We start from the raw sequence: 72,089 nt of genomic DNA on the forward strand, positions 1-72,089 counted from the left end.
GAATATTCATCTTGACAAGAAATTATCTACATGATATGTATACCTTGAATTTTAAACAAAAAAGAACAGTTTTATATGTATACCTTGAATCTGTTATCTGACGTGCTAAACAATCAAACACGGGATCTTGTTATATTTATGTTATTCATAATGCTGACACTAGGATTTAGATGAGTGCATTATACAAACTCTCTAACTCTAGAATTTAATATCCTACGAGTTTTCCTAACATTCAAATATTATAATACTAGACGAGTTGTCCCGTGAGAATTGTTGAGATGCACGTAAATAAAAAAAATGAAAATACTCTCAAACTTTACTGATTCTTCTGAATCTGTAGTATGATAGTTTCTCTCTAATAATAGTAAAATTTTATCTACTTTTATTTGAAGATATAGCTAATATATTATTAGTGGACCACGTAATATTTATGTCGATTTCTCTATTGTTTATATTTTCTCTTTTTTTTTTTTTTTTGTTTGTTGATTTCATACCATTATAGTTTCACCTTTCCTCTTACTGCGTGAGAGTAAAAACAAAAGTATTTTCAAAGCTTAGGCTCATGTTACCTAACAGACAACACATTTGTCCATTCCATTTTCTATAATATAAAATAAGATTTATAGATAACAATATTTTCAATTTCAATTGTAGTTTAAAATTTTGATGGAAATCCTGAAATTTCGATCGAAATTTCGGTATGGGTGAAATTTTAGTTCTCCCCCATTCTCAAAATCTCGATGGAAATTTCAAATTTTTCATCGATCGAGATAGCAATTTCGGGTTTTTTTAAGTAATTAGACTCAAAGAAAGTTTTTTAAGGTTCATAGACTTGTCTTGATTACATGAATTGTATAGTTTTACACATTAATATATAATTTCACCTCAATATTAAATTTATGTAAGTTTTATTTTTCACCATCCGAAGTTTTCATTTCCAAGAAACCAAAATTGAGAAAAATAATAACATATATTTATTTTTAACTACATTCAAACCTTTTTTCATTGAATTTTCACATCATTTCACTTCAAAATTTAATTGATATAAATTTTGTTTGTTACCATCCAAAACTTTCATTTTCAAGAAACCAAAATGGAGAAAATAATAACGTATATTTATTTTTAACTTCGATTAAACTTTTTTCCATTAAACTTTCACATTATTTCACCTCAAAATTGGATTGATGTAAGCTTTTTTTTTTACCATCCAAAGCTTTCATTTTTAAAAAGTTGATAAAAATAAATTTATTTATTTTTAATTTCATTCAAACTTTTTTCATTGAATTTTCACATAATTTCATCTCAATATTAAATTGATGTGTGTTTTGCTTCTTTTATTATCTAAAGTTTTCATTTCCAAGAAAAAAGACTTAGAAAATTATGGTTATAAGTAGTAATACACGATAAAACTATGGTCAAGGTAAATTATTCTTACTCAGATTATAATGGTCATTCTTACTCAGATTATAATGGTCCTTCGAGACTTGACTATAACAAATTCCAGCCTAACTTTCCATTGAATAGTTAATCTATCTAAAGGAAGATCATCGACCAATGAGATGGATCAACTAATAAGGTCTAAACGTTGGCCATACGAGTCTTATAATTTTCATTTAAGTAACTATTTTCAACATTTTCAATATACAATGACCTAGGAGCAATACTCTAGTTTGTGTCATAATTAGAATTATCAAGATTCTGGATTAGATGTTTCAAAGTCATCTTTTTTGTATTAACCATGTAGGTTTTATAATAAATAATTTACAATTATTTTGTATGCAAACATTTCATGTCCTTTAATTTTATAATTAATTGTCAATATTTGATATTATTTTATAATTCTTTTTTCATTTCTTTTTTAAACTTCTACTTTCACATCTACATTACACTATGTCGTTAAATATTGTTTTACTTTATAAAAATAATTATTAAAAATAATTAAATATAGTCAAGTTAGGTCACAATCAAAGTTTTATTAATTAATTATAACAATTTCTATCAATTTTCATAAAGTTTTCCGAAATTTTTAGCGATATTGATGTTTCCATAAAGTCAGAACTTCGATATTTCTATTAACATCGATATTTCGAACCTTGATTTCAACGCAACTTTTGAAATATCGTTTTTTAGGAGAAAAAAAACATGTAGATCTTTTATAACTCATAGTTAGAAAATTCAAAATTGATACAAATGATGAGTAATAACTAATAAGGTAAGATCTCTATATTTGGTTAGGAGATGATAATAATAATAATAATAATAATAATAATAATAATAATAAAAGCCTCATAAAAAGATCTAATGGTCAATTTGGTCCATTATTAGCAAAGTAAGAAATTTCTTGGTTATAGTATATCACAGGTTGTCTGAAAATGTTTTTTAATATTTTGTTTGGCGAACATAACATAACAATTGTAAAAGTGAAGAAGATTTGAACGTGGACCGAAGGAAAAATATAAATGCATGTTTGACTATTAAATTATGTTCAAATTGTTTGTTTGGGTTTTTTTTTTTTTTTTTTTCACTATTTTGTCAAGGTAAGTAGAGGAAAAACAGATAAAAATTTTAAAAAATATTTTTTATTTATTTATGAAAGTTTTAATTAATTTATTTTCAAAGAAATAGTGTTTGAAAACACGATGGATAGTTCAATAGCACTATTTAGGAGACGTTCGGGACAAGAAGTTGGTTATTATAGTCTAGGTTATTATAGTTGAATTATAATAGTTTGTATTTGAGTTATAGATTATTTTAGTTTGGGTTATATGTTTGAGGTGTAAACTAATTTTAGTTTGAAAAGAAAATAGTAAACATTGTAGCAAAGAATAAAAAAATAATGAAGGTGAAATAGTAAAAATTGTAGCAAACAGTAAATATCGTAACAAATGAAGATTTTGAAATAATGTTAACAATAGCTAATTGAAAACCACAAAATAGTATTTACGATACCAAGAGGTGATTATTATAGTGTTAAGATAGTTTTTGTCCCAAACACTTCCTTATTGACTAAATTTTCTTATTTGAAGTTGTCTTAAAAGAATTGATTGGACATAATTTTCTAACTAAAAAAACCAGCTCAGTGATACAAAGAGATTTTTGGGGGCAAAATATGAAAATGACATTTTATTTTCATATACAGTGATAAATAGTATTTTAAATGCATAACTACTATGAATATTATAATAATAAATAGATGTTTATTGCATAGTATCTCAAAGTTATGTGTCACTCTTCATGTTGTCTATGTGTCTTATAATTATTCATGTTTGATGTTCATGTAAGTCCACATTCTACCTGTCACTTTGCCTATAAATAATGACATTTGGTGGATCTTAGAATTACACACACATTGGAGAATTCCACTCCAAAATTTCATTAATTTACATATTATCCAACTTTATAATTTTAGTTATTTTATTTTATATTATAATTTATATATTTAATATTATTATATAAATATATTATTATATTATATTTTCTTCATATACATGTTCCCATTGTGCTTCTCAATTTCACAACACGTTATCAGCATGAGCTCTTATTGTTTTTCACGCTAAAGGTAGGTCCTAAAGATATAAAGCAAGACAAGTTGCACAAGGTTTTTCATAAAAACCTGGTGTTGATTATGAGAGACATATTCTCCAGTGGTAGATGCAATTACATTAAAATATTTAATTGGCTTGACTGTATATAAAAGTCTGGATATGCATCTTATGGATGTAGTCACAATATTTTATATGGATCTCTTGTAATGATATTTATATGAGAATCCCAGAAGGATTTAAGGCACCTGAAACATATATATCAAATTCTCGGGAATGATATTCAATAAAATTACAGAGATCACTATATGGATTGAACAATAAGGATGAATGTGGTACAATCGCCTGTGTGGATATTTATTGAAAAAAGGATATCAAAATAATTCAATATGTCTGTATGTTTTTATAAAGAAATCACAATAAGGATTGCTATTATAACTATATATGTTGATGACATGAATATAATTGGAACTTCTGAAGAACTTTCAAATGCAATAGAATATCTTAAGAAAGAATTTGAGATGAAAGATCTCGAAAAAAAAAAATTTGCTTTGATTTGCATCGTGCTCCTCAATTTCACAACAATAACAACTTTTTTATCTTAACAAGTAGTATCAAAAGAACACAACCAAATAATTTTTGGATTATATTTAAATTTCTTAATTCTAAATACAAACAAATAATAATTGTTGAGAAAAATGATATATAAAATTAATACAGTAGTAAACTTATTACACTTCAATTAGATACTATAATTACAGTACACATGCTATATATAATAATAATGTTCAAAAGTAAACAAAGTGTATAACTTGAAATAACCATGTACAAACTTATAAAAACTTCAATATCTTGTGAAAAGATCAACAGATAGTTGAGACGTGCTTCTTATAAGCACTGTCCTATAGACAATTATTCATTGTGCACGAGTTGCAAGTAGAGTATAGTGAACTCTTAAATACTTTCTCTCAACTGAACTCAAGATCAACTAGAAAGAAAAAGACGAGAGAAAAATGCATCGAATTGGAATGAGATATTCCAAATGAAGAAACAAGTTATTATTCATAGGCTAGACAACTTAGTAACTTTCCAAAATACAAAATAAGTAAAAAAATATCACAAAGTTAAAAATTTTATCATATTTAACTCAATTGAATTGTTACTAGACTAAAATTAAATACAACTCATTCAAATAGAAGAAACTATAAACTTAGCTATATGCAATGAATTTAATATATAAAAGTTAAACTTGTCAATGAAACATGATCCAATTTGATATTTCAATTAAATTTAGAAGTTTCCGAAATGAATTTAGTCTAAAAAATTGGATGAATTTAATCTAGATATTAAATCTATCCAATTTTTTTTTTTTTTTTTACTTCTTTTACAACATTATAAATATCCAAAATAAGAAAGAAAAGATTGACCCTAGTGACTCAAATACGTCATATGATAATGAAAACTTATTTATTTTATTTTTATTTTTATCAATCTAATGCAAATATATTTACTAGTTCATTTCTCGAATCAAATGATTTGTATCTCATTCTAGTACATTCTTTTGCGTTTTCAGCATTATAAAGTCATAATTATTTGACATATAGTATTGTTTATAATTATTTATTTTATTTTTAAATGTTGTTGGAAACTATAGTCTATATTTTTCTAGAGGTCATTTTTTTTCAAACCAAATTAATGACAGGCTAATTTTAATTACTTATTTGAACCGCAAGCTCGTTTAAAGCTTTGTTTGTTGCCCAATCTTGTGGGGTGGAATAGATTCTAAATTTTCGTGAAGGTAATAACTCAATCGGTATACTTCAAAATTTATAATAAATTAATTTTTATTATAAAAGTTGATTGACATCTTGATTTTTCTTAATAAAGATTAAATTGTTACAAATTTTAAAGTATATAAATTTAATTATTATATATTAAAGTTTGGAACTTAAATTATTACATAATTGAAAAAGTTACGTATTAAAGTTTATGAACTAAATTATTACTTTCATAAAAATTTAGTTCAAATATTATCTAACAAGATTCATCAATAGTTCATTATTAATATATTGATGTTTTCTTTTTAACAATATGTGGGGTGAGGGAGTCAAACATTTGACTTCGAGATTGATATTACAAGCATTATGTCAATTTATTTTTTAGAATAGGTGATATTATTATACAACAATTAAGGGGGATCCCACAGCCCGGGATCAAGGCATCAAAGCATCAAAGCACAAGCAAAGACAGGATAACAAAACTCAAAATAAAGCCTACAAGATAAGACCAGAACAAAACCGACACAAAAACGCAAACTCGCAAACCACCAGAGAGAAAACCAGAGAAAAGAAATCAAAACCCCACAAACAAGGGACAACAACAAAACAAAGAACAATGGCAAGTACAAAAAGAAAAAAAAAATCCGTAAACACACTATATAAGACCAAGAAGATCAACCTGCCAGGAAGAAGCACGAGCACGAACCGTAGAGACCATAAGGTGAACCAGAGCAGACACCAACCTCGGTCTACTTCCATGCAATTGCCGGTTACGCTCCTGCCAGATGTAATATATGGAAGCACACCAGAATACATGGAATAACTTATTACACAATTTAGCTATGCTCATTTTGACAACATATTAATGTAGTTATAGTTGCATTAATTTGATTACACGTATGACTTAAAAAATTACTAAAAAATTGGATATTCAAACATACAGATAACAAATAATATTTTGATATTTACATTCTTGAATTATGCTCGTGTCGACCATAGAAAGAAATATTTAATTAATTCTTATTTGTATTTCAAATATTTATCGTCATTAAATAAAACAAAAGGGCTAAACCATTTGTCATTATTTAATAAATTTGTTTAACTTGCTTTCTTATTCTAATACTTCTGTTAATTAAAAACTTGTCATTTTAATGTAAGGAATTCATTCCCCAAGAGAATAAAGTGTTTCGAACTTCCAACAAAATAAGAAAAGAAAAAAAAAAGAGGAAAAAGGAAAAAGTAGGTAAAGTCGGAAACCAAAATAAAATATTTGAAAATATTGAGAAAAATAAAAATTATAAAACTACGAGTGACATCAAGAGAAGATGCCATCTTTATTATAAAGAATAATAAATATTTTGGAGTACGTATTAGTCTCATAGCTTCATATTTAAGGTTTGTTGCTACTTGGTTTTAATTTTTTTTTAATCTTTTACTATGTCTTTGTGTATATATTTAATCTTTTCATCTACCATTTGTTACATGTTTCAATCAAATCCCTATTGTCTTGTTGAGTGATGTTTTGAGTTTACATCATATTATATTCATTATCTCAATAATATTTTAATGTAACAAATTGTGTTTGATGGAGAATCTTTAGTCACAAGTTCACAAAAGTGATTGATGTGACGAATTGAGGCATCATTGGATGAATTGCATGCGAAAAAGAAACCCGGATTGATATAGTGCTCTCTCTGATATGTTGATTTTTAACAAAATATTTAAAGAGATGAATTCCATATCTGAAAGGAATAAGAAAGTCATGAGTTCATACATCTAAAAGGAACATGAATGAGTTTTTACTTCCAAAAGGGTAGGTAGGTAAAGGGTTCCGATTTATATAAAATAACTCGTTTGTTGACTTTAGTTTCAAATTGTCCTAGTTTTAAAGTGTATTTATTCTAGTACATTAACTTCCTTTTTGTATTTATTTCTTGAGAGTTAGGTAAAAATATGAGTGGTACAAAAATTTGAGAGAGTATTCTTGTAATTGAGATAAAGGATAGAATTTAGAGTGGTAAAACAACTTTTTACATAATGGATTTCTTTCTAGTGGATCACAATTTTACTTTAGTTTTGGAGTTTGTAACATAAATTCTTTTGTTTCCTATTTTGATTTCTATTTTTGTTGTTTCTTTTAATTCTTAATTATTTTTTATTTGTTCTTGCAAGAAAGTTTTTTTTTTTTTCGCAACAAGTAGTATTAGAGATCCATGAGTGAAACATTGTCAAGCTTTACGAGTCTAGTAAAGTTTGATGGGACAAATTTGATAGAATGATTAATTTCGGCGTGTAGAAAGTGAAAGCCAAGGATGTGTTGGTACAATTTGGGTTACACAAGGCTTTGAAATGATGATTAAATAACATTGTACTTTTGACGAGTTAAGCGGTGATAGTAGTCCAGCAAGGTCTAACGGCGGTTCTAGTAGAGGTTTTAAGAAGTTCCGACATGAATGAAGAAGATTGAGAGGAAATAGATTCGAGAGTTGCAAGGCCAATAAATCTAAATTTGGCTAAGAATGTTAGTGTGGATTTGCATGGAATTTCGATAGTCAAAGAGTTTTAGGAGTAGCTTGAAGCAATGTATCAGACAAAGAGTATCTCAAATTTAATTGTCTCGAATGAGCAGTTTCACATGCTGTAGATAGAGGAAGGTATGAAAATTTTAGATCATCTGGGTGTTCTTAATGTCATGATTTCAAAATTTGAGGTGGTTAGAGTGAATATAGATATTGAAGATAAGACACTCAAACTCATCTTGTTACTTCCCCCTTCTTATGAACATATGAAGTCAAACTTTATATATGGGAAGAAAACTTTAGATTTTTTGAAGCTATCTACTAAACTTCTATCAGAGGAAAGAAGACTAAAAAGTGAAGAGTGTACTTCACCCAAGAATTCAACATTAGTAGCTAGCAATTGGAAGAAGAAGAAAGAGTTTGTACAGAAGAGAGGTTGTTAGGAATACAGACAGTTTGGGACATGAGAAATGATTATATCAACAGAGAGTAGGTTTTGTCAACAAAGATGACAAATTGTTCTCATGAAAAAGGATAGAATTCATCCAAATAGTATGTCCGCTTTACATGAAAGGGGTTGTGATGTTAACGATTCTATAAATTTGCACACAAGCATTGACTAAGCGGTTATGCAAAGTATGTCATGGAAGTTGTGTGTCGATGGTTTAGAATAATTCTCGATCAACATGTGACGGAAAAAAAACTTGAAAAGTGGCATTCCAATTGGTCTACTATTTAAATGGTGGAATAGGTTATCTACTCTTTATATGATGGAATAGGTTATAGTTCTATTAGCTGAGAATTATAGTTGTCGATGAAGATAATGGAATTGACAAGAGTTATTGGAACACCGTCCTATTCCTCTTAGATGTAAGAACTCATGACTTTCCATTTCTTTTCAAATGTGAGATTTTTCTCTTCAAATATTTTGTCAAAATTCAACAAAACACTACTCTCTATGCTCAAGTGGATGTTTAGATCGAAATGATGTCGAGTTGATCTTGAATGATATTATGCACATCGATAACGAAGTAGGTCCAATATTTATATTGTTTTCCATTGTTTCTAGGTTAGGTTTGTACCTCACAATGCCGATCCTATTCCTAACAAGTTGAATGTTCATTTTAAAATTGGAAGAATTGTCCACTTCACTTTGACTTGGGATAATTTATTTAACATACAAAGTAAGCTTTAGAAAAATTGACCATTGATGATATGCGTTATTATATATATATGCAATAAATTTTCAACTTATTAAAGAAAAAATTAATTCTTTTTTATATCATCTTTAGTAAAAGTGTAAAAAAAATTCACCATCGTTCTTTAATCATTTATTTGGGAGAAAAGGATATTTATTTGGAAATGATTAATATATTGTAAACAAAGTTGAAATATAATTTTTTTAGGTTTCAAAATACTATGAGTTTTTGGTTTAGTATTGTTTTAGTCTTTATTAGGGGTATTCATGGGCTGAGTTGGGTTAGGTTGAAAGACTTTTCAGATCCAATCCAATTGTTCGGGTTGTAAATTTTTTCAACTCAAATAACTCTTATTAAAAAATGAACCTAACCCAACGCAACCATGAAATATTTGGATTGGGTTGGTTCGGGTTAATCGGGTCATTTATTTAAAATTTTGTTCTAAAAAGAAGCAAAATGTAAATATGTAAAAATCTAATTTAATTATTTTCATATATTAAATTAAGATTAACAACTCAATTTCAATTTATATAATGAAAAATTTCTTTCTAAAGTGCAAAAAAACTACTTTTAAGAATTGTTGAAGAATAAATTATTCAAAAAATATTAGAATTAAATAAAATTAAAATCAATATATATATATAAATAATTGTGTTATAAGTTATAAAAAAATATATATTGTAAAGTTAATAATAAATTCGGGTTGGTTCGGTTGGTTTTGATTATATTAAGTGAACCCATGAACCAACCCAACTCATAAAATTTTCATTTATTTGAACCTAACCTAACTCAAATGAGTAGATAACCTAACCCAAACCACATGGATTGGGTTGAGTTGATCGATTTTTTCGGGTCATCGGGTTTTTTTAACACTCCTAGTCTTTATGTTTTAAAATGTCACATTGTATCTTTCAATTTTGAATTTATTTTTTTTTTATCTTTAAATTTCAAGGTTTGCTTTACTTTTTTTTCAAAAAAAATTACTAATACTTACTTTTAATTTTCAGTGGTAATTTTTAGTTTATTAATTTAAAAAAATTATAATGTGAAATAAACCATTCTTATATTATAAACAATTAACTTTATAGTCATTGGTTAAGTCATTATGTAGATAAATCTTTACGGGGAAAAAAATTCTAAACCGCGTTAAAGGTACTAAAATAAAAAGGAAAATGTATGGGTATGTTTTTTTTTTTTTTTTTTTTTTTTTTTTTAGAAATTTGTACGGATGATCCAAAAATTGAGCCCAAAATGTCAAATGACCATTTTTTAAAAAATAATGTCAATTGACCCTGACGTCATCGCCCTACCAAATTACTTAATTTGCCCTTACTTCGTGTTCTTACCTTTTTACTGAGAAAAGGGAAATTTGTACGTATGACCCAAAAATTGGGCCCAAAATGTCAAATGACCATTTTTCAAAAAATAATGTCAATTGACCCTCTGCTGATGTCATCGTCCAACCAAATTACTTAATTTGCCCTTACTTCGTGTTCTTACCTTTTTACTGAGAAACCCCACCAAAACTAAACTATTATTCATTCAAATTTTCCAAGGCTAACGACCATATTGCTCATAAACGAATAAAAACTATTTTCGACTTGCAAACGATTCTACTTCCAGCTTTCAATCGAATCTTATCGGTAAATCTTTCTTTCAATATGGTTTTTTTTTGTTTGTTTTTTTGTTTTGGATGTGTTCTGTGGTTGAAGACGAGTAGAAAGATTTTGTGAGTGAGATAAGTAAGAGTGAAATCGGTAGAGCGACGCCGGAGAGACAAGTGAACCTATGGTTTTTTTGTTTGTTTTTCTGGTTTTCGATGTGTTATGTGGTTGAAGACGAGTAAAAAGAGAGAATGTGAGGGAGGTAAGGGAGAGCACACCGAAGAGAGCGACATCGGAGAGAGCGAGATTGTGAGAGAGAGCGACACCAGCGAGAGCAATTCTAGCGAGAGCAATGCCAGCGAGAGCCATTCTAGCGAGAGCAATGCCAGCGAGATCCATTCTAGCGAGATTTAAACAGAATGTATTTTTACATTTTTTTTTTCTGAAGGAGTTTGTTTACTGATTGAATTTTTTAATAAATGCAGGAGTGATTTAAGATGGCTACACGTTTCAGAATAGCTGAAGGTGACAGATTTCTCGGTCAAGTAACCAGCTTGGCCCACATTGTCAATGCAAACAAGATTGTCAAAGAGAAGCTCACGTCAACGCAGTTGGCCATGTTCAAGAGAATAGTTTTTAGGCGATTTGTTGACGTTGATATGGTGTTCAACAGCCCAATTGTCCATCACATGTTGCTTAGGGAAGTGAAGAGGACAATTGTATTTTTTATTCTTTGTAAAAACATTCATTTATTTTTTATGTATGTAAAAATATTCATTGTATAATTGAACATATATTTTTTATGAAAGTTCAAAGTTCAGTATCAGAATTTTATCATAACACCTGGCTACTGCTTTTTTCATTGTATAATTGAATTTTATCAGTATCAGAACAGAGCACATCCAAAATCAATTATACAACACATCCAATTGAAAGAACATTCATTGTATAATCTTTGTTTGTTATCCATTTTGTTTCAAGTATGTGTTCTGTAAAAATATTCATTGTATAATTGGTTTTGGATGTGTTCTGCTACTACTCTTATCAGTATCAGAATTTTATCAGAACATGTAAGTTCAAAGTTTAAAGTTTAACATCAGAATTTTATCAGAACATGCATAATTGAGCTTAGAATATTATATGGTTCAAGGTTCAAATTTCAAAGATTGAGAAAGCGAGATGTTGAGAGAGAGCGAGTTTATGAGAGAGAGCGAGATTGAGAGAGCAAGTTTGAGAGCGAGATTGTAAGAGAGAGCGAGATTGAGAGAGAGAGCGAGATTGAGAGAGTATGAATTATCCATTTTGTTACAAGCATGAGGATTGAGAGAGTATGAAGTCATTGTAACAAAATATGAATGTAGTTTGGAAGCTTCTCAAGGAGATTTGTCTGTGCTTCTCAAAGTCATCCTAAACACATCATACTTTTAACATCCTACCTATTGTGGCATTCAAGTTGATTGAAAACAAAATAATGATCAGAAAACAAACATGAAAGTTTTGATCGGGCAGGTAATAGCTTTACCACATGAAGTCTCGAATGAATAACGCTCGTGGAAGCACAAGACCATTTCCAATCAGGGCAAGAAGCATTGTGAGAGCTGATAAGCCTTTAATGTTCTCAGGATTTAGATAATTAGTCCACTGAACAAATAGTATATGATGGTTAGTGGTAAAATAAAGATGAAGATATATACTTTTATCATTCTAAGAGTTTAAACAGGATAAATACCATTTGCGAAACCGGCATCTACATAAAGAGGAGGGTTGTTGTCCATCCTGATAATGCTCCGACAACTTTCACACCTTTCTCAGGAAGTTTTCCTGCTCGTGCCTGTAAATCTTACAATGACACTTTTAAGGGATTTTGAACTAGATCGGAGTGATAACGTTTTTAGCAACACCATGAGGAAAGATAGTAATCTTGGTTTCAGATCTCAATTTCACACTATCCCATTTAATAACTACATACATCTAAGAAAATTCGTTGTCTAGAAGAATTTAGTCCAATTTTTACATCATTATTAAAAGTGATTTAATCCTCAAAACATGAGATTTCTGTGCTGACATATTTCATTAAAAGATTAGCAAATGCAAGAAAAAAACAAAATATAGGCAAGAAAAAATCTACCAAAGCAACTACTAGCAGTGCTGCAACCAAAGCAGTTACTCCAGGCAAGATACTATTTGGTATGAATGGAACAAAAGTAGACCACATAACCTGCAAAAAATAAAAAATTGCAAAACCAAAATTCCATCTCTTTGAGACAAATTTTACTATTAAATGTTATCATCTCTTGAATGAAGCTGGGCTAGAAGAGAAATTACCTGAGGGAGAATAGAAAATCCACCAACAGTGATAAAGTCTTCCCAAAATTTCAAGATTTGTACAGGAAGAACATTAAAGTAATTCATAAAGTTTATAAGAAGACCAGAAGCCACAATAGCCGACGTGGCTGCAAAATAAGGCAGGGGCATTGCCCCTACTATTGCAAGTTAGGCAAAAACTATATATGTTGTTACACATATCTCAATCTTCATATGTGTAAAAACAATGACTTCATACTCTTTCAATCCTCATACTTGTAACAAAATGGATAATTCATACTCTCTCAATATCGATCTCTCTGAACATCTTGCTCTCTCTTACAATCTCGCTCTCTCTTACATTCTCGCTCTCTCTTACAATCTCGCTCTCTCTTACAATCTCGCTCTCTCTCATAATCTCGCTCTCTCTCAACATCTTGCTCTCTCAATCTTTGAACTTTGAACCTTGAACCATATAATGTTCTAAGCTCAATTATGCATGTTCTGATAAAATTTTGACAATGAACTTGAACTTTGAACATACATGTTCTGATAAAATTTTGACACTGATAAGAGCATTAGCAAAACACATCCAAAACCAATTATACAATGAATGTTTTTACAGAACACATACTTGAAACAAAATGGATAACAAACAAAGATTATACAATGAATGTTCTTTCAATTGGATGTGTTGTATAATTAATTTTGGATGTGCTCTGTTCTGATACTGATAAAATTTAATTATACAATGAAAAAAGCAGTAGCCAGGTGTTCTGATAAAATTCTAATACTGAACTTTGAATTTTGAACTTTGAACTTTCATAAAAAATATATGTTCAATTATACCATGAATGTTTTTACATACATAAAAGATAAATTAATGTTTTTACAAAGAATAAAAAAAACAATTGTCCTCTTCACTTCTCTGAGCAACATGTGATGGACAATTGGGCTGTTAACACCATATCAACGTCAACAAATCGCCCAAAAACAGTTCTCTTGAACATGGCCAACTGCGTTGGCGTGAGCTTCTCTTTGACAATCTTGTTTGCATTGGCAATGTGGGCCAAGCTGGTTACTTGACTGGGAAATCTGTCACCTTCAGCTATTCTAAAACGTGTAGCCATCTTAAATCACTCCTGCATTTATTAAAAAATTCAATCAGTAAACTCCTTCAGAAAAAAAATGTAAAAAAACATTATATTTAAATCTCGTTAGAATGGATCTCGCAAGCATCGCTCTCGCTAGAATGGCTCTCGCTGGCATCGCTCTCGCTAGAATTGCTCTCGCTGGTGTCGCTCTCTCCAATGTCGCTCTCTCTCACAATCTCGCTCTCTCCCGTGTCGCTCTCTCCGGTGTCGCTCTCCCTTATCTCCCTCACATTCTCTCTTTTTACTCGTCTTCAACCATAACACATCGAAAACCAGAAAAACAAACAAAAAAAACCATAGGTTCACTTATCTCTCCAGCGTCGCTCTACTGATTTCACTCTCACTTATCTCGCTCACAAACTCTTTCTACTCGTCTTCAACCATAGAACAAATCCAAAACCAAAAAAACAAACAAAAAAAACCATATTGAAAGAAAGATTTACCGATAAGATTCGATTGAAAGGCGGAAGTAGAATCGTTTGCAAGCCGGAAATAGTTTTTTTTCGTTTATGAGCAATACAGCCGTCAACCTTGGAAAATTTGAATGAATAATAGTTTAGTTTTGGTAGATTTTCTCAGTAAAAAGGTAAGAATACGAAGTAAAGGCAAATTAAGTAATTTGGTAGGGCGATGACATCAGCAGAGGGTCAATTGACATTATTTTTTAAAAAAAATGGTCATTTGACATTTTAGGCCCAATTTTTGGGTCATCCGTACAAATTTCCTTTTTTTTTTTTTTCTCTTTTTCGGGTCGTTATGTATGAACATGTTTTTTAATTGAAATTCTGCCCATTCCCCAAAATTTATGGTTATTTATTCAAATTTATTTTTCTTCAATGAAAATAAAAGAAAAATAACCCATATAATTAAATAAGGCTTTTTTTTTTTTGGATTTAAATCGTATCTACTCAATGTTTTTTTTTTTTTAAGAATATCACGTGTATTTAAATAAAGATATGGAACATGAAAAGCAACCTTGAAAATCAATCAAAATAAAATTGAAAAGACAGAACCTAAATCAAGTGTGGAATATTATGTGAAAAGGAAGTAAAGGAAGATCACATTTGATTTTATTGAAATTATATTATACATCTTTATACCTGTCACATGTATTTCTATTCCATCTTTATACCCTTTTTTGGTATAAATTTTGATTTCGTGTTAGTATTAATGTATGTAATAGTATTGTTGACCATATTATTTACATAAAATTATCACACACATAAAGATAATAGAGCCTGTTTGAATTGACTAGAGAAAAAGAGTATTTTTTTTTCTAAAAAGTCATTAAACTCTTTTGATAAAAACTATTTTAAAATAAACTTTGAATGTGTTTCAAAAACTCAAACTACTATGAGTGAGTGTCAAACACATCAATTTTTTTTCAAAATTAATCATTTAGAAAGTTAATCCAAACACATAAAATCAAGGTTGTATTCATCTTTGTACACCCCATCTACCTAATTATCCAAACATTGACATGTAGCGAACTTTTTTTTCTTTTTTTCTTTTTTAAAAGTATTTTTATTTTTATTTGTTTATAGATCAATTTTTTTATTATTATTATGGCTAACATATTGTTTTGATTTATATGCTTTAAAGTTTGTTCAATTTTAGTTCTCATACTTTCAATAAATCTCAAATTTAGTTTAAGTTAATATTTACCGAAAGTGATTAAATAATAATGATAATTTTCATCCAAAACAATAAAATATGTAAATATGTTCTCAAAATTTATTGTGAAAATGTTATAGATAATAAAAAAAATTATATAAAAAATCAACAATAAACTAATATTAGGGACTAAATTTAAGATTTATTAAAAGTAAAAGGACTAAAAATGGACCATTGAAAATACAGGAACTAAAATTGAACAAATTTAAAGTATGAGAACTAAAATAGTATTTTAATCTAAATTGGAGTAGGTATAGATGCAAAATTCTCCCTTTTCGATATAGGAAAAAAAAATCCTTTCATACATGGATAATACTTACCTCGACACAAGGCCATTATTGCTCTAACTAATTTTCTAAAATGCGTTACCTAGTGGACCACCTTCATTAGCCACTAGAATCGACTGTCAAATAGTTTCCCAAGCCGATTAAAAAAAGGTCTACAACCAAAGAAAGCTAAAGCAACTCAACTCAAATCAAGTTGAGTTGGATTGGGTTGAAGTTTTAAAGAATCAGTCTATTTTATTCTACTTTTCGTTTAACGTGAGCTAATTTAGTTTAACCTTGTATATAAATATGTATATATTTTTAGGACTTCTCTTTTCTCATCTTTCACCACCCGCCAACCCTTTATCTATGACTTCTCGCTATGACTCTCTCGTACATTTAATGTCCCAATCTTAACGTCTCTCTTGCTCTCTCGAATGTCTCCTTCTTGAACTTCACAATCAATTCAAAGTTTGAACTTCAATCAGTAATAACAATGTTTGTGCGCCCCTTCATCCAACCCATAAATTCGAGTTGGTCAAGCGGTGGTCAGAAATGACCTCTAACTCAACCCAACCTAAACCGAAGTTGAGGGTCATGTTGCCCACTACTCTACCAACTCGAATATTTCAGGTTGGTCCAAAAAATGGTCAGATCTAACTGCATCTGATCTAAATCGAAACTATAAGGATTGGGTTTTGTCTTTCATTCCTAACCCTCTCGAATTTTCGAATGGATCCAAAAGCATCTGTATAATCTAACATATGTACAACCCAATAGGTAATAAAGTAGACCTATATAAACAATCTACATAAAAGATCTTTGTGAAGCAAGTATTTCCAACTTCTTGACATTTTCAAATTGCGGATACAAAATTTACATGTATAGTATACCTAAAGAATAGAATCCGTCTCAACCAAGGCATGTGCAAGCCAATTCAAGCTCTTCAAATAGACTGAGCTCAGAGTCTCAGACACATCTTTTACACAAAAATACATTAAACCCCTCTATAAAGCACTATAACATAAACACTACTCTCCTCAATGCTCTAAAATGGAATAATAAACCAACAAAACTTTTACTTTGAGGCTCTTGGTGCAGCCATTTCTTCCTCCTACATCGCCTTCCTCCTCTCTTTTTGCTGCAACCAACTGTAAATGATATCGCTACCAGCACGGTTGAGCGAGCATGGAGGGACTGAAGAAACCGAGGCAGCCGACTTCTCGAGGAACTGCCTCTGCTTCTCGTCGGCTATGCAAAGCAAGGAATCAGCACATACTTCTAAGGCCGATGGGGGCGGGGTTGGCCTGAAGTCCAGAAGCTTTGAATACTCTGTGATGAGGTGAAACATGTAAGAATAGACTGTGTCCATGTTCAAGCTCTCCATGAAATTCTGTGCCTGTCGTCCTATAACCTCGGCCTGTTGTGAACATACATTTTACACGTATCATTCTTAACATAGTCTCATTTCGCTCAATACTTCCCCCAATTAAAACCAATGGAAATTCTTTCGAACATATTCTAAGGGTAGATTTGGTTCATGATTTTAATCCGTTTAAGTTTGTTAAACATGGAGTTTGGAAAGCTTGAACTTGTATAATATTTATTTAGGCATCGCTTAATAACCATTTGGTTTTTAGTTTTTGAAAATTAAGTCTATTTTCTTTTAATATCTTACCATGGTTTCATCTTTCTGAAGTAAAATAGTTGAATACTTAGCCAAAATCTAAAAACAAAAGCAAATTTATAAAAACTACTTATTTAGTTTTTAAAACTTTCCTTAGTTTTTGAAAACATTGGTAGAAAGTAGATAACAAATCAAGAAATTTAGAGGCGAAAAGGGTGATGATAGGCTTAATTTTCAAAAACTAAAAACCAAAACCAAATGATTACTAGATGGGGCCTGAAAGGTAATAGAAAAAGCATGAAAGTATTATGTATTTTTCGTTTAGAGTAAACAAACCCACGTATCAGATGTAGAATCAACTTCTTAGTAGTATCTACATAAAGCTAACTTATGAACCAAACATATTTAAGAGACTTCAACTTTTAGACTTAATCTTAATTGTGGGTTTATAATTTGTATGATTTGGTACATACTATAAAGGTAGGTTTCATCAGTGAGTCTAACATCTTACACTTAAGAGTTCAGTGTTGACTAACAAAAAACAATCACCAACTTCCAGATTCACAGATTCAACCAAAAACCTTTTCTTCTCTATACAGTCCTAATGCAGGAAGAAGAGAGGTAAAGTGATAAGCATGAACCAAGAAAAGAAGATATGGAAGTTCGAATTATACCTCAGGCAAATGAGTATTTCCCCAGTCAACAGCATGCTTAATAGACTCACACATGTTAGTGAAGGGGATGGGCCAATAGTTCTTCAAAGGATCAAGACCACGGCTGAAGAAATCTTCATATTGAGGTGAAATAATCAAAGACATTGAACCACAGGAAAGAATGTACTTCAAGCTCACAGACCAAGCAAACCCTTCAGCATAGATCTTATACCTGCAGATACAGACAAACATATGGTCTGGCATGTCTATTTCTCCTGATAACTTAACAGTAAAGATGTTTATGCTTTGGTTTGGTTCGGTTTTATTTGACCATGAACAGAACCAACTTTTCTTGTAAACCAATTCCTTCTAATCAAACCAATCAGTTTGATTTAATTTTCTCGATTCAGGATTGTTTGGCATAATTTTTCAGTACATAGTTTCGGCCCTAATTTAAATTAAACATTCGAACCTTGACGTATTATGAGCTAAATTAATGTTGGGTTTCCCACCTTTCCAGCCAGGTGTTTGATTTTCTTTTTCTTTTTTAGGAAAAAGAATCAATAGCCCAAGGACTAAATTCGGAAGCATAGATACATATATGATATGACATGGACACGGCGATACACGTTTTGAAAATTTAGGACACGGGTCCAATAAAGACATATTGATTAAAATATACATTTTTTCAAAGGAAACTATGAAGGAAATTAAAAGCCAACGACTTTATGCATTTACATGCTTAAAAAATTAGTTTGATGTATGTCGTTATCATACTTTATTAGTTGTCTTATATGTTCTACTTAGTATATTAGAATATTCAACAAGTGTTTGATGCATGTCAAACAAATGTTGGTCCTACTTTGATTGTGTGCAACTAGTGTTTAATACATTTATTGCACTAACAAGTGTTTTATACATATCCAACAAGTGTCCATTGTGCAAGTGGCCAACACATGTGAGACACAAACATGCTAGCCAAACTACTAAAGAGGCGCATTTGAGGCAAGGAGTTGGTTATTATAGTCTTAGGTTATCATAGTTGCGTTATAATAATTTGTGTTCGAGGTGTAGATTATTTTAGTTTGAGTTAAAATAATATGTGTTGAGGTGTAAATTATTTTAGTTTGAGAATGAAATAGTAAATACTATAGCAAAGGATAAAAAAATGATGAATGTAAAATAGTAAAAACTAAAGCAAATGAGAGTTTTGAAATAGTGTTGACTGTAGCTAATTGGAGACTACAAAATAGTATTTACTATAGCAAGAGGTGATTATTATAATCTTAAGATAGTTCTTATTCCAAACGGCCCCTAAAGTGTCCATCCTTCTAAGGCCCAATTTTTTTTTTTTTTTTTTTAAATAATAATCATGAAGTTTTTTTTTCTTCTTCTAATTAAGTATTTAAACTTTACAAAAAAAAAAAAAATAAATAATTTTAGAAGTTTCGGGGCCAAAACGAAATTAAATAAAAACAAATATTTTTTTCGTTTGGTCCGGTTTATTTTGGTTTTACAAAACATAGACCAAACCAAACCAAACCAATAAATTCGGTTGAATTAAAATCTCTAGTTTTTTGTTTCAATTTTAATTTGCAAGGGGAAAAAGCATCCTCACCGGTGGTTGCATTGGTTGGATAGCTTGGATTGCTCAAAACCAGCTTTTGCTTCTTGTTCCCAGTCCTGCCATCAAACAGATTGGTTTTCTCAGCTCAACAGTAATTCAATAAAATCGTTTGTGTAAAATACAAAAATGTAAAGAAAGAAAGAACTTGAAGGTTCCAGTTTCAACCTGACGCATGATCTGAGCACCCCACTTTCTTGAGTGATTGCAATTCAGCAACTCTGTACGAGCAGGGGAATCAACATCTGGATTTCCCTTCCAATAAGCTCGAGGGTACTTGTCCGACCAACTTAAGTTTTTCGAGCCTTTCTTGATATCTTCAAACTCTTCCCTCCATGATCTTAAGTTCACTTCTGGCCTGCATCAGATTCCCACATCCATTAATGAAAATATAACATAAGTTTTCCCATCACATTACATACATCTGTTTGAAGAAAAATGCCAACCAAGACAGAGAGTTCCAACAGTACTATGATCAAATTGCTTCAAAAGAACTTTTTCTAGGGTGGTATATAATAATAGAGTTTTCTAATACCTTCAGCTTATCTAGTTTCTAAATCTTAAAAACTTTCTAATAAGTTTCAAAGCTCTCAATTTTATGTCTAATAGATCTCATACTAACTCTATAAACCATGCTACTCGGTGTATTATTTAAGCACTACATAGCTCCCTATGCTTGGTATGTGCTTTTTAGAATACAGAGAGTAGATAAATAGTCTCTTTTACACTATATTAAAAGTTGAGTCTAAATTATAAAAAATGCTCCAAAACTTTATCATTTGTTTTGAAAAATACTCCTCAATTTTCAACAGTTGTAATATTATCTTTGAATTCTATAAACATTTCAAAATTACTATTTAGGTAGAAAATTCGTTAGAATATCGGATGAAAAATCGATGTGTCTGAATGTTGTTCTTTTATACTTTTTCAAGTACCCTAGTCACAACTACGTCTATCTTTTGTCTACCATTCAAAAGGATGTCTAATTCAAATGTAGTTTGAAAAATTTATGAAACATCAAAAGAAAAAAAAAAAAGAAAAGAAAAGACAAAGTTTAGGAGTAAGTTTTATAATTTAGATAAAACTTTAGAACCAAAAGTTGTAGTTCAAGGATGAGAAAAATCAAATTATCAAAGCAGTGAAGGGATCTTAATTATAAGCCATACATACCATCCCCAGAAAGACCAATCGGGAAAAGGAATGTCAAAATGAGCCTCAGTCGTGCAATACCGAAACAGAGGCAACGGCATGTCCTTGTTCTCAGTCCGATTGATACTCGGTTTGTCCATACAATCAAACATCATATCCACATCCGGCACCATTCCAGGGAATCTTCTAAGCAATTGAACCAAACCCCAGATCGTGAAAATCGCCCTGCTCTGCACACAAGCATAGTACATATCAACATAAAGCCTACCTTCCACGATCACAACACGAAACGCCGCAAATTTCTGAGCTTCATCCAAGTGGGTCATCGAGATTCGGGTCCGAGCCCATGGATCCAGATCGTGATGAACCCACCGGAAGAATTCAGGGCATTTGGGAGCTGAAACAGCGGAATGCAAAGGGAATTTAGTAGCATTGTTGGTGACATAGCGGCAAGCAAGGTAAGAACAGTGGATGATTTTAACGGTTCTGGCATGGCGAGTCTCATCGCTGAAGGTCTTGGGAGGGAACAAATGCCATGGGGTTGGATCCAAGTTGTGGCCAGCTACAGTCTTGGTTTGAGCAGCGAAGTCATCCACCTGAAACAGAGCAAAGAAATGAGAAATGGGGAAATTAGTAAGAAAAGATGATGGTGACGCCCACCAGGTGTTTGACAAAATGCGGCAATGAAGAAATGGAGTTTTGAAGACCTTGTAACAAAGGAGGAAAGTGAGGGAGAGGAAGGAGATGGCGAAGACGGAGGGGAGGAGGTGGGAGGGGGAGCGGGAAGAGGAAGGTCTAGGCGGCGGAGCCATGGCGGAAATGGGAGGATTTGCATTTGTGACTGTGAGAGAAGAGGGAATTGGGAAAGGGAATCGGAATTTAGAAAAAATGCCTAATTTGGAAAGATGACTTTTTTAGAGGCTCACATTATGGTTTGTGTCCGTTTTTTCGGTTGAGATTTGTCTTTTTCTTTGTCTTTCATCAATGAAACTCATCTTATAAAATAACATTAAAGTTAACATATTACTTTTGTTTTTAAGCTTTTCAAATGTCTATGTTAATGAGTTCAATAACATGAGGATTAAGAGATTTGAATTTTGAGTTAACTCTAAAAACTTATCTTTTATTTGGATTACATGTTTCAATTCACTTGTATAAAGACGAATTTACTAATCAACATTGGTCAGTCATACGACAGTGAGCTTATTCTCAAACTTTGTATGCATTTTCCACATTGACGGATCCATAAATTTTGTTGATGGTGAGCTTTATATAATTTAGTAAAAATAAATATAATGAATGGGTTTTGAACCTGGATTTAAATGGGTCTAAAATGTAAGTTTACCATTAAGCTAGCTAGTAGTTTTGATATTAAGGCAGTTATGCATATATATATAGAACATAAAGTCGAGGGAGGTTTGTACTAAATCCTCCCTTGATTCCCATCATGCTATAAGAGCCGATCATGTCTAAAGTTATTAGTTGTAAAGAGGAGATGCTAAAAGTAGCACTAAAAGAAAATTGAGCAATTTAGATCTTGAAAACTAACAGGAAAATTGCTAGTTAACAGATACAAGGTGTTCGTCCTAGTTATTATGAACGGATCTGTCCAATTAACAGAGAAATTAGTGTTGAATTTATCACATCACTAGCAATTTTATGCAAGGATTGGTAATCGGGGATCTCTAAAATTCTATAATACAAAACTTTTAGGAAGAAAAAAAAAGTGATGATGCTTTATTTATGATCAAATTGAGATGAATGTTATATGCTAGTGAGAGAAAACTCTTTGGCATTAAATCTAAGTATCCCAAAAGAATTGATGTGGTTTTAGCTTGATACTATCAAATAATATTCTTAATTAATTAGTCAAATTATGTTTAAATTGATCTACGTATTTTATATTTCCCAATTTTAAAAATATTTATTCTAGTTTCTAAACTTTCTAAAACTAACTATTTTAGTGTTTTTTTCCCTTTTACTAATTGGATGAAGTGTTTTAGTGTTTTTTTTCCTTTACTAATTGGATGAAGTAATTTGGAATATGCATTTCTATTTTCATATAAATATACATTGGAGCCATATAAATTGAGGCTAGTATAAAGTGGATGAATGGTGATAAAATAATAACAAAAACAAAAATAGATCTTCATTTATTATTATTTTTTTTAATTTCAAGATCAAGATTGCACATACGGAGTTTCGAGTCTTGATATAGACTAAAATTTTAAAACATTCAGCAAGTGACCACTATAACAAGGTAAGTCATGTACTCTCAAGTCGAACAGACAAATAGTTGTACAAGATCATAATACATCGCAAAATGCAATCATATGTGTTTGAAAATATAGGACTAAACTAGAATTAACCTACAAGCAAAAATTTAAATATTGATATCATGATTTCAATTTATAGATAGATAAATAGATATATCAATAAGGTATTGATATGTACTAGAATTTATAAAATAAAATTATCTAACTTTTTTACTTTCATATATATCATGGATATTTATAAAAGTTATCAACGCTTATTTTGATGATGAACTCTCTAATTTACAAATATATCGACGTATTAATTTTTTTTAATTCTTACCTACAACATTTACAAATCAAATTGGAATGTGAAGAAATAATAACAAAAATCACATCTTGGCAATTTCTTTTTCCAATCACAACTTTCCCTATTTGAGACTTAAAAGGGCACAACTTTTTTATAACTTTGTTGAAAATTAAAATTCTAACCATATTAAGAAGTAAAAGATAGTTTTCATGAAGCTTGTTTGGAGTATGTAGATCATTCCTTAAAGTTACTTTTATTAAAGAAAATTATCAACAAATGACATTTATACTTGATGTCCATAAATGATTGCAATAAATTACTTTTGTCCTTTTCATTAATCACCAAGCAATGATAGTGATAAATCCTTTATCCTTCTCATTAATAATTAAAACCAATCGATGATTCTTAAAAAAATGATCTTGACATTTTAGTTTAAGGGCAAATTTCAAAAATGTAATTATACCAACCTTAAGGATAAAAATTACGTCATCAAACTTATTCGAGTGTTGAAATTAGACCACGTTAAAAAGTTTAAATTTGATCATTTGGAGTTCAATTTCTACAACTATTGAAATTTTGAGGAACAATTCTAATATTTGTAAAAATTTAAAAACTTAATTTTTATACAATTTAAAAGTTGGTATGGTACATTGTACTTTTAAAAGTCCTCAAACTTATACAAGTACTAAAATTAAACTCTTAAACTCTTGAAAGTTCAATTTTTATTATTTTGGAGTCCAATTTCTACAACTATTATAAATTTGAGAGTCCAATTTTAATACTCATCAAAATTTGAGAACTCATCTTTTACAATTAAAAGTTTGGAGGTATAGTTGCAACTACCACCCATACTTATTTTTGCAATTTTCTCCCATTATAAAAATTAGAGACATTCAAAAAACTTGGTAACCCGAACTACCAACCAAAATCGTAAGGGTTGGGTTGGGTTAAATTTTTTTTGAGTTGAGTTGGGATGAAAAAATTGAAAAAATTAAATTTCGAGTCAGTTCTCAGGTTTAGAAAAAGTCTTTCTGGATTGACCTGACCCAGTCTCATGAATATATATACCTAAGTTTTTCCTCCCCTTCTCATTCACGTTGGCACCTCCTTCAACTTCACTCTCAATTGCTCGCCATCGCCATACACTCAAGGTATCCCTCTCAGGAGTGTTCAAAAAACCCAATGACTCGAAAAAAATCGATCAACTCAACCCAACCCGTACGGTTTAGGTTGGGTTATCAACTCATTTGGGTTGGGTTTGATTCAAATAAATGAAATTTTTATAGGTTACGTTAATGGGTTCACCTAATATAACCAAAAACAACTTGAACCAATCCGAATTTATTATTAACTTTAAAAAATAATTTTTTATTACTTATAACACAATTATTTATACGTATATTGATTTTAATTTTATTTAATTCTAATATTTTTTGAATAATTTATTCTTCAACAAATCTTAAAAGTAGTTATTTTGTATTTTAGAAAGAAAATTTTCATTATATAAATTGAAATTGAGTTGTTAATCTTAATTCAATATATAAAAATAATTAAATTAGATTTTTATATATTTACGTTTTGCTTCTTTTTAGAACAAAATTTTAAATAAATAACCTGATTAACCCGAACCAACCCAACCCAACCCAAATATTTCAGGGTTGGGTTGGATTTATTTTTTAATAAGAGTTATTTGAGTTGAAAAATTTTACGACCCGAATAATTGGATTGGGTTTAAAAAATATTTCAACCCAACCCATGAACACCCCTACTCTCAATCTCATATTTCACAGCCTCTCTCTCATAATCTCACTCACACAACCACATTCAGTCTTCACTCTCAATCTTTCACGACCATGACCGTCTCCCTCTCAATCTCTCGAAAGTTGCTCATTCCTTCGCATTTTCAAGTGTTCAAGTTTCATCTTCCGAATTTCAAGTGTTTGCTGCTCACAAACCGTAAACCTTTAATGTTTCATTCTGTCTCCATTTCATTCTTCATAATTGTTGATCTTCATTCTTCGATGTTTCATCTTCCATCGTCAGATCTCATTCACCAGAAGCTGCAAATCGTAAAAGCACCTCCTAGCAATTGCAAATCGATCTCCCTTAGTGCACTATCTTTTGATCAACTGCAAATCATTCCGACCCAATTATCCAATCCCGACCCAACACAAAAATATATGGATTAGGATAGATTGGATTGACCTCTTGTACAGAATCGATGGGATTATATATTTTACCAACCTAAATTTTTGGGTTAGTCCAAAAAAAACTCTTTAACCCAATCCTACCCTGAACCCCACTAATAAAAATAAGGTTTTCTTTTTAGAATTTGATTAAGAAAACTATTTCACTTAAAATTTTGAAAACATTCGTCATAAGCTTACTTAAAAATGTATATATATAAATAAAATAAAAATAAAAATAAAAAATAAAAATAAAAATAAAAATAAAAACCCAAATATTTATCCAACACCACCATTTAACTTTCAACTGTTCTTTCAAATTTTTTTTCCTTCCTTAATTTCAATGAATTTAAGGCACGAGCTTGTGGCATTAATCTTAAAATCGTAAGCTATAGTACTAAAATAAGTATTTGTAGCTCAAGAAACAAATTGGCTACCTGAAAACTAAAGGAAATTACAACTTAGGCATGTTCGATAACGTTCCCGTTCCCGTTTCCTCTCATTTTCAAGAAAACCTACTTTTTCATGCTGAATTGAATGATCTCAGATTCACTGATACAAGTATCAACAAAAGCTATGGATCTCTCTATTTGTTAACCAAAGTTACAGAATAAAAGGGAAGTTACAAAGTTGTTTTGCTTTGTGAGATTCTGATGGGAAAATTTCAGCTGCTTCCTATTTGCTCCTCATAATAACTTATGTTGCCCATTCACTTGCTCCATTGCTATGGGAGAAGAAGCTGGCAGATTCAATTGGCATTCCGATCTGACTGTCCCGAGCAATTTTTGGAACTGTTCGTGTCCTTCTGGCATCCGATGGATCGACTTGTTCTCTCCCGGGTCGCAGGAGTCCATAAGCTGCAGCTTTCTTCTCTCTACCTCGTCCTTAATTCTCTGTAACAAAGGGAAGTAATGAGTTCGCTATAATAGAATAGACAATCAGTATTAAACATCAGATCCTGCTTTCAACTTCCAAAAGAAGCATTTTTTTTTTTCTGGAGGAGGAGTTGAAGGGCTTTCTGATCTCCTCCAAACAGCACACAACAGCAACAGCAAGCAATACAAAGCATTCACAAGGGAGAAAAATAAAAACAGGATCTAACTCATTAAAGGATCCTTTTTCATCAATTTTGAAGAGAACTGTGAGTGTTGAAGTTACGGTACTCGTGGAAACGCAACACAAGCTAACCCCAAACCAAAATGCATCCAGAAATACTAAAAGTAATATAATTTTACAGCTAGATCAGGATGTATGCTTTCTGTTTTGCCATGGACGCATCAGAACATTAGTAGTCTACACCTATTGTCTTAAAAGAAATAAGAAACCATTATTCATAAAATAAAATAAAAAACCATTATTTAGAAAAACCAAGGCCTAGCTATCCTCTCTCACAAACGTACTCTAATCTATAGCTGCCTGTCTAAAGCAACATCCATAGAAGAGCATGTTTGGAATGACTATTTAAGGGTTGACATAAACAAGTGTCCCCACAAACATGGAATTTCACCACAGTGACCACACCATGTCCATTGTCGAACTACATTCGACTGCTATTGAGAAACTTGGCCAACACTAGACCATTCGCTAGACCTTAAACAAAAAAAGATGATGTGTTTCTCTCATAACAAATATAACACAGATAAACAAGGTTTTTGTTTTCAAAAGTCTGCTCGGAAACACAGCTTTCTCCTTTTGTTTTCAAAATCCTTTACAAAAATTATGATATGAGCAACGGGTGAAAATCAAAGTTAATTGCACTTGAAATTGTTATTCATACATTCAGAAGAAACTTTCACTTGCTCTAAAGAAAACAAACTAGAGAGAGTTCTGAGAATTAAAAATTATATTCAGCTAAAAAAAGAATGAGCTAGGCTTATGAACATATAATCTATAACCCGCTAACCCCATGATTATAAGCTCGTTCCATATCGGGCCAAGCCGAAATAGAGCTAAGTTAAGACACGTTTTGGCTGCAACTTTGTTATAGAGCTTCAGCACAGAAACGTTCACCAGATCTCTCTTCTTATTCAACTAGATAAGAATATGATTACAAAATCCATAGTATGATCTTGTCCTAGAGTTGCTTTTAAATAAGAAGTTACAGAGTCCAACTACTTCAAGATAGCATCAGTGGGAAGAAAAGCAACATATAAACTACCAAAAAAAAATACATTTCAACCTTCTATAATTGTCAAGTGTTCATCCAGAGTTCAAAATTGAAAAACAAACCTGCAAGATTCTGGACTCGAAATGGGGCAAGCCAATTTGGGAGACTGTAAGAGATCCAAACAAATTCCCAAGCAATGCAGCATCCGGCACCGCCAATCCAGCCGTGAACCCCGCCGCAAAACCACCCAAAAAACTATCGCCGGCGCCGGTGGGATCAAGCTGAGTCGCCGTGAACGGAGCAATCTGCAACTGGCTGCCATTCGAGTACAACGTACACCCTTCTTTCCCGTTCGTCACAACAACAGGGCAAAGCTTCCGTACCTCATCAACATCCATAAACGGAGCTTCTTCTGCAGAGGCTTTCAGAAATCCAATTCGAGGCAACAAATGGAAGAAACCACTCTCCTTCAAATTCACATGCTCCACAGTCCCATCAATTTCATCAAACACTCGAATCAAAGATTGAACATCAACAAACACAGCATCACAAATCTCAATCATCCGCTCAAGCGTCTCAGGGAGAACCTCCCCACCAACCCCAACCGCCATTCCAAAATCAAATCTAAAATCAGGAAGATCAGAAGGCAAAATCGGAGCACAGGCCACAACCCTTTTCAGAATCCGATCTCTATGACCATCACCAGCGATTGAAGAATCGAAAAACGCACGAAACGTAGTCGTTTTCGAATTAGCCACAACAATTGGGCTCTGTTTCGTCGAGTAGGCGAAATCTTCCCCCACCTTGGAAACAGTGAGATAAGGAACCGATAAGCCATCAAAGACCGTGGAAATGAAGGAGGCGGCGCCGCCTAGGGACTCGGTGACGACATGGGCATCGCGAATAAGGAAATCGTGGCAGAAATTGCCAACGATCAGGGCACGATGAGGGAAATTGGGAGGTGGGTCTTTGGAATCGGTCACCATTTGGGGGGAAATAAGAGAGAAATTGAAGAAAGAAGAGGAATGTGTCGGTGGGTATTGGAATCATGGGTGGAAAAGGGAAGGAAAAGGGGGGCTAAGCCGCCATGGGAGGAGGATTTTGAAGAAGAAATGAAAGAGAAGAAGAGGATTTGTAATGGGAAATGAAGGAAATTTGAGGACAGGAAAAAAGAGAGTCGTGTAAGACGGAAAGAGCGGTGGTGGCAGAGAATGGCGACGCGCGCCGGTGAGAGATTTGGATTCTAAAGGGTTTATGTAAAGGTTTAATTTGAATTCTTTTGCATGGAATCCAATTCTTCTGTTTACTCCATTATTTAATATTTATCATTCAATAAATCGACAAAATTTTAAATAAATAATATAAAATATAACAGTTTTCGGTCTCATTTTTTTTACCCTTTAATAAAAATATATTTTATGTGCTTTTAATGAGTTATAACATTATTTCAAGAACAAAAAATTGGTACTTGAGTTAGATCTTGGTTTAAATTTGTTAATTTTGAACATAATAACACCACCCACTTGTGCAATCATACTTGATTTTGTTTAATGCTTGATAATATGTGGTAGAAATTATTTTGATACAATTTGAAAGGTGTACCTTTTTTAGTTATTATTTGGATTTCTCATAGTGGAGTTCTATGTTATATATTTAGCACACTAACCTATTTTATTTATGATTAAATTATTAGTATGAACTTTGAGTTTTATTTTTATTTGATTTTTAAACTTTAAAACATTAAATTCTTCAACTTTCACTTTTGTCCGATTGATAATTGAACTTTCAATTTACCTGTAATGGATCATTAATTTATACTTTTTTTTAAAACTAAGTTAGAAATTTATTCGGCACAAAATTCGATCACAAAGTTCATACATCCATAAGATATTATTATTATTTATTTCAATTACCTAACAACAAAGAAGAAGTATTGATTATTATTTATTACTCATACCGACAAAAAAAAGTACATTATTAATTTACTACCAAACTTCTTGAGTTTTAGTTAAGAGGAGAAAAAAATAGTTTTTTTTTTCTTTAGATGTCAAGTTCCACATTTTTGAAAAATTTAAGATTGTCATGAAGTGGACATCTAAATTATAGCATTCTCTACATGGAGGATATCTTGAAAGTTTTAGATACCTTCTTGAAACATGAATTTTCTAGATTCTCGAATTGAGAGCATCTTCTATTTACTTTTTTAGCTTTTTTCATATATATATATATATATATATATATATATAATCACTCCTTTATTTTTTATTTTATAATTAAAATAAATATGGTAAGTAATGTATTTTACTCTCTTGATTATATTGTAGTCATTTTTTAGATAGACGTTATTTAAACTTGATTATATTATAGTCATTTTTTAGAAAGACATCATTTAAATTTAAGATTAAATTAATATTTTTTATTAAAAAAATCTTAAATTGCACTCTGTTGAGAAAAAATAATAAAATAATAAAACTATATTAATTTTAAAATAATTCAAATTGATAAAAATAAATATTTTATTTAAGTTCAAATAACAATACATTAATTATAAATTAAAAAAAGTGGTAAGAATGCTTGAAACATTATGTAAATCTAAAACATTCTAGAGTAGAAATCCTATAAAAACAAACACAGTTATCCAAGAATTCATGGATATCTTCAAAAACATTCCCACAAAATAAACATAGTTATTTTAAGTATACCGAACATCTATAATTCCAAATATCTATGATTCTGAACATCTAAAGATTTCAGATTTCAGTTATCTACAACTGTCTGAAAATCTGAATATTTCAGATTTAAGGATATGCCAACTTAGATGGTTAGTTGATTTGCCAACTACTTACTTGATGTTTCTTCTTAAGGCACAACAAATGTAGAAGTGGTCATGCAAACTAGAGCATTGAGTTATGATATATACCAACTAAAATATTAAAAATTTGAATCTTCACCCTCATTTCTTGATGAACCAAGAAAATGTGAAGGTGTTGATTTAAACTTGACATTTCAATAGAATGAATGTCTTAATTGCTCATGTTAGCCATACGATAACAAATAATTTACCCACTAAACTATGCTGGAACTAACATCCAATGTCTTATTTGAAGAAGATCAAAAGGCAAATTTGAAATCAGAGTGCATATTATACCATTTAAAAATTTTCTCCCCAATCAAATGATAAGTCATCACAATTACCTCATCCTAATGTTCTAGCTTCGTCATTAAAATACTTGACCCAACTGAAACCGTACAAAAATAGCAACAAATTGCCCAAGTCCAACTAATTAAAGGAATCCAACATAATTTGAAAAGCTTGAAAAATAGTTTCATACCAATAACCAGTAGCTTGTCACAGTTCTTGCTTGGTGATAACCATTTGATTTTTTAAAAATCAAACTTATAAACACTAGTTGCACTTATTCGTATTTTTTATCTTTGCCTATATTTTACGAGTATTTCAAAATCCAAACCAAGTTTTGAAAAAAAAACTATAGTTTTCTAAACTTATTTTTGTTTTTAGAAATTGACTAAGACTTCAACGGTTTTCTTACAAAAGATGAAATTCATGATCAAGAAATTGTGAGAAAATAAGCATAGTTTTCAAAATCAAAATGGTTACCAAATGAGTCCAAATGATTGAATATGGTTTTTTTTTAAAAAAACTATCTTTTGATCTCTAAGTTTTGAATGTAGTTTCCATTTGGTAGATAAGTTTGAAAAAGTTTATTTTTACCCTCTTATGTTGTGTAATAAGTTTTTATTCGGTTTCTTGGTCTCAAAATGTTACACTCTCATTATCCTCCTTTTACTAAGGAGCATTCTTCTACTTGAATACTAGAGAGAAACAGATTAGAAATAGCATACCTGATGGAGTGGCCATCCGTCCTTTGAGAGGTGGGAATCTGAAAACACAAGGCAGAAAAGGCAGAGAATATCAATGAATGGCCATAACACAATGGTCAGATTGGGAATCTAATACTACTTCAAATTCACTTCAGCACTTTTGAATGGGATTCCAACAACTGCATTCTCAACCATCGCCGCAACACTTCCTTTTCTAATTCCCACGCCTTTTAATTTCTATTGCTCAAAGGATTAAAGGAACCATAATGAAACCCTTCATTTTACTAAAGGAAAAGGAAATGGCAGCCAACGCCAACGAGATAGACCCCAGCAGCAAAATGCATTCAATATGAGCTGTTACACATGAACTAGAAATCTAAACAGGATCTCATCGTACTTGGAACATAATTTGGTTGGCCAGGGAAAACTTAAACTAAAGAGGCCCCTTCTCTATTTTACAAGGAACGGGATTTGGGTAAACAAATATATGGAGAATGATGATAACAGTAGCTACTGGCACCTGCTATCAAATTCGGATCTCTTGTTTATATCAAACCAAATAGAAGGTTAAAATACAAATATTGCTAGTGAAATTTATATGACCTAAATATTTTCACTTCATTACAGCAATTGCACAAAGACTTGGTACATATCCTTCTCACGACCGTGGTCATTGCAGGGATTGCATAAATCAAGACCAGTAGAAAATCTACATTATTTACCAAATGCCACACTCATGTAAGTTATAAATGCCACATGATATCTGTCAACCTAAGCGAATTCCCCCCATGAAGGTCCTTGGATCGGGACAGTTGCCCGAAAACTGAGCTTGTGAGAAGTCAAATCCAGGGTTCTGCAAAGAAATAATAAGTGCAGATAAAATTTCAAGATTTCATTACATAACTGACACTTGACTTGGGACTTTCGAAATTTTGTATGAAAAGAAATGTGTTCATGTATTTCTTGAATACGTTACTTTTCAATAGCAGGACAAAAAAAGGCTTAACAAGTAACAACACTGCCACTTGGGGATTTATAAAACCAGCACTGCCACTTGGGGGTATACTAAAAGCAATCATTTTTCTTTCCTTGTTACAAATTAGAAACATCTTTTGTATAGCCTTTAATGGGCCGCTTTGTATCTTTAATATCTTTGGATATTTCATTCATCACTGAAATTGTTTCTTATCCCTCCCAAAAAAACAGCACCCAATCAAATTTTAATAACTAACAAGAATCCTACATCAGCCCCATCCATAATAAATGAACCACTTCCGTGATACTATATGAATAATAGAGCTCTCTTGTATCAACTACCACTTTCAAAACATTGGCTCAACCATCCTACAGCAGTTGATACAAGACCGGGCACTCACTCTCTCTCTCTCTCTTTTTTTTTTTTTTTTTTTTTCTTTCTATTTTCTCTTTTTTCATTACGAACCCATGAATGTGTTTGCTTGCCAAGGGGATAATGAATCTTAAGTAGGTGGCCACCATAGATTGAACCATTCCCTATAAGCCTCTTATTATTTTCATGACCTTCATTGGCCAAAAGGGCCATGGTGTTTGGCCAAAGCCCTCTCTTATCAATAGCAAAATTTGAAAGATACGGTTCATCTACCTAGCATTAGTTAAGATAAATTTGAAGATGTTTGAGTTTACAGAAGAAAGGAGAGGAGGATGCAGGGCCTCTAATACGCCGGGGGTGGGGCACAACTGCCGCTCACACACCGTGACTCAGTCCACCAAAAGTCTAGATTGTAAGAACATCTACTCATTAACATTGTGTAGGAAACTTTCCATGCTTTTCTCATCAGACGTTGTAACAATGTGAATTAATGTCATTATTGTCAGACACGTTAGCCTTGCTCTCTGCTGATGAGCCACATTAGGCTCATTTCAGATATCAACGTCAAGCAGTTATGACATCTCACCAACTATTCACTCAATAAAATAAACTATTTACTCAATAAAATAAAATCACCCAATCATGAGCACCAATAACTCAAATAATGGTATCCCCCATGATCCTAGCCTCTTAGGATGAAAAATCGATCTGGATAACTTGAAACAACTGATCTCTGAATAAAAATGATAAAAACGCTCAAGAAAAGAAACAAATAGTACATAAATCAACACAAACATGGAAAGCTCAAAAGCATAAGCATATCTTCTAAAATACATCAAACATATAGAGTATAATAAAACTGACCTCCTCTTGAAACCTCTGGAGCATAAGACGCTTCTGCTCAAGATCAGTGGAGTAAGGATCAAGCTGACCCTGACCCTGAATGGGAGAAGCCCATGTCTGACCTTTGTCCCTCTTCTGCAGGGTAATGTGCATTATATCATCCTCTGCCACACAAAATAAACAAAACAGTTACCTCACAAAAGAGACACCAATAATCTGGCTGATTTAAAAACTATGTTTTCCTGACTCCTCCAGCTGAATTCAGTCCCATGAAATTTATTTGGTGTTAAAAGCTAATACCCAAGATTCCATTTAGTCATTAAAGCAAGGATTTGCAATCACCTAGGGTCCAGAAAGAAGAATCTGTCTTCACAGGGCATGTAAGCTCGTGCTGAAAATGAATGATCGAAAGCAATTGGTACAATCATAAACGAAGCAGTAGATCAAAACTTCAAAATTAAATCTATGAAAATGCCAACGATACCAACATTGAGAAAAGGAGGATTCCCCTTGATGCCAACCTCGACATGCCTAGACTGAATCTTGCAGTAGAATTGCTTCGAATGAACATTTGGAGGCAAATTAATATAAATGTTAACATCCTCCAGTGTCTGATCCCATTCAAACACTTTCTGACCTGAAAAACCACGTGGAAACGAGCATAAAGATCAAAAGACTCGTACAACAATGAATTCATTCATTCAAATTGAAAATTCAGAAGATCAAATTGATAAGGATGAAGAGAAAACCGTTGTGAAGGAAGCTATGGCGCTTTTCTGGAGCCAATTTCTCTGCCATCCCTTTAGGGTTTGCTTCTCCCCTTTCCCGCGAATTTCACAGAAGCTTTTCCTTTTTCCTAACGAGAAGTTCCGGTCTAGCGGAAGCTTCTGGACAACTAGATTTTGTTCTTGAACCGGTCCGAAAATTTTTATTAAATAGGGTTCATATTTCATCAAAACTTAAGGTTGCATCTCAAATTCTATTAGCAAATAAATATTTGATTTGCAGTTTGAATTCTATTTTCGAAAATTATTTTCAGATTTCGTGATCAAATAATATAAATTTTAATTTTTTTTTTTATATTTTCAGTATATTTAGATTTTGAATTTAATATTTTAAAATACAAAATTATATTAAAAATAATAAAACCAATAACAAATATAGATCTCATCTTATAGACTCAATTATTTTTTTGTTATATTAAGATATCTAATATATTACATATTATATATTATATGATATTAAAAAAATAATTATACAAAAATTTTATCATAAAATAAGTTCATAAATTAATTAGGAATGGTTTATATTCAAACTAGTATGTAGCGAGTAACTAAATATATTTTCAAACACATTTTGAAAAACTATATAAATTGGAATTTAATTTCTAAATTTGATACCAAATACATATTTTTTGAACCTGTTTGTTTTCAGATTTCCTACCAAACAAGTCTTAAATTTTTGTAAATTGAAATTCATATAAAAAGCTTTTCTAGAATGTGCTTTCATTATCCGTGTTAGTTTTTTTTTTTTTTTTTTCCTTTCTTTTTCAATGTTAGGGGTCTTATATTTAGAGATTATGATTTTAAATTTTTTTGGATTTTATCTTATGAACAATTTCCAATTAATGACATAAAAAGTAAAACGAGAAAGTGCCTCCTTAGAAAATGATCAATGGTACTCTGCAAAACCCTAAAATATTTGCAATTCTACTCCTTTAAAGAATGACTAAACAAAAAAAATAAAAGTTGGAATGCATTTGTTTAAATAAAAAACATGAGTTCATATTCATCAAAATTTTGCATCACCACTGAAATTGACAAACGATGACCATACCTCATTTGTTTTCACCAAGTTCTTTCAATTATTTGTTGTGGGGTTTCTTATTTCCTTTTTGGTGTTCTAGGTCTTATATTTAGGTATTTTGGCTTTAAACCTTTTGGGTTTTATCTTAGGAATAATCTCTTATTAACATGCACAAAAATTAAAACGAGATAGGAGCTCTTTAGAAATTGCTAATATTATCCTAATAAAATAAACAAAAATTTGACAGCGTTATTTGGCCAGTCGGATTTTGTCACCCAAATTCAGACCAAATAATTTAACCATATCCACCGCAACAAACTGCTAGTCTTAGTGACAAGACTAGGTTGAACACAAGGAGCTCTAGAATTTCTCAATTAAACGATTTAAAGCCCGATGGTAACCGAAATGGGGTTTTCTGAAATTGTTTTATTGCAAATAAACTTAAATGCATAAAATAAAATAAATGGATGAAATTCAATTCAAGAAAGACTAGCTTGGGTTATTATAGAATTCTCGTTACTAGAGTGAAACAATTGTCTATCCCTAACCAAATTGATTGAAACAACTAGTCAACCCGACCTAATTAACTAATTAGCCCAATTTAAATCTATGAACAACATGCAAATTCAAGTTGCCCTAATTGCATTAAAATCTAGGGTAAAGTTAGGTTGAATATTTAATAGGAACAACCTTAATTGAATTTTTTGTTGATACGATTTTAGGTTGGTTAGAACAATACTCATCTAAATTTTGCAAGCTAACCTCACCTGCTGCTTTTAGTTGATTAACACAACATTAAATATCACATATCAAATATCAATCAAAAGCGATAATTATAAAATGCCCAAGTGTCCAATAATATAATCATAAACACTCAAGAATAGAATCGAATCCGAAAACTGCAATAAACTAATTCGAAAACTCACAAATACATCAAATAGGTAGAAAATCTCAAAATCCAAGCTAGACAAAATTACCTTAGCCTGTAATATTCATATAATTGCAAAGGAATCATTCTGATACATCCTACTGACCAAAAAGAGAACAAAAGATGAGAAGAATCATGTGAAAGTTGGCTGGTTGGCAAAATTTTGAACTAATTTAGCAAAATTGTATTATAAAAGTGGCAGAGCGTTGCAATGCTAGACACAGCGTAGCTACGCTAGCTTTTTCTTGGCGTAGAGTAAGGCATAATGTAATTACTATGATGCATTACATTTTTCATCGATCATGCACGTGTTTTCTTCGTCAAAATCCATATTGTAATCACGTTGGGATTAGCGTTGTTACGCTCAAAGAAGTGGTGATATCGAGTCTTTAGCATAAAGCACGAACGTAAAGGTGGCTTCGTTACGTTGAGCTGATTAGATGCATTCTGTCTTTCAGTGCAGAGTTACGCTCAGTGGAGGGTAATTACGTTGGCTCCAGGGGCTTGGTAATTTATCTTCTTTAAAGTCCGGATGCTCAAATTAACTCCAAATTACTTCAAATTAACCCTGAATGACTCCAAATAGTTGATTCTACCTCTTGAGTACTCAATACCTACAAAATAGCATAGTAAACATATAAAATCCATAAAGGAACCTAAATTAAGTTAAGAAAAATAGCACTTTTACGGTACTATCAAACACCCTAACTTAATTCTTGTTCGTCCTGAGCAAGGTAGAATAAAACCACACAATCATACACATGATATGCTCACCCAAATTGCATGGTTCGTTACTCAAGCCTTAACAGTCTCTTAGGATTTAATTTGCCCTCAACAATGAAATCAAATTATGATCAATCAATCAAGCAAAATTTTAAATTAGTTTTAGACTTATTCATGCAAGGGTGAGTTCAAAGTCCTTCTAATTAATTCCTAAGTCTGAAATGATTTTAAATGGCCCTCAATTTGTTTTTCCTCTACACTAGCTCATGCACCAACTGTCAAGCATAAAAACAATTAAGATGGTAATATTTCAACTAAGGTGCCTGGAATTTAACTTTAGGGATCCCTAAACTTGCATTTATTTTACCTAAGGGCATTAGCTTTCACAAAAGACTACAGGGAACAATACTCACTCTTTTCTCGCGAGTGTCATAATTAATCACAGCAAGGTAACTTTTTCTACTCCTAGTCATGCATAACATTACAAGTTCATTTTTTTTCTTTTTTTTTTTCATGATATTTTCTTCCAATGAAAACATATATCAGCTGATTTTTTTAATAGGTATATAAATCAATTTTCTCTCTCAGTATTACATTATAGCCCATCATGTGAGTGTTGAGTTGATACCCTATCTCGTAAGGTCCTGTAGTTTGTAAACACTTGTATGAACAAACATTTTCTGTGATTAATAATATATGATATTTTATTCACTTCTGTCTATGAAATATATAATATTTTAGTTGCATTAACCACAAACCAATAAACTAAGACCCATGGTTATCATTGTAACTTAAACACGTATGTGGGACATACAAGTGGATCGTGTTTAAGTGATAACCTAAATAGTTTGTAGTATATGGATAAGGTTGAGTACTTTATCCTTGTGACATTATGAGTATGGCCCGCTTTGTAAGTGTTACAAATGTTGTAAAGTGCTATAAATGATCTGATCTTGATCATTCATGTATTAGACATGCGATCGGGGATATTCTATACAAAAGAGTTTGTATAAGACTAAACCACGAAATGTTTAGTCTTGTTATATAACGTCGTTCATAATTGAGACTTTCATTTCACTAGGATGACCATAGGTAACATGACCTTAATCTTGAGTGAGTTGTGAACTCTTGCCTATGAGGACGGTTCTTTGATTTTCATGGGTGATAGTGGAATGAACACTCAACTGCATCATCACAAATGCGATGGATGAAAAAATCTATATTCGATCTCCCCTACGCCTAGGGCGTTGTCTGGGGCTCCTGATCTTACTGTGCATTCATGCAGCAAGATTCAGATTGAATGAACATAGAGGGAATGGGGGAAGGCATTGAGAAATTGTTAAAGTTGTTGTGGCTAGATCTCCGACTCAACAAGCTTACCATTTTGAGGACTCGTCTGATTAGGGAGCTGGGAACTACACAAGATGGAATTCACTCCTTCCTCGAAGCAGGGGTAAGTAGATAAATTGCTCCCTTAAGGGCTGATTTCGAGTCTTGAACAATGTGGCACCACACATTCTCTTGGTCCGGGAGGGGTTTAGTCATAGTGGGACTATGATTTATTGTTCATTAGATTGATTAGTGGTACTTAAGGAGTTAGATGTAATTACAGGGGCAAAACAATAATTTGGCCCATCTATACTTACGAGCCATTTGTAAAGGGTCCTCGTACTAATGATTGTTTATATCCAATGGACACAAAAATATATTTGTAGTACAAAGAATGTAGCTTTCGGTCTTTAATGGAGTGTCCGACAGTTAACAGATGGTGCATAATGTGATTAAAGAGTTTAATCCGTTATTCACGCACCGTTGGAGCTTCAAGCTACAGGTCCATGAGGTCCCCTTGGTAGCTCAATGGATTTAAGTTGAGAATCAGTTTTTTGGTTAATTTGAAATGTTCAAATTAACAAGAGGGAATTTGATACAATTAAATTAATTCAATTATATATGATATAAATTGATATAATGTATTTGATACATTATTGCTTAATTGGAGGAACAAATATTTCAATATGATTCAAATATATTTTCTATGAATAAGCTCCATAATTATTAAATTTAATATAAATATGATTTATATTAAATGCCATAAATTAGAGAAAAAATACTATGGTTTATATATTGTATATGATGCAATATTAAAACTATAGGTTATAAATATTATATGATAAGTTATCATAGTTATTTATAATTTATTAATTATTTGATAATTATCCTTTTTCTCTTTAACCACCCCTTAGTGAGTAGTTATTTGGTTTTATGGTAAAAGTGAGATAAATAAAAAAAAATGGTTTTTATTATTCCACACGTGACAAGCGATTAACAATTGAGTATCTACACGATTGCTTGAGAGACTATACGATAGCCTCATTATCTACACGATCAAGAGACTTGTCTATGCAATAGACTTGTTCATCTACGAGATAGTGTTGTTCATCTACTCAATTGTCTTCCTCCTCAAACTCTAAACTTTCCCTCTAACCAAAATTAGTCAAAGCCCATTACTCTTGGATTCTAACACCAAGAATACCAAGGCCACTAAGTGGTAGTGTCCCAGTTGGTTTGAGGATCGAGTTGTTGCTTGTTGCTTGTTCAAGGAGTGTTCGAGTTGTTCGACGCATTCGTGAATGAGTACGTTGGAGGGATTATCTTGAAGAACAGTTCTTCAAAGATATAATCTCTTAATCCTTGTTTTTATTTCGAAAGCGTGCTATAATTTAAGATTTATGCATAATTTGTTCTTGTATGACTGTAAATGTATGCGTTCAATCACATGGGATTTGGACGATCTGTTTCCGCTCAAAGGTCCTCTGTAAATAGAGTTTCTTCAATTGGTATCAGAGCCAAGTTGTGTTCCGATTTCCAAATTCCATTTGTTGTATTGAATTTCGTTTACAGTTTGGTGAGTTTTAAGTTTTTGCAATGCGATTTAAGTGTTAAATGTTTGTGAATGTTGTTGATGGATAATTTCGGGATATTTGTCTCTGTTTAATGCTTTCGTTTTATTTTTACAAAAGTTAATTTGTAAGGGCCCCTGCGTTTTTGGACATAATTGCTTACAATCGAGTCTGTATTCTTTTGTATTTTTAAGTCGTTCGTGAAGAAGCTTCAGATGCAAGAGTTGCAATTCGCTTCAAAGAAGAAGATGAAACGGTGGTCGCATCATGTAGCTTAAACTAGATGATCGTTTAGATTTGGCTATGCGTTCGTGTAGAACTGTTCTACTCGATCGTGTAGCATTTGCTAAACGATCGCATAGCTAATGCTATACAATCATGTAAAGTGTTTATTCGATTGTATTGCGTTGGTTGCATGATCATATAGACAATCGAGGGTAAACGATCGTATAGTATTTGATACTCGACGCAAGGCATGTGCGTTAAACAATCATGTAGGCTATCATGCTCATCACATAGTTAGTAGCTACATAATCGCATGGTATACATTACTCGACGCTTGTTACTCGATCGTGTAGACTATCATGCTCATAGCATAGTCGTTTGCTACATGATCGCATGACATGCGTTACTCAAAGGATGTTGCACGATCGCGTGGACTTTCATGCTTATCGAATAGTCCAAAGCCACGCGATCATTACTACACAATCGTGTACATTCAACGTTCGTTGCTCGATGATCAGAGGATTGTTACACGATCAAGTGATGAAGCTTCAAGGCGGATGATTCAAGACTCGGTTCACCTATTCGAACCGGTTGACTCCAACTTTTGTAATAGATTAGCATTTCTTTTCCGATTTTGAGATACACTATCCCAGTCCATCAGCTTTTATTAAATGATGTGATGTATGTTTATATTATATGCCAATATGTCATATAGTTTTAAAACCCACCATAGGTTATGCATTTTTTCATGCATCATCTTTATATTATAAGTGTTATAATATATTAGTATGCATGATTAAATTACATAAAGCATGCTCATGTATCATATAATATAAAAGTTATAATATATGCATGCATTAAAGCATATGCATGCATCATCTATATTATAAATATTATAATATAAAGTAGTATGTTAGCATGGAATGTATGCTTAGTTCATTACTTGTTATATAAAAGTTATATATTAGTAATGAATAAACATTGCATGAAACATGACACTTATATATGTCTAGCTAGCAATGTGATTAGTTTTAATTGTTTCATTCTTTATAAGAGTTATAATTAATGAAATTAGAATTAAAATCAATAATAAAGTGTTACATGCAAACCTTAGACTTTAATCATGCTTTAAAAGTGTTTTAAAATTTGATTGAGATAGACTTAAGATCACGTTTCTAACAAGATTAGAAACCTAATTTTAATCTTTTAATTCAACTTAATAGGATTAAATTGATTAATAAAATATTAAATATGTAACAAATGTATCTATAAGGGACCTTTTGGCTAAGGCTGGTTCCGGCTAGGCTGGGGCGCTTAATTCAATGGAAACGTCGCACCTTTACTTGGGAACCTACCTGGAAAGGTGAATTAGATAGATTTTTTATATGCATGCAAATTTGATGAAATTCTGTTAAAGTGTTTAATAAGACTTGAATCAAACTTGTTTAATCATCAAAAGCAAGTGCTGTTTTTTAGTAAATTAAACAAACCACTTAGTTAAAATCAGTAGTCGGATTTTCTAAGTTAATAAACCCTAGGTAGAATATTCAGTGGGAAGTAATTGGGGTATATGATACTTCACTTTACCTTTACACGTTTCTCCCTAAAAAGTTTAGACCGTGAGATCTATCCTCGGCCTCGAGACGTCACTGGAGTGTCCCCTCTATAGGTGGCATTTGGGTAGGTTAATAACAAGGTGAATGGAGAGAATGTTCATAGTGAGTGGTAGTTAGACGTGTGACAACATTTAGGGTTGATGCCCTAAATCTCCTAGGGTCCTGTAGTTTGTAAACACTCGTATGAACAAACTCTTTGTGATTTATAATATGAGATATTTTATTCACTCCAGTCTATGAAATATGAGAAATTTTAGTTGCATTAACCACAAACCAATAAACTAAGATCCATTGTTATCGTTGTAACTTAAGCATGTATGTGGAGACATACAAGTGGATCATGCTTTAAATGATAATCTAAAAGGTCTATAATATATGGATAAAAGAGGGATACCTTATCTTGGTGACACTATAAGTGTGACTCGCTTTAGTGTTACAAATAAATGTTGTAAAGTGCTACAAATGATCTAATCCTGATCATTCGTGTATTAGACATGCAAGCGGGGATACTCTATACAAAGAAGTTTGTATAAGATCAGACCAAGAAATGTTTAGTCACGTTATATAACATTCATAATTGGGACTTTCATTTCACTAGGATGACCATAGGTAACATGACTTTAATCCTGAGTGAGTTGTGAACTCCTGCCTATGAGGGTGGTCCTTTGATTTGCATGGGTGCGAGTGGCCAGATCGCCGACTCAAACCTACCACTTTGGGGATTTTTCTGATTAGGGAGTTGGGAACTTAGCTACCCAAGACAGAATTCACTCCTTCCTCGAAGTAGGGGTAAGTAGATAAATTGTTCCCTTAAGTGCTAATTCCGAGGCTTGAACATTGTGGCACCATAACTTCTCTTGGCTCGAGAAAGGTTTAGTCATAGTGGGACTACGATGTATTGTTCATTAGAGGAATCAGTGATACTTAAAGAGTTAGATGTAACTATAGGGGCAAAACGATAAATTGACCTAGCTGTATTTACGAGCGATTTGAAGGGTCATCATATTGTTGATTTTTTATATCCAATAGACACAGAAATATATCGGTAGTGTGAAGAGTGCAACTGTCGATCTTTAGTGGAGCGCCCGACAGTTAACGGATGGTGGATTTTGTGATTAAAGAGTTTAGTCAGTTATTCACGTATCGTTGGAGCTTCAAGCTATAGGTCCACAAGATCCCCTTGGTAGCTCAATGGATTCATGTTGAGAATAAATTTTTAGGTTAGTTTGAAATATTTAAATTAACAAGAGAGAATTTTATTATATATGATATAATTAAATTAGTTCAATTATATATGATATAATTGATTTAATGTATTTGATACATTATTATTTGATTGGAGCAATTAATATAAATCTGATTTATATTTATTAATTATGAGATAATTAATAATTCGTTTTCTCCAATAACCACCTTAGTGGGTGGTTTTAGACGGTTTATGGCAACTGTGGATAAAGAAGAAAAATAGTTTTTCATTTTCATTACACGCAAAAATATCAAGTTATAAGATAGCTTGTTGAGAGAGTAAACGATAGTGATCGAGTTTTCTATGTAAAAGAACTCACTTACTACACGATCGAGGATTGAGTCTATACGATAGACTGATGTCTTCGACACGATCGTTCTGTTCTTTACTCGATTGCTTACTCCATCTATTTCCTCCATCCCTCTATCTAAATCCATATAGAGCCCACAACTCCTGGATTCTCACACCGAGAATACTAAAGTAATCAAGTGGTGGTGTCCAGTTCTGTTCGAGGGTCGAGGATCGAGTTGTACTCGTTAGTGATCGAGGTTTTTCCAGAGGCTTGTTGTGTTCGTGTTTGTTTGCTGAGTTGTCGAACGATCGAGGGATACGTGAAAAAGGGTTCTTCAAAGGTATTATTCACTTAATCCCTTGTTTTTAATTAAGAAGCATGTTGTAATTTATCTTGATGCATAACTGTTTCTGTTTGATTGTAAATGTTTATGTTTTTTCACAATGGAGTTTGGAATGATCCACTTCCTCTAACTTGTTCTCTAGTTTTAGAGTTCTTTCAATTGGTATCAGAGCTAAGTTGTTATGATATTCCAAATTCCATTGTTGTATTGAATTTCATTTTACAGTCTTGGTGGATTTTATGAATTCTGCATTGTGTTTAAGTGTTAAATGTGTTTGTGGATGTTGATTGATGGATAATTTCAGGATAATTGCCTCTGTTTAAGCTTTTTTTTACATTTACATAAGTTAATTTGTAAGGATCCCTATGTTTTTGGGCATAATTGACTTGTTATTGAGTATGTATTCAGTTTTTTGTTTTTTTTGAGTCATTCGTGATGAAGCTTCAGTCGCATGGAGATGTTGTTCGCTTCAAGGAAGAAGACCAAAGTTGGTCGCATCATGTAGCCCAAGCAAAACGATCATTTAGATTTGGCTATGTGATCGTGTAGAAAAGTTCTACTTGATCGTATAGTATTTACTAAACGATCGCATAGCTAACGCTACACGATCGAGTAAGGAGCTTAGTCGATCGTGTTATTTTGGCTACTTGATCATGTTGCGTTGGCAACTCGATCACGTAGATGCTTGGGGTAAAAGATCACTCAGTATATGATACTCGACGCATGGCGCGCGCACTAAAAGATCGTGTAGGCCAGCATGCTCATCGCATAGTCACTGGCTACTCTATCACTCAGTATGCGATACTCGACGCTTGCTCCTTGATTGTTTAGAAGCACATAGTCGTTGTCTGCTCGATCACATAACATGCGTTACTCGATGTGCGTTGCACGATCATGTGGCCTTCATGCTCATCGCATAATTCAAAGGCACGTGATTCACGCCACACGATCGTTTATACTCGATAGGCGTTACTCGAAGATCTAAAGAAGATGCTACATGATCAAGTGACGAGGCTTCGCCCGCACGGATCAAGATCCGGTTCGCCTATTTGAACCAGTTGACTCGATGCTTTATGTAATAGTTAGCTTTATTTTTTCAGTTTTAAGGCTAATTATCATGATCCATCAATTTTTAATGAATGCACATGTGATGTATGTTTAATTATAAGCCATAATATATGTCATATAGTTTTAAAACCCACCATAGGTTATGCATTTTATTCATGCATCATCTTTATATTATAAGTGTTATAATATAGTAGTTTGCATGATTAAATTACATTAAAGCATGATCATGCATCATATAATATAAGAGTTATAATATATGCATGCATTAAGCATATCCATGCATCATCTTTATATTATAAGTATTATAGTATAAGAGTGTATGTTAGCATGTATACTTAGTTCATTACAAGTTATAAATACCTTATGGATGTCTAGCTTAACAATGTAGTTGATTTTGATTATTTCATTCTTTATAAGAGTTATAATCAATGCAATTAGAATTAAAATCAATAAGAAAGACATGCATGCAAACTTAGGCTTTAATCATGTTTTCAAAGAGTTTTAAAATTTTATTGAAATAGACTTAAGATCATAGTTCTAATGAGATTAGAAACCTAAGTTTAATCTTTTAATTCGATTTAATAGGACTAAATTGACTAATAAAAGATTAAATATGTACCAAATATATTTATAAGGGACCTTTTGTCTAGGGTGGGTTCTGGCTAGGTTAGGGTATTTAAGCTGACGGAAACGAAAACCCCTACTTGGGAACCTACCTGGAAAGGAAAATTAAATAGATTTGTTGCATGCATGCAAATTTGATGATAGTCTATTAAAGTGTTTAATAAGACTTGACTCAAACTTGTTTAATCATCAAAAGCAAGTGTCGTTTTTAGCAAATTAAACATCCACTTAGTTAAAATTAGTAGCCGGATTTACTAAGTTAATGAATCCTAGGTAGAACATTCAGTGAGAGGTAATTGGGGTATATGATACTTCACTTAAACCTCTACACGTTTCTCCCTAAAGTTCACACCGTGAGATCTATCATCGGCCTTAAGGCACCCTGGGAGTGTCCCTGTGCATGATGGTGTTTCAGTAGGTCAATACCAAGGTGAATGGAGAAAATGTTCATAGTAAGTGCGAGCAGGACGTGTGACAACATATCCCACGGTCTCTCTCATTAGGTTGGATAACGTTTTTTTGCATCGCTTCGAGGCACCCTGGGAGTGTCCCCCTAAATGATGGCTGAATTTGCACAACTTTTTATCTTATCACCAAAAATGGATAGGGTTGCTTTAGTCTCTTATCCTAATTTGCTTTTTCCCTACGGTAGGCGCATTAGGACGGGACTTTAGAGCCTAAAATGAGGGGTTATCCTTACACGAAATTATTAAAGATGTTAACAAATTCTAGACCGAATAATGGTGACTGTTAGATGTGGTAGTGAGGTCGCTTATAATCATACTGACACGAAATTGTTAAGGAAAAACAAATGGGGAGCGGGTGTGGTAGTGAGGTCGCTACAAAAGGGGTTGGGCTACTCTCTTAAACACTCATGAATAAGATACGTGTGCATGATCGTCTAACACGCAACCCAAATAAAAGAATACAACCCAGATAAAAGAACACTCTAAAAATTGTTTGTACTATGTGTGTGGTAGGTGGAAGTTTGGCTCAAAAGACCTAGTTCAAGACTTCATTCACTATAGCTTTTTCAAACGTACACTAGCTAACACTAAGTGGAGGTTCAAACCCGAAAGGTACCAATACCTATTGCATTGTAAAAATGCTAGCTTTCTCTATATATTTTTTGTTTTTAAAATCTTAAAAATAATGGGGGTTTGTTGGATATTTTTAATATTTCAAAATATTAATTTTTAATGTTTATTTATTTACTCCTTTTAAGGAGTTAATTCCACCTTCCTATGAAATAAGAAGTGGAATATTTGAAGGGAATTGAATTTCGCAAAAATGTGAGTTCGCCTAGCATTTTGTTTTTCCATTAAATAAATAAAAAAAGAACCACAATAGTCCACACAAAAATAATAATAATAATAAAGGATAAACATCATATTCAACATGTTATAGAAGAAGAAAATGGATAGAAGAACCTAACCTTTGTTGAATCTTGGTCTTCTCGTAAATTCCTCTTGATTGTCTCATGAACATCTCCTTAACAATCAAGGACACTGCCGTAAGAATAACCTTTTTATTCTCTAGGATTCCAAGGGGTAGGAGTGTGGTCTCTAACACCTAGAAGAGGAAGATGAAGAGGAAGAGGTAGAGAGAATTTGTCGAGAGAGTAAAGAGGAACTTTAGTGGAGGCTAGGGTTTTTTCTTTTGCACAATGAATGTCTTTACCGTAAATGGGTTATAAGGATATATTTATATGGAGGAGTATGTCCTTTTCCACCCTTAATGCTAATTAATTTAATAACCTTTACTTAATTAATTGCCATACTAATTAAAGAACCATATTTATACGTATCCACCTCTCTAACATTATAACTAATTAATTATTCATGAATCTAATTCACATGAGTTTGATATTTGAATCTCATTCAAATGTTTCTCTCTTATATAATTTGGATTATAGATCATATCTATAATTAACCATTATATATTAATCTCACTAATATAAAACTTCCTCAAATTCGAATCATTCCTTATTACCATCCTTTAGCGAGCTAACAAGGGAACCTTATGGACCTATAGACTAGAAGTACCAAGGATATGAGATTAATTAATTAAACACTTTAACTAAATTAATCAATATTCATTAACTACTAATCTCTTCACTAAAGATCGATAGCTGCACACTTCACATCGCAGATATATTTCTGTGCACGAATATAACAAATCAATAATGAGTTGACCATTCACAAATCGTTCATAACTATAGTTAGGTCATATTACCATTTTGCCCCTATAGTTACATCTACTCCTTAAGTATTACCAATTCCTCTAGCGAACAAACAACTTATAGTCAAACTATAGACTAACACCTCTTGAACCAGTGAGAGATTGAGGCCTCATTGTTCAAGACTCAAAATTAGCTATTAAAAAAACAATTTATCTACTTTCCCTAAGATCGATAATGAATGAATTCCATATTGCATAGTTATGTTCCTAGCTCCTTGAAGGAACTGTGAGGTCCACTGCAGAAGCGAGGTCATTTCCAATTCCCAATTTTCACAGAATAAAATTTACAGAACAATAATTATGCAAACTACAAAAATTTTAAAGCATGCAAATTGAAAAGAATTAGGAGAAGGGTTAGAATTCGACTTACCTTTGAAGAATAACTTCTTCACGAATCTCCCCTTTGATCGGTCATGAACAATTTGAAAAACTTCCAAGAACGTAGCAATCCAAGATGGCCACCACCACAAAATTACCAAGGTATTCTCCTTTAATTGAGAATCCACAGGAGTTTTGTGCAATGTGTGTTAATTTTGGGAAGCGAGAGAGAGAACAAGTTTTTACTGTAGAGAAAATTCTTGGGAGAAGCCAAAAACATTTTGTGTTAATTTAAAAAAACAAAAAATCTCTCCCTCGCCCCACATTTCACAATCATTTTTAAGAGATATATGTGAAGGGAGTTACATAACTCCCTCCCATTTTATTTTGAAAATAAATTAAAATATTTTTAATTAATAATAACATAATGTAATTATATGATAACCAACTTATCATATAATATATATTATATTAAATGTCATATCTAATATAACATTTATAATCTATGGTTTATATTATATCATAATATAATATAACCTATAGTTTAAAAAATCTCTCAACTAATTATGGTTTATAATATAAATCAAATTTATATTAAATTTAACTATATGAATTCAATTCACATAATTAATATTTAAATCATATTCAAATATTTAATTTCTCTCAAATAAACTTTATAATGTATCAAATACATTATATTAATTATATTAATTATAATAATTCCCTCAATTAATTTGAACAATTCAAATTAACCAAAAAAATTTACACTCAATTATCTCAGTTCAACTATCAAGGAGATTGAAGCTCCAATGGAACTTGAATAATTAATTAAACTCTTTTAATTAAATTACTCAACATCCATTAACTGTCGGTCACTCCACTAAAGATCGATAGCTACACTCTTCGAACTACAAATATATTTATGTGTCATTGGATATAACCAGCTAACAGTGCGATGATCCTTCACAAATTGCTCGTAAGTATAGCTGGGCCAAAATTACCATTTTGATTTTATAGTTACATCTAACTCCTTAAGTAACACCGATTCTTCTAATGAACAATAAGTCATAGTCAATTATGACCAAACCCTTCTCGTGTCAAAAGAGGGTGTGGCGCCACATTATTCAATTCCCAGAATTAGCCTTTAAGGGAACAATTTATCTACTTACCTTGACATTAGGGAATGAGTGAATTTCTTCTTGTGTAGTTATGTTCCAAGTTCCCCAATCAAATGAATCCCCAAAATGGTAGACTTATTGAGTCGACGGTTTGACCACTCTCACCCATATAAATTATAGGACCGTTTACATAGGCAAGAGTTTACAACTCACTCAAGATTCAGGTCATGTTACCTATGGTCATCTTGGTGAAATGTAAGTCTATATTATTAACGACATTATATAATGAGACTATTTATTTTGTTGGTCTGGTCTTACCCTTTTGTATAGAACACCTTCACTCACACGTCCCACATGAATGATCAAGATCATATCATTTGTAGCACTTTACAACAAGTGTAACATCTGCAAAGCGGGTCATATTCATAATATCACTAGGATAAGGTATCCAACCTTATCCATCTACTATAAACCATTTAGGTTATCACTTAAACATGATCCACCTATATGTCTCTACATACATGTTTAAGCCACAAAAGATAACCTTGGATGTTAATTTATTGGTTTTGTGGGTTAATGATACTAAATGAATAAAATGTCTCATATTTTACTAAATAAATAAATCGTTTGTACATTACAATTACAAACTATAGGACCCAGGAGATTTAGAGCATCAATCCCAACACCCCTTACATGGAAAAATCCCCAAAATGGTAGGCTTGTTAAGGCGGCTAACATAGTCACTCTCATCTATACAGATCAAAGGATTGTCCTCATAAACAGGAGTTCATGACTCACTCAGGATTAAGGTAAATTCACCTATGGTCATCCTAGTAAAATGTAAGTCTCTTCTAGTAATAATGTTATATAAAGAGACTATTCATATTGTGGTCTGATCTTATACAAACTCTTTGTATAGAATACCCTCGCTCACATGTCTCCACATAAACAATCAGGATCAGATTATTTATAGCATTTTACAACAATTATAACAACTACAAATCGGGTCATATTCATAGTGTCACTAGGATAAGGTACCTACCCTTATCCCTTTACTACAGACTATTTAGGTTATTACTTAAACATAATCTACCTGTATGTTAACCATATACATGTTTTAAATGTTAATAAAATACCTTTTATTTTATTAAATATATGATCTGTATTTATAAACTATAAGATACATGATATTTAGGACACCAAATCCAACAATATTAGTCAATCTTTTTACATTCTCCTTTATAATTAGTGGAGAACGTGGAGCTTTCTCCCAGATTTTCAGACTTTTTTTTCAGTTTTTTTTTTCCTCTTCTTCTAATGGAGGTTGAGAGTTAATTTCATGAGAGCATACAAGCAATTGAGTTTCATAAGAGATTTTAGCTGCTACATAAAATCTCTTGAAATGATTATTCTATCTTCAGAGTGGAGTGTCAAATAACTCAATGCAGTAGGGGCACCTCTTCTCTATTGACAACGCTATTTCCGTGCCTTCAATCCAGGAAGTTTTAATCCTTATTTAATTGTTAATTTAATCATTAATGTTATTTTAATTCAGAAATTTCTATACCTCCGATGATTTTTTTTCCAATAGAAACTCTCTGGGATTTTTTTTTCTTTATAACTCTAGAGTTTTCTTGTTTCTTTGTCTCTAGGATTTTCTTTCTCTTTTTTTTTTTTGTCTTCCTCCCAAGGGTTTTGCTATGTGTTCTTTTGTTGAATGAAGATAAAGATTTATAGCTAAAACTTCCACAATTGCCCAAAAAAATACTGGCTAATATTTTTTTTTAATTTGAAAACAATGTCAAATGCAATTCAAACCCCAAAATGGCATGAAAACTTTAAAAATAAAACACAATTCAAAAGCTTAACCCCAAAATTGCATGAGAAATTTAAAAATAAAACACAATTCAAAAGCTTACACTTTTTGCATTTTTTTCATCCAACTTAGTTACTCAAACTAAACTAAGTTTTTTTTTTTTTTTTTAAGAAAAACAAAAACAAGTAAAAAAAAGCTTTGAAAAATGGATAATCATCAAATTAATGATAAAAAAAATTAGGACAAAACTAATCTAAAAAATAATTTTATTTAAATAAAGTAGGATAAAACAAGGTGACTACATGGGTTTCGGCTAATTAATAATAACGAATCAATATACAGGGAAAATAAAAATGAGAAGGGGAGCCCTTGAGAAATGGCCAAGGGTATCCCATTGAATTAGGCAAAAAATTGGTAAAGTTACTCCCAAAAAAAATAAACAATAAATAAATAACCAAACAATGGCTTGAGCAAAAAAGATGTTGAATAATGTGTTTTTACCTTAAAACATCAGCTCATATTCATAAAAATTTAATATCCACACAATGAAATTTAGAGACGATAATAATAACTTAGTTTTTCTTAATAACGTGTTTTCGATATCTGTTGTGGGATTTCTTGTTTCTTTTCAGCAATTCTAGCCCTTCAGAAAATGAACAAACAATAGCTTGAGAAAAAAATTTGGAATGGGTTTTTCACAAAGAAAACATGAGTTCATATTCAAAAAAGTTAAACATCGATCCCCTACCATGACATTTACAAATGATGATAATGGAAAGTTCTTTTTAATTGTTACATATCTTATATTTAGAGATAAGGGTCTTAAATCTTTGAAAATTTATCTTTATAACAATCAATGATTGATATACAAATAAATTAAAACGAGAAGGTAAATCTTTAGAATTGAGGTAACTCTTAAGAATTGACCAAGAGTATCCCTGTGAAATTGACGAAAAGTGGGCAATGCTATTCCTTTAAAAGTGATCAAACGATGACCTGAGAAAAAAGAATTGAACACTACAAGAAAAAGACGATCTCTTGACACGTAAATCCACCATTGAAAGATCGGTCGTCGAGAGATAGGGTATCTCCCGACAACGTGAGGGATGCATCAGGAGTTGGAAACAACTCCCGACAACGTATACTATTCATTATGACAGTGTGACGTTGCCCGATGAAGTTATTGTAACTCCCGACGAGTTATTTAATCGTCAGGAGTTCCTTGCGAACTCCCGACAGTTCTCCCGACGACCATCGATGGTTGTTGGGAGATTTGATATAAAACCCAGATCCTAGAAGACAGATCGTCTGCCTTCTCTTCTGCCCCAATTCTCAAACCCTAGGAGTTTTTTTGGCCGCTGCCGTCGTCGTTGGTTTGTCCATCCAAGAGAGTGAGATTCGTCGTCCGACAGAGTGAAGCGTTACGCCGTCATCGTTCACACACACACACACACTTTAATGAGATATATTTGATATCTCAGAATATCCTTTGATAGTGGATGTCCTAGAATATTGGTTATTTCAATATAAAATTAGACATATTATTTGAAGTTAGCAACTATTGTAGGTTTGTGCAATTGTTTCAAGTTGGAAGCTATTGTTTGTGCAATTGTTGTCCTCAATCCCCGCCGACAGAGATGTTTTTGGAAGCTATAAAAATCTATCTATAAGTTGTAAAAAGTATGGTAAAAAAAGCTTGATCTAGAAAACATGATCAAATTTGGCTTTGTCCTTTGTCCTTTGATCAAATTGTTTATTAAATAATTAAAATTCATGCTTAATATAAGTTATTATTTTGAATTACAAGTTGGTCAAAAAATATTTATTTTTAAGGATGAATAAAGAATGCTTTAAAATAAGGAATAAGTTATCAGTGGAGTATAGAGAGGAGTATCCCAGTTTTTAGATGTAGCGAAGTTTCATGTTAATGATTCTAGACGAATAAGATGTCCATGCAAGAATTGTATGAATTCAATTTGGAAAAATTAGATATCATGGAATGACATCTATTAACATATAGAATATCTCCCTTATATTGTAAATGGGTATATCATGGAGAGCTAGTAAACTTATCTAGAGGTTTTGAAAGTCATACAACTCATTCAATACACAATGTTGAAGTAGATAGTATAGAGGGTAATGTTGTCAAAGAAAATGAGATGTTAAATCTTATAAACGATCTATAAGTTCTAATTGAAAACGAATATGCAAATGAAGAAGGGATTGAGAATGAAATATACTCCAATGGTTAAGAAAGAGATACCACGAACTTATTCGAGGATTTAATGACCGAAGCATGTAATGAACCATACCCTGGTTGTTCGCAATTTTCATCCTTGAACTTTTTAGTGAAGTTGATGCATATCAAAGTTCTCAATGACTAGAGTAAAAAATCATTTGACATGTTGCTGGAATTGTTGAAAGCAACGTTTCTATTGGCACCAGTATACCTACTTCCTTTTATGAAGCTAAGCGAAAATTGCATGATTTAGGCCTAGGTTATGAGTCTATTCATGCGTACAAATATGATTGTGTATTGTATTAGAAAGAATTTGTATATTTGAAACAATGCCCCATTTGTGGTGAGTCTCAGTACAAAGTTAATGATGGCAAGGGTAAAAAAAATACCACATAAGGTATTGTGTCATTTTCCATTGATACCGAGATTAAAACGATTGTTTACATCAAAAAAGGAACTTCTGACATGAGATGACATCAAGATAAGCGAGTTGAAATGGAGGATGTATTACGGCATCCAACTGATGCAGAGGGGTGGAAACATTTTGATCATGAATTTCCTCATTTTGCTTGAGATCCCCGAAATGTTCGTTTGGGATTAGCTTCAGATGGGTTCAATTTGTTTGAAAATATGAGTACTTTTTATAGTATGTGGCCTATGGTGATAATCCCTTATAATTTGCCCCCTTGGCAATACATGAAGGAAACAAACTTTTTCATGTCTTTGCTCATACTTGGTCCAAAATCTCCTAGAAAGGAAATTGATGTTTACTTGCAAACATTGATTGAAGAGTTGAAAGAGTTTTGGACAATTGGTGTGCGAACTTATGATTCTATTACTGGTGAGTTTTTTCAATTATATGCCACCTTATTATGGACTATTAATGACTTCCTTGTTGGGATTGGTGTCTTAAATCTCCCAGAGTCTCGTTGTTTGTAATTATACACATTGTTTATGAATAAAATAACTATTATTTCATTCTGGCATTTACTCATATTCAATAAACAAAGCTCCATGGTTATCTTATGTAAACTTAAGCATGTATATGAGATATACAAGTGGATCATGCCTTAAGTGATAACCTAAATAGGTATGTAGTTTAAAGATTAAAGTGGGATACCTGATCCTGGTGACACTACGGATATGGCCCGCTTTGTAGAAGTTTGCAAGCGTTGTAAACTACTACAGATGGTAGATCCTAACCATTCATGTGGAGACATGCGAGCGGAAGTATCCTATACAAAGAGTTTGTACAAGATCGGACCACGCGATGACTAGTCTCTGTATATAACGTCGTTGATATTGGAGACCTACATCTCACCTAAACGACCATAGGTGACACGACCTCAAACCTGAGTGTTTTGGGAACTCCTGCCTTTGAGGGTGGTCCTTTGATTAGTATGGGTGAGAGTGGCTAGATTGCCAACTCACATGCCTACCTTTTTGGGGACTTGTCTGATTTCGGAGCTGGGAATTCAATTACACAAGATGGAATTCACTTCTTCTCCGAAGTAGGGGTAAGTAGATAGATTACTCTCTTAACGGTCGATTCCGGGGCTTAAACATAGTGGCCACAACTTCTCTTTGGAAGAAAGGACTCAGTCATAATAGGACTATGACTTATGTTCATTAGAGGGATCAGTGGTACTTAAGGAGTTAGATGTAACTACAAGGGCATAACGGTTATTGACCGAGCTGTACTTACGAGCGATCTGTGAAGGGTTGTCGCACTGCTGATTGGTTAAGATGGACACATAATATATCTATGGTAAGGAAAGTTCAGCTGTCGGTCTTTAGTGGGGTGCCTGGCAGTTAACGGATGGTGGGTCCCGTGATTAAAAAGTTTAGTCAGTTATTCACGTACCATTGGAGCTTCGAGCTACAAGTCCATAAGGTCCCCTTGGTAGCTCAATTGATTCAAGTTGAGGATCATTTCTTGGTGTTGATTTGAAATGTTCAAATTGACAAGAGGAAATTCGATTATATATGATATGATCAGTATAGTGTATGAGATATATCAAGTGGAGGATTAATGTAAATGAGATTTACATTAAGTGCCATGGCATAGAAAAAGAGCTATGGTTTATATGTTTCATGAGATGAAATATTAAAACTATAGGTTATAAATATATTATGGTAAGTTAGTATCATTTATATTTATAATAATATTAATTATTGGATAATTATCTTTTTTTCTCTAATAACCAATTGAGTGGGAGGTTATTGGTGGTTTCATGGTAACAGTGAGATAAAAGGAAAAATATTTTCCTAATTTTAGTAAGAAACAAGATTTGCAAAATTGTGATTTTGAAATTTCTACTCTCAAAAAATTTTCACGGAGAAGTTGTCAAGTAGATCAGATTTACCAAGCGACAGCTTGGAGTTAGCTAAACGATCTGGAGTGTTCTTACACGATAGACACTCAGCTAGACGATGAGCTAAACGATCACATAGCTTTTGCTAGAAGATCGCATAGTTTTTCCTAAACCATTGGGCATCGACCTATACGATAGGCTGTGTCTTCTCCCACTTACTCAATCGTTTACATGATTGTTTCTCCTCTAGTTCTACCTCAAACCAAGTTCACACAGAGCCCACTCTCTAGATTTTCACACCGAGAATACCAACATAACCTTCTTGGTGGTATCTTACTCAACTCGACACAGTTAAGATTCTGTGGAGGCCATTTGTAGAGTTCGGGGTGTTCATGACTTTGGCGATCGTTTTGTTCGAGTGCATGGTGTTCGTGCAGTGTAGGGTCGTGTTGGATGAGCGTTCGTGTGTTGCTATGTTGTTGTGATCAAGCGTTCGTGATTAAGGAACTTGAAGATGAGTCAGCAAAGGTTTGTTGATTCTTGTCCTTGATCTATAGTAAAGCATGTTGTAATTTCTATTTTATGCATAACCGTTTGTTTCCATTTGTGAGTGTAATTTTAATGTTCATATACAATTGAAATTTGGAAAGATCCTTCCACTGCTCATGGAAATCCTCGTGTTCGATTTCCTTCAATTGGTATCAGAGCCAGGTTGTTCTGATATTCCAAATTTTAATTCTGTTTTGAACTTCTTTTACAATCTTTGTGGTTTTTTCTGCATTTGTGTTTAATTGTTAAATGCTTTTGTGGATTGAGTTGATGAAAGTTTACGGGTTTAATTTCCTTTGTTTAAAGCTTTCTACAATTACAAAGTGTTAATTTGTAAGGCCCCCTGTGTTTTTGGGCATAATTAACATGAAATCGAGTCTATAATTTAAAGAGTTTGAGTTTGTCGAGTCGTTCGTGATGAAGTTTCAAAGCATGGAAATGCGATTCTCAGCGAAGAAAAAGATCAAGAGTTGGTCGTATCGTGTAGCCTCAGATAAACGATCGTTGGGATTTATCTAAGCGATCATGTAGATTTTTTTATATGATAGTGTAGTATTTACTAAACGATCGTTTAGCTAATGCTAAATGATGGGATAAATCATTTACTCTATCGCGTGGCGTTGGTTCCCAGATCGTGTAGAAGATGGTGCGCGTTAGGCGATCGTATAGTTAGCATGCCTCATCACCTAGTTACTACCTACACGATCATGTGGTATACGATACAAAGGTGCACACTAAGCGATCGTTTAGGCGATGGTGCTTTGCCACATCGTAGTCGTTTAGACGATCGTGTAAGGCTTGCGTTGTATGGAGTGCGCTAGGCGATCGCATACCTCATGCTTCATCGCTTAGTAAAAGGTACACGATTGTTGCTAAATGATCGTTTAGCTCTTGGAGCGTAGGCAAACGATAGAGCAAATCATTTGTTCTTTCTGTAGACAATCGCGGGGAGTTTGGTCCACAATGGTTAAAGATGCGTTGCTTCGCTCGGACGGTTCAAGACCCGGTTCGCCTGTTTTGAACCGGAGACTCATTTTTTTTTTATAATAGTTAGCTTTTACTTTTGTGGATTTGAGACAATTTTACCCGGTTCATCAACTTACGTTTATTATACATGTGATATATGGTGTTTATATGGCAAAATATTTGACATATAATTTAAAAACCCACCTTAGGTTGTGCAATTATTCATGCATCAAGTATTATAAATGTTATAATATTGCATGAAGAAATTACGTGAAAACATGCACATGCATCATGAAATATAAGAGTTATATTTTGCATGCAGTGAGCATTATCATGCATCATCCTTTTATTATAAGTGTTATAGTCTAAGGGTGAATGGAAGCATGTCGTGCTTGTTTCGTTGTTGTTTTGTATAAGCATTATATAAAAGAAGTAGCAATGAATGAACAATACATTGAGCATGACACTTAGGCTGTTTATAATCGTTATAAATATCTTGCATGTGTTAGCTTTATGTTGTGGTTTTCGTTGTTTCCGTTTATGAGTGTTCTAAAGGAAATTAGACCTAAAATTAATAAGAAAGAGTTACATGCGAACTTAGGATGAACTCAAGTTTTTTTCAAAGGGTTTTAAAATTAGATTGAGATAGACCTAAGTTCAAATGGTTCTAAAGAGTCTAATAACCTAGATTAATCTTTTAAAATTGGTTTAATAGGATTAAATTGATTGGCACAAAAGATTAAATTTGTTTTAAATATATATATAAAGGACCTTTTGTCTAAGGCGGGTTCTGTCTAGGCTGGGTTTTTAAGCTGACGGAAACGGAACACCCCTATTGGGATTGGTGTCCTAATTCTACCGGAGTCTCGTTGTTTTGTAAAGATACACATTGTTTGATGAATAAAATAATTGTTATTTAATTCTGGCATTTACTCATGTCCAATAAACAAAGCTCCACGGTTATCTTATGTGAACTTAAGCATGTATAAGTGATATACAAGTGGATCATGCCTTAAGTGATAACCTAAATAAGTCTATAGTATAAGGATTAAGGTGGGATACTTGCTCCTGGTGACACTATATATACGACCCGCTTTGTAGAGGTTTGCAAGTGTTGTAAACTACTACAGATGGTAGATCCTGACCATTCATGTGGAGACATGCAAGCGGGGGTGTCCTATACAAAGAGTTTGTATAAGACCTGGACCACGAGATGACTAGACTCTATATATAATGCCGTTGATACTAGAGACTTGCACCTCACTTAAATGACCATAGGTGACACGACCTCAATCCTGAGTGTTTTGAGAACTCCTGCCTTTGAAGGCGGTCCTTTGATTAGTATAGATGAGAGTGGCCAGATTGCCAACTCAACATGCCTACCTTTTTGGGGGCTTGTCTGATCTGGAAGTTGGGAACTCAATCCACAAGATGGAATTCACTCCTTTCCCGAAGCAAGGATAAGTAGAGAGATTGCGCCCTTAAGGGCTGATTCTGTGGCTTGAACATAGTGGTCACAACTTCTTTTTGGAAGAAAGAACTCATTCATAGTAGGACTATGAATTATGTTCATTAGAGAGATCAGTGGTACTTAAGAAGTTAGATGTAACTATAGGGGCATAACGATTATTGGCCGAGTTGTACTTACGAGCGATCTGTGAAGGATTGTCGCACTGCTGATTGGTTAAGATGGACACATAATATATCTATGGTAAGGAGAGTTCAGTTGTCGGTCATTAGTGAAGAGCCTGGCAGTTAACGGATGGTAGATCCCGTGACTAAAGAGTTTAGTCAGTTATTCACGTAACGTTGGAGCTTCGAGCTACAAGTCCATAAGGTCCCCTTGGTAGCTCAATGGATTCAGTTAAGGATCAATTCTTGGTGTTGATTTGAAATGTTCAAATTGACAAGAGGTATTTTGATTATATATGATATGATCGGTATGATGTATGAGATACATCTAGTGGATGATTAATGTAAATGAGATTTACATTAAGTACTATAGAATAGAAAAAGAACTATGATTTATGTGTTTCATGAGATGAAATATTAAAACTATAGGTTATAAATATAGTATGATAAGTTGGTTATCATTTATATTTATAATAATATTAATTATTGGATAATTAATTCTTTTTCTCTAATAACCAATCGAGTGGGAGGTTATTGGTAGTTCATGGTAACCGTGAGATAAAAGAAAAATTGTTTTCCTAATTTTAGTAAGTCTTTTTTTTTTTTTTTATCAAAATTGATTTTGAGATTTCTCTCTTGGAAAAAGAATCTCACGGAGCTTGTCAAGTAAATACGGATTTACTAAACGACAGCTTGACAAAAGGTATATAATCGTGTAGTATTTGTAAGCACAGACACACTTCTAAACAACTGCTTAGCTTTTGCTAGACGATAGCTAAACGATTGGGCATCAACCTATACGATAGGTTTCAGCCATCTCCTACTTGCCCAATCGTGTACACAATTGTTGAATTCAACTTCATCTACCTCATACCAAGTCCACACAGAGCCCACCCTCTGGATTCTCACACCGAGAATACCAAGGTACCCTTCTTGGTGGTGTCATACTCAACTCGACACCGTCGAGGTTGTTCGGGCTGTTGGGGTGTTTGTGACTGAGGCGATCACTGAGGACGAGTGCGCGGTGTTCGTGTTGTGTAGGGATGTGCTGAGTTCGAGCATTCGTGATCAAGGAGCGTGGAGATGAGTCTACAAATGTGTGTAGAGATTTCTCTTCTTGATCATTTGTAGTTTCATGTTGTAATTTCTATATTGAATGCATAACTGTTTGTTTGTGTTTACGACTGTAATTGTAATGTTCATACATGATTGTAATTTGGAATGATCTATTCCGCTGCTCATGAAAATTCTTGTGTTTGATTTCCTTCAACCCCTACCTGGGAACCTACCTGGAAAGGTGAATTAGATAAATTTTCTACAAACATGCGAAAATTGGTCAAAGACTCCGTTAAAGAGTTTAATGGATGATGATCAACAGTTGTTTTGCAATTCTAGATAAAAGTTACTCTTGGGCAAACCTAAAAGTCACTTAGTTAAAATCCTTAGCCATGTTTTTTTCTAAGTAAACTAAACCCTAGGTTATAAAATACTCAGTGGGAGGAAGAGATGTATCTGATATGTCTATGATTCCACTCACGTTTCTCCCTGTATGTTTATGTGTGTTTGTTCTTGTTTATGAAGTTTGAATATGTTGTGGGGGTGGGTAGAGTTTGGTTATAAACGTTTTGGAGTTGAACTTGTAGGTTTTTGTGTGTTTTTTTTATGTTTATGAGCGACAGAAATGTCGTGGGGAGGGGGGGGGGGAGTGCATAGACTTTGATTATACTTGTTTTGCTCGTTTTTTCGTTGAACTTGGAGTTTTTTTTGCGTTTATAGATATTTGAAGTTTGAATGTGTTGTGGGGGTGTGTTCGTTCGGTTATGACATTTGAATGTTTTTATTTTATCATAGGAAGCTATTCGGAGATGAGGTTGGACGATTGTTCAAGATGTTGTATTCCAGACGTTCTTTTCTGTATTTATTGATGTTGTTTTCATTTTATTTCTTTCATGTATTTTTGAAAACAAATTTCTGTCATTTAATATTGACTTTGTTTTATTGTAGGATCTTGTAACTTTTCATTTATTTGTTATAGTATGGACTTCGTTTTGTTTATTTTATTTATTATGTGAATCTGTTTGAGTTGGTTAATGATGCTTTACAGGTTATTCAGATCAAATTTAAAAAAATTACAAATTACAAATTACAAATTTAAAAAAAATTAAAAGACAATATTCAACCAATGAAGGAACTCCCCACGCATATTTTAGCGCGTCGGGAGTTAGGGGAACTCTCGACGAATAAAACAGGCCATCGAAAGTTCCTAAATCTCCTGACGCATAGAAGAGCGCGTCGGAAGTTCCTAAAACTCCCAACAATGTATACTAACCGTCGGGAACTCCCGACGCACTCTTTTATGCGTTGAGAGTTCTAGGAATAACTCCCCAAAGGAACTCTTATCAAAGAGAACCCATGAGCGGAAGCAAGATCGTTCTAAATTTATTGTGACAAAATTACAAGCATTCACAAACATATAACTAGTTATGCATTTCAGAACAAATTACGACATTCTTTCATAAATAAATACAATAGGGAGTGAGAGACTTACCTTTGAAGAACTCTTCTTTCATAGGTTTCTCGCTCTCATGAAGAATTGGACCAACACCTCTCGTTGTCGCTACGAACACCAACCCAATCGTTTAGTGGATCGTCTGGTCAATCATGAACAACCTTCCCCACGAACAAGTAAACCTTTCGGACACCACCACTCAGTAATCTTGGTATTCACGGAGTGAGAATACAGAAGATGTGGGCTTTGTTGGATTTGGTAGAGGTTTAGAGGAAACAACGATCGAATTCAACGACTAAACAAGTGGGAGAGTATAGAGTCTATCGTATAGACTTTGTGCTTAATTGTTTAGTAAAAAACAGTAGGTACACAATCGTTTAGGAAAAATATCTTGATCGTTTAACACGGTCATTTAGAGAATATCGCTCAAGCACGTGATCATTTAGTAAAAGATTACAGAATCATTTAGACAAATGTGTGTATACACGATCGTTTAGACAAACACTTGAAGCTGTCGTGTAGTCTCTCGTGAGCTAAACGATAGACAGTGTACTCAAATGATGCGATTCTTCCAAAATGAAAACATTTTTCATTCATTCTTTAGTTATGAAAACTAAATAAAACCTCCCACTTTCACGCACGGTTAAGGAGAAACCATCAACAATTATCTCATAATTATTTTAATTATAAATAAATATAATAATTAACTTATCATATTATATTTATAACCTATAGTTTTAATATCACATCATATGCAACATTTAAACCATAGTCTTTTTCTCCTTTACTTGATATAAATCATATTTACATCAAATTTCTCCAATTAATATATCTCATACATCATGTCAACTATATCATATATAATTAAACCAGTTTAATCATATCATATATAATCAAACTCCCTCTTGACAATTTGAACACTTCAAATTGACCCAAAAACTGATTCTCAACTTGAATCCATTGAACTACCAAGGGGACCTTATGGACCTGTAGCTTGAAGCTCCAACGGTACATGAATAGCTGACTAAACTTTTTAGCCACATGATCCACGATCCGTTAACTGTCAGGCACTCCACTAAATACCGACAGCTGCACTATTCTCACTACAGATATATTTCTGTGTCCATCGGATATAACCAGTCAACAGTACAATAACCCTTCACAGATGCTCGTAAGTACAGCTGGGCCAATTTACCGTTTTGCCCCTATATTTACATCTAAATTCTTAAGTACCACTGATCCCTCTAATGAACAATACATCATAAGGTGTGTGGCGTCATATCATTCAAGTCCCAGAATCAGCCCTTAAGGGAGCAATCTATCTACTTACCCTTGCTTTGGGGAAGGAGTGAATTACATCTTGTGTAGTTGAGTTCCCAGCTCCCCAATCAGACGAATCCTCAAAGTGGTAGGTTTGAGTCGGCAATCTGGTCACTCGCACCCATGCAAATCAAAGGACCTCCCTCAAAGGCAAAAGTTCCCAACTCACTCAAGATTAAGGTCATGTTACCTATGGTCATCCTAGTGAAGTGAAATCTCTGTCATGAACGACGTTATATAACGAGACTAAACACTCTGTGGCCCGGTCTTATACAAACTTCTTTGTATAGGACACCCCCGCTCTCATGTCTTGACATGAGTTATCAGAATCAGACCCTCTGTAGCATACCACAACACTTGTAACTATCTACAAAGTAGGCCGCATTCGTAGTGTCACTAAGATAAGGTTTCCCTCCTATATCCATATACTACAGACAATTTTGGTTATCACTTAAGGCATGATCGACTTGTATGTCTCCACATACATGCTTAAGTTACAACGACAATCGAGGATCTTAGTTTACTGATTTATGGTAAATGCAAATAAAACATCTCATGTTTCATAGACTACAGTGAAGAAAATATCTCAAATTATTACATCACAAGCGTTTGTTCAATACAAGTGTTTATAAACTACAGAAACCAACGAGATTTTAGGGCATCAACCTCAACACTCCCAACTATCCCTTTCTTGCATTGGGAGTTCCTCTCCCGACAGATTTTCCTCGACCAAACTCCTGACGATCTGTTTTTCTTTGGGAGAGAATCTTCCGATGTGTTTTTCACTATTTTCCGACGATTTTCGGCATGGGAGAAGTGCAATTTCTTGTAGTGGAATGTGCTTTTTTAAAAAAAAAAAAAAAAAAAAAAAACTGGAAAATGGGTTCATTTTCATAATAATTTAACATCCCCCATTGTGAAACTTACAAATGATGAGAGCAACTTAGTTTCTTCACCACATGCTTTTAATTATCTGTTGTAGGGTTTTTTGTTTCTTTTTGGGTGTTGCATTTCTTATATTGATGAATTATGGTTTTAAATCTATGGGGTTTACTAGTTTTTGTGCCTTCAGGTTCACCAATTTAAATTGTGTACTTTGTGTACATTTTAGTATGATTAATACATCTAACCTACGGTAGGATGGATTTAATGGTCCACTCAAATGGTCAAACATGTTCAACATTAGAATACAAATTTTGTTCCCACCAATTACCGTAATTCAATTGCATATGATTGCCTAGCTTGACTCCAGTACTGGAATTATTTATTGAGTATTTTAAATACTCATAATTTTCTTAAAATATTTTTCGAGTAACAAAAATACCGTACTGAATGCTTTACGAGGAGATCTATTGACGATACCATGAGACAAGAGGCATTACTTCCGCTTAGTTTCATCTTTTCAATTTTGGATGTTTTTAACGATACCTTTTGAGTTAGGAGCTTTAAATTTAAATGTTTTTTTTTTTTATCCAGTAATGTTCTAATCTAACTAAACTTTATTTTCGCATTCGTAGCAACTATTTTAGTGATAGTTTAATTTATTTTTTAAAAAAAATTATCTTAAATTGAATGGCTAACTAGTTTTAGTTTAAAATTTCATACACGTATTAATTACCTCGTTAAAAATCTCAAAAAATTGGTTTGAATTTGTCGCGCTCCTACTAGAGGTGTTCAAAAATTCGATAACTTGAAAAAACCGATCAATCCAACCCAACCCGTGCGATTTGGATTGGGTTATCAACTCATATGGGTTGAGTTGGGTTCAAATAAATGAAAACTTTATGGGTTGGGTTGGTTCATGGGTTCACCTAATATAACCCAAACCAACCCGAATTTATTATTAACTTTAAAATATATTTTATTTTTGTTACTTATAACACAATTATTTATACATATATTGATTTTAATTTTATTTATTTTAATATTTTTTTAATAATTTATTCTTCAACAACTTATAAAAATAGTTTCTTTACACTTTAGAAAGAAAATTTTCACTATATAAATTGAAATTGAGTTATTAATCTTAATTTAATATATGAAAATAATTAAATTAGATTCTTACATATTTACGTTTTGCTTCTTTTTAGAATAAAATTTTAAATAAATGACCTTATTAACCCAAACCAATCCAACCCAAATATTTAATGGTTGGATTAGGTTCATTTTTTAATAAGGATTATTTGAGTTGAAGAAATTTACAATCTAAACAATTAGTTTGGGTCTAAAAAATATTTCAATCAAACCCAATCCATGAATATCCCTCACTCCTGCCAAATATATATATATATATATATATATATATATATATATATAATGTCTCACAAAAGGCGTGGAATGGGACAAAAACTACCCTGGTTTTTAAAAATAATAATAATAAACTTACCAAACATATATTATACAAAAAAAAAAAAAAGTTGTAAATTAAGTGTCACCACAGTTTTGAATTAAATTGCTATTGATGATATTTGGTAACCCCTCCTAATTTCCACCTATTCACTTCCCAACTCCCAAATACAACTATGTGTAATGCTCATGCAATGCAACAAAGTTATCGAAATTTCCCAGAAATTTCCTTCTTCAATAATATTTTTCTTTTTATTTTCTTCACACTAAAAACCATTCATGAGATTTTATTTCCTCTTTCTCTCTCCTCTTTAATTTTCACCTGAAGATAATTCCTCCTTCGCCGGAGCACCGCCGTGGTTGGTGTCATGGGTTTGAATGAGCCGCTGGTAATTGGGGATTTGGAGATCGATGGAGGTGGCGAGACGGCGGCCGTGAGGTTTGGGTTGGTTAGAGATTTGTGGGGAAATTTGGTGAAAGTGGTTTTTGGTACGAAGCTCGCCGTGCTTTTTCCGGCCATCCCTTTGGCTGTGGCGGCGGATTTTTACAGCTTTGGAAGAGTAAGCCATTTGTATTTTTCAAGTTGTAGAATTCAACTTTTTTCTAAATTAATTTTTTCCATTAAGATATTATTTTGGTTCATGATCTTTTATTTTATTTGAATGATCACCAGAGGGGAAATAAAGTGTTTTCTTTTAAAAAAAATAATTTTTATTAAAAAAATGGTTAAAAATTATTTAAATTATATTTTTAGATGATCTTTTATTTTATTTGAATGATCACGAGAGGGGAAATAAAGTGTTTTCTTTTTAAAAAAATAATTTTTATTAAAAAATGGATAAAAATTATTTAAATTATATTTTTAGATTATTTTAAAAATTATTTTGTGTGATTGTGAAATCTTTCAAATTTTTCTAAAATAATTTATTTTCAAAATTAAACTAAAAATTGAACCAAACACACCCCACACAGTTTTGATAAATTTTTAATTTAGTGGATCGTAAATTTATAATTTTATAGGAACTAAAATGGAAATATTTGAAAGTATTACAAATATCATAACAAAATACAATGTATGAAACCAAAATAATCTTTTAACAAAAATAAAAATAAAAATAATAAATTCTCGATGAAAAAAAATCGCACATTTGTTTTTTTTTTTTTTTCATCATCATCATTTTGCTTAAAATACAAGTTTTGGTTATGAGATTTGTATCTTTCTAATCTTTGAGTATTAGAAAATGTTTAGTAGATTCTTGAAGTCGTGTTTGGTAACTTATTATTTTTTTTTTTCTAATTTTAATATTAAACATATTTTCTCTCCATTGTTTACCAAGATTCATATCTTTATTCGATACAAGAGTTGAATTCTTAGTCAAATTATTAAAAAAAAATTAAAAATCATTTTTTTAAGTTTTAAAAAATTTGACTTGATGAAAAATATTGGTAAAAAAAAGTAGATAACAAAATAAAGAAATTTAGAAGTGGAAGAGTATTTATAGACTTAATTTTCAAAAAAAAAAAAAAAATCAAACGATTACCAAACGGAGCCGAAATCATCAAATTTTTTGTCTAATAAATTCCTAACAATTTTGAAATTCTTAAAAATTAATTGATATATTAGATTAAATTTAAAATTTATGCGAGTGGAATCCTAAATTTTCAATTTTTTTTTGTCTAATAAAATGTTGAATTTAAAAAAATACTAAAATTGAAAGTCTGAAACCCGTTTAATAATCATTTAATTTTTTTGTTTTTGATTTTTGAAAATAAAGTCTATTTTCTCGCAATTTCTTACAATGATTGGTATCTTTTTTAGGTTAAGAGAGTTGAATTCTTAGTTAAATTTTGAAAACAAAAACAAGTTTTTAAAAACTACTTTTTTAATTTTAAAATTTTAATTTTATTTTTTAAAACATTAGTAAAAAATGTAGATAATAAAATAAGAAATCTGAGGTAGAAAGAGTACTTATAAACTTGATTTTTAAAAGAAAAACTAAATGGTTAATAAATGGGTACAAAGATGAATTACTAAGTTTTTAGTTTAATCATATTTGTTTTAAAATGAAAAGAAAAAAAATGCTAAATTATATATAAAAAATACCCTTCGTGTTAAACTTTCAAAACTTTCGAAAATGCTCTAAAACTTCAAAAAAAAAAAAAAAAAAAAAAAACTTTAAAGTAAAAATTCAAAAAATATAAACAGAAGTTAATATCCTCTTACTTATCTATTTTTTTTCTCACATCTCATATTTGATACCCTCCTACTTTTTCATTAATTGTTTGGTATTCATTTATCTAATTTTATTTTTTTAATAAAACTACACACTTCAGTTAATATATAGACTATAACAAAACAGGGAATAATGGAAGCACCATAGAAGATCTTTAGAACTTAAATGTTTTAGCAAGGTTGTAAGTTAGTAGTTAACTGTGCGTTAATAGTCAAATAAAGTTCAATGACATTTTTGAAACAAAACACTAATAATTTCTATCGAAAACTAACTGTAAGGATATTTTTTAATTTTTTTTAAAAGTTTAAGAATATTTTTTTAAACTTTTGAGAATTCCCAGATCTTTTTGACACAAATATAAAGTTTAACAACATTTTTTATAATTCTTTTTATTAAAAAAAAAAAAAAAGATGGGAACTATTTGGGCTCACTTTTTATTTCACATTTTGAATTTTTAAAAGTAAATGTTTTACATAAAACAAATATCTAATTAGATAATTATGATTGTGATGTTGCATTACATTTTTTATATTTATTATAAATTTTACAAGTAAAATTGATAGAATGATATATATATATTTTTTAAAAAATATATCTATATATGCTTTTGAAAAAGTTGGAAAACGTGAAAGAAACACACTTTTGTTATCTTCAAGTTTTATTTATAATTATGGAAACATTTCTTAAATGTGAAGAGATAAACAACTCAATTAATTAAGAGGTATGGTCTTGACCGAGAAATTATAGATTTAGATCTCTCATATATGCGTTCAATTTTTTTTTTTTTTTTTAAATGATAACCATAAATAGTTATGCTTGTTGTTGTAGTTTATAAAAAGTCAAAATTATTTACTTTAACTATTGTAGTCTATATATTTTTAAATATCAATACATGTCACTAACCAGATAGAAAATTCACATTTAAGTGAAGAGGAAAATAATCCACATACGTCGTTTATCGTTTTTATTATTATTATAAATTCAAAGTTTTAGAATTTGATAATTTAGATAATAGATGTTTGAACCATGGATTACTAATTTGGTAGGTAATATTATTTTGTTTTTCAAGAATGTTTAAATTTGTTTTTTTTTTTCCCTCAATTTTTGATAGAACATTAAACATTTAAATAATATTTTAAATATATTATTTAATGGAGTTTGACTTAAGTTAATGGTGATTTGTGCCACGTAGACATGGATATTTGGTTTGAGCTTACTTGGACTGGCCCCACTTGCAGAACGTGTCAGTTTTCTAACTGAGTAAGGACGACGCTAATTACCTTTCTAGCTTGCCTTTTTAAATTACTCTTGCAACAATAAATATATTAATAAATATGGATAAATGTTTTCTTCTTTGATATCTTAATTTATATATTTTTTTCTCATTTTAACCTTTATATTTTTAAAACATTTGTTTTAGTTCTATATATATTCGATATTTAGGAGTTATCTCTTTCTTTTTTAGTTTTTCTCTCGTGGTCAACGTACTAAAAAGTTCACTATGTTGTTCGTTATGCTACTAGTTTTTTTAAGATTCATTGGTTTTTTTTTCTCTTAAATTAATTTCAAATAACTGATATTAAGATTTATTGCAAGTAGTAGTCCAAAAATTAAATTCAAATACTTTAAATTATAAGAACTAAATGAAAACGAAAATTCAAATTATACAAACAAAAATAATAATTTAACCAAATGAATTAAAAGTTGTCATTGTATGGATTTCTTTTCTTCTAATTTCCTTTCCTTCCTCTTCCTTTGCTCAAAAATCTCAGGCAGATTGCATGCTTCACAGGGCCCACAGGTACTCAAAATTTCTATTGTCCATTTACGAGATTGTTTATTTTAAATAATAAAATTACTGAAAATATTTACAAATAAAAAAAAATATTATAGTTTATCTACGATAGACTACTATCAATGTCTATCGTGACAAATATATATACAAATAGTAATCTATAGCAGTCTATCAATAGATAGTGAAATTTTGTTATATTTGTAAATATTTTAGTTCATTTTCTTATATTTGAAAACATCTTTTTTTCTAGTTTATGGGATGAAGGCTATAATTTTTTTCAAAAATTTTGAAGGCTATATTTACTTTTAAAATTTCATATAGGCTATATTTACTCTTAAAATTTCATATTTTAATTAGATCACTAATTTAATCCAGAAACTACCTAGATTTAATTTCAAAAGTCTAAGAAGTTTCAACTTGTTGAATTTTGAACTATAATTCTACATAAGTTTGTATGGCACGATCTGATGATAGACCTATTGAACAAATATGATATGATTTAGTATAATGATGTTGGAAATTTTTACTTAGATATAAATAAAATGCGGAAACCAAATTATATCTAAACATTCTCACTCCACATATTAGAGTAAAAAAGACTAACAATTATATCGTTACCAAATAATAAAGAAAAGGAAAAAAAAAAAAGAGAACAACACCGAATATATACTGGTCCACCCAAAGTTCAGGACTACATCGAGTCTTCTCTCTTCTAAATAATACCAAAAGCCAATAATTTAAAATAAATAATAAGAAAAACACAAAATAAATCAAGCTGCAACGAACTGAAGGAAAAAAAATCTTCAAAAGGCCGCACAAAGTCTTCTGCCGCAAGTGTCCTCCAAAATTGCCGCTCGACCCTTTTTTGTTCCGGCCGCCGTTTTTTTTCCGGCCTGTCGTTCAAACTTTGCACACACACACACACGTGCGTGTTGCAAGCCTAAATGAAAATAAAATGGGCCAAGCCCAATCTTTAATTCACCAATTGAAATTCCCTTCCGTTTTGACCAAGTCAAAATTGCACTTATGTATATAAATTTTCATAATGTGTGTCCATGGAATTTTGTCTTTATAATTTCAACATTCTCACAATTGGAGATAAAATGACAATCTTACTTCCCACTATAATGAAACTCATCATCTTGACAAACTCCAAGACCTAAATCCCACTACAAATGTTATCTCTGATCTTCTTGGCAAACTCCACATTTCAACATAAAAGCAGTAAAATCAACAAAATAATAAAACAAGAAACCACCAGAAAAATAATTATAGCTCATCTGTTCTTGCCTCGAGGTATAGGCAAGCTATGTGGAACTGTCCCCTAGACATAAAGAATAGTCACGTACTCCCACTTCAACTAAGTGGTACCAACTGACATCTTCTTCAGCCTTAAACACTTGTTCTTGAAGAAGATACATTCTATAAATGGTTTGGCTCCTTCTTTCAAACCTGCTACCAAGCTAGAGACTTTATCTTCGATCTTAGTAACTACTTTGATCTTCTACTTTGATGCCCTTATTCGTTTCGCAACTTCATCAATTTATTTGACTGTTTGATAATTGGGGGTTCGTGATAGCCATTAACTTTCTCTCTCAAACTTTCCAATTGCTTTTGAACTGATGAACCTTGCTTTGACTGATGAACACTGGCTATTATTGCTGTTGGCTAAACTGTACCTCTACACCTACCATCTATAACTTTAACTGACATCCAACGTCTCTCTAATCCTTTAACAACACTAAATCAATAACTGTATATTGTAGAATTTATGTGGCCAACTGCCACTACTTGGGATTCTAACTTGAGTTTACATTGGTGACTGCCAAACTCACAACGCTGTAAACCTTATCATCCAACTTGCCAAAAGAGATGAGATTTATTTTCATCCTAGGCACAAAACTAATATCTCGTAGTACTAACTTTTCTTCACACTCCATCTTCAGATTAATATTCCCACCAACAATTTTAGAAACTCTACCATTCCCCATCTTCACTAGACCGCGATGTCTTGATGTGAAAGATGTGAATAGACTTCCATCTGAAGCCATATGTACAGAAGCTGCACTATCAATTGTCCATTCATATGAGTGGCTACTATTTGTGTGTTACTCTCAACACAAGCATAGACATCACTAATTAATTCTTTATCAGTTTCAACTAGATTTATCATTACTTCTTCCGTTTCAACCCGATTTACCTCCTGTTTTCTTTTCCAATCCTCTTCCAATTTCATGCATTGATTTTTTAAGTGACCTTTCTTGTGATATTAAAAGCATTCTATCTCCTTATTCTTATTCTTCCACTTTTTATGACTGCTACTTGACCCATCATTTTCAGAGTCTATTATACATTTACCTTTAGTCACTACTAAACCTGAACATACAACAGATTCTTTGCTACTGTCTTTCCTATGAATTTCTTCAAATATAGCTAAATCACAAATCTCTAAAAACTTTAAAATATTATCCCTAATTGAATAAGATATTGCAATTTTCATGGTCTCCCAACTATCAGGTAAATATAATAACTAAACAATATACATCTCATCGGTAAATTCTATCTTAACAGATTTTAACTGATTAGTTAAAGCGAGCCTCATTAATATAGGAATTAACATAAGTATCCTCAGTCATTTGCATGCTGAAATACTTTGTAAGAAGATAAGTCTTACTATTGGTATATGGTTTCTCATATCTATTTGTAAGCACTTCCACCAACTTCACTGCATTAATCTTGTTGGCTACAAAACTACCAATGTTCAATGGCAAACACATCTTGATGATTGCAACTGCTTCTTCATTGAGGTTCTCCCAATTTTCATCCGATATCCCTTTCGGTCTCTCATTCAATGTCTTATGCAACTTTTTATAAGTTCAAAAATCCTTAATTTGCATCTTCCAATGTCCGAAATTTTTCCATCAAATTTCATGATTCC

At 32.1% G+C, this 72,089-nt stretch overlaps 4 protein-coding genes across 4 annotated transcripts in view; 1 reads left to right on the forward strand and 3 right to left on the reverse strand.

The window, feature by feature from the left end:
• Positions 1–16,861: 16,861 nt before the first annotated feature.
• Positions 16,862–21,995, reverse strand: LOC120082750 (O-glucosyltransferase rumi-like protein (DUF821)). The gene is made up of 6 exons (XM_039038036.2): positions 21,801–21,995; positions 21,115–21,689; positions 20,113–20,302; positions 19,939–20,003; positions 18,342–18,552; positions 16,862–17,460 (listed from the first exon to the last, which is right to left on the reverse strand). Exons 1-6 carry the CDS (start codon positions 21,903–21,905, stop codon positions 17,155–17,157), a joined length of 1,452 nt encoding a protein of 483 aa, XP_038893964.1. The 5' UTR covers positions 21,906–21,995; the 3' UTR covers positions 16,862–17,154.
• Positions 21,996–26,250: 4,255 nt separating this feature from the next.
• Positions 26,251–31,850, reverse strand: MIK (pfkB-like carbohydrate kinase family protein). The gene is made up of 2 exons (XM_039038459.2): positions 28,071–31,850; positions 26,251–26,734 (listed from the first exon to the last, which is right to left on the reverse strand). Exons 1-2 carry the CDS (start codon positions 28,932–28,934, stop codon positions 26,528–26,530), a joined length of 1,071 nt encoding a protein of 356 aa, XP_038894387.1. The 5' UTR covers positions 28,935–31,850; the 3' UTR covers positions 26,251–26,527.
• Positions 31,851–32,279: 429 nt separating this feature from the next.
• LOC120083000 (HSP20-like chaperones superfamily protein) lies at positions 32,280–34,910 on the reverse strand. Its single transcript, XM_039038460.2, has 5 exons — positions 34,732–34,910; positions 34,471–34,619; positions 34,325–34,373; positions 34,004–34,146; positions 32,280–32,644 (listed from the first exon to the last, which is right to left on the reverse strand). Exons 1-5 carry the CDS (start codon positions 34,778–34,780, stop codon positions 32,558–32,560), a joined length of 477 nt encoding a protein of 158 aa, XP_038894388.1. The 5' UTR covers positions 34,781–34,910; the 3' UTR covers positions 32,280–32,557.
• Positions 34,911–65,276: 30,366 nt separating this feature from the next.
• The window catches only part of LOC120083753 (vacuolar cation/proton exchanger 3-like), a 12,649-nt gene continuing 5,836 nt past the window's right edge, over positions 65,277–72,089 (forward strand). Inside the window, exons 1-3 of the mRNA XM_090316233.1 lie at positions 65,277–65,682; positions 68,549–68,616; positions 69,129–69,157. Of these exons, the coding sequence (XP_090172359.1) occupies positions 65,491–65,682; positions 68,549–68,616; positions 69,129–69,157 (289 nt within the window). The 5' untranslated portion in view covers positions 65,277–65,490. The remainder of the gene's footprint in view (positions 65,683–68,548; positions 68,617–69,128; positions 69,158–72,089) is intronic.

Source organism: Benincasa hispida, chromosome 8 (genome assembly GCF_027475165.1).
Source record: "Benincasa hispida cultivar pf3 chromosome 8, pf3_genome.v1.1, whole genome shotgun sequence".
Classification (NCBI taxonomy): Eukaryota; Viridiplantae; Streptophyta; class Magnoliopsida; order Cucurbitales; family Cucurbitaceae; genus Benincasa; species Benincasa hispida.

Excerpts from the sequence above, each read along its gene's own strand:
- LOC120082750 (XM_039038036.2), bottom strand. The coding sequence starts at position 21,905 with ATGGCTCCGCCGCCTAGACCTTCCTCTTCCCGCTCCCCCTCCCACCTC. Across the intron at positions 20,004-20,112 it reads GTGCTCAGATCATGCGTCAG|GACTGGGAACAAGAAGCAAA; the intron begins GTTGAAACTGGA and ends GTTTGATGGCAG. Across the intron at positions 18,553-19,938 it reads TCCAACCAATGCAACCACCG|GTATAAGATCTATGCTGAAG; the intron begins GTGAGGATGCTT and ends CTGTATCTGCAG.
- MIK (XM_039038459.2), bottom strand. The coding sequence starts at position 28,934 with ATGGTGACCGATTCCAAAGACCCACCTCCCAATTTCCCTCATCGTGCC. Across the intron at positions 26,735-28,070 it reads TCGAGTCCAGAATCTTGCAG|AGAATTAAGGACGAGGTAGA; the intron begins GTTTGTTTTTCA and ends CCTTTGTTACAG.
- LOC120083000 (XM_039038460.2), bottom strand. The coding sequence starts at position 34,780 with ATGGCAGAGAAATTGGCTCCAGAAAAGCGCCATAGCTTCCTTCACAAC. Across the intron at positions 34,620-34,731 it reads CCATAGCTTCCTTCACAACG|GTCAGAAAGTGTTTGAATGG; the intron begins GTTTTCTCTTCA and ends GTGGTTTTTCAG. Across the intron at positions 32,645-34,003 it reads TCCAGAGGTTTCAAGAGGAG|AACCCTGGATTTGACTTCTC; the intron begins GTCAGTTTTATT and ends ATTTCTTTGCAG.